At 49.9% G+C, this 69,624-nt stretch overlaps 4 protein-coding genes across 7 annotated transcripts in view; all 4 read right to left on the reverse strand.

Annotated features, from left to right (window-relative positions):
• KRT3 (keratin 3) overlaps positions 1-657 on the reverse strand; it is a 6,384-nt gene extending 5,727 nt beyond the window's left edge. The window contains exons 1-2 of one of the 3 annotated variants that reach the window (XM_050748820.1): positions 441-657; positions 49-386 (exon numbers count right to left, since the gene is read on the reverse strand). In XM_050748820.1, the coding sequence (XP_050604777.1) occupies positions 49-386; positions 441-657 (555 nt within the window). Of the gene's footprint in view, positions 1-48 lie in introns of all 3 variants that reach the window. The other 2 variants (XM_050748821.1, XM_050748819.1) reach the window with 2 other exon arrangements.
• Positions 658-11,537: 10,880 nt separating this feature from the next.
• On the reverse strand, positions 11,538-19,090 carry KRT4 (keratin 4). Its single transcript, XM_050748830.1, has 9 exons — positions 18,573-19,090; positions 16,727-16,941; positions 15,712-15,772; positions 14,353-14,448; positions 13,644-13,808; positions 13,281-13,406; positions 12,630-12,850; positions 12,349-12,383; positions 11,538-12,239 (listed from the first exon to the last, which is right to left on the reverse strand). Exons 1-9 carry the CDS (start codon positions 19,032-19,034, stop codon positions 12,058-12,060), a joined length of 1,563 nt encoding a protein of 520 aa, XP_050604787.1. The 5' UTR covers positions 19,035-19,090; the 3' UTR covers positions 11,538-12,057.
• Positions 19,091-26,097: 7,007 nt separating this feature from the next.
• On the reverse strand, positions 26,098-39,006 carry KRT79 (keratin 79). The gene is made up of 9 exons (XM_050748828.1): positions 38,479-39,006; positions 36,076-36,296; positions 34,912-34,972; positions 34,703-34,798; positions 28,834-28,998; positions 28,520-28,645; positions 27,648-27,868; positions 26,975-27,009; positions 26,098-26,705 (listed from the first exon to the last, which is right to left on the reverse strand). Exons 1-9 carry the CDS (start codon positions 38,953-38,955, stop codon positions 26,521-26,523), a joined length of 1,587 nt encoding a protein of 528 aa, XP_050604785.1. The 5' UTR covers positions 38,956-39,006; the 3' UTR covers positions 26,098-26,520.
• A 4,050-nt stretch (positions 39,007-43,056) lies between these two features.
• Positions 43,057-53,859, reverse strand: KRT78 (keratin 78). 2 transcript variants are annotated; one of them, XM_050748835.1, is made up of 9 exons: positions 53,430-53,859; positions 52,792-53,006; positions 51,629-51,689; positions 51,063-51,158; positions 49,372-49,536; positions 48,903-49,028; positions 45,011-45,231; positions 44,700-44,734; positions 43,057-44,619 (listed from the first exon to the last, which is right to left on the reverse strand). In XM_050748835.1, exons 1-9 carry the CDS (start codon positions 53,793-53,795, stop codon positions 44,360-44,362), a joined length of 1,545 nt encoding a protein of 514 aa, XP_050604792.1. In that variant the 5' UTR covers positions 53,796-53,859; the 3' UTR covers positions 43,057-44,359. The 2 variants fall into 2 exon arrangements, with proteins under 2 accessions (XP_050604792.1, XP_050604793.1); XM_050748836.1 differs by lacking the exon at positions 53,430-53,859 and adding an exon at positions 53,103-53,168.
• Between the last annotated feature and the right edge of the window lie 15,765 nt (positions 53,860-69,624).

The raw sequence follows: 69,624 nt of genomic DNA on the forward strand, positions 1-69,624 counted from the left end.
TTCAAAGTCTCCAGCCCAGGAAGGGATGGCCAGTCAGAGCTTCATCACCTTGTCAATGAAGGAGGCAAACTTGTTGTTGAGGGTCTTGATCTGCTCCCACTCCTGGGCCTTTACTTGTCCAATCTGGGGGTCGATCTCCACATTGAGGGGCTGCAGGAGACTCTGGTTGATAGTCACTTCCTGAATTCCCCCAGGAAAGCCCCCAGGGCCAAAGCCACCAGGACTGCCAAAGCCACCAGGACCACCAAAGCCACTAGCCCCTCCAAAGCCACCAGCCCCTCCAAAGCCACCAGCTCCACCAAAGCCACCTCCCATTCCTCTGACACCACCAAAGCCACCACCAAAGCCACCTCCATAGCCGCCCCCAAAGCCACCTCCATAGCCACCTGCAAAGCCACAGCTGCTACGGCCTCCCCCAAAGCCTCCAGCCCGGGGGCCACCAGCTGCCACGCTGATGGAGATGCTCTTGTTGCCACCCAGGTTGTAGAGGCTGCGACTGCCAAAGCCACCTGCTCCGCTCCGGAAGCCATAGGCTCCTCCACCAGCTACCCCAGAGCGGGTCACACAGCTCATCCTGCTGCTGCCGGAGACCACGGCAGAGCGGCCGGAGAAACCCTGGCTCCCGCCACCAGATGTCTTGCTGGCTTGTCTGCTCATGGTGAAGAGTTTGGTGAAGAGAAGAGTGTAAGTTAAGCAGGGAACACTGACAGTCAGAGGAAGAGGGACAGGAACTGAAGACCTGTGCAAAATAAATCCTTTTATATACATTTGAGGAGGTCGTTGGGCTCAAACGAAGGAGAGATAATTAATCCCAAATATTCATGGGTTGGGTTTGCCTCCAAGGCAATAAGTTTATTCCAGGCTACCAAACACACCTTGAAAATAATCTGAAATGGTAAAAGTGCTAAGGTGGCAGGCTTACCTGGCGAGGGGGTGGTGCCTGGCATTGCCCCATGTTTGGGCATGGCCTCCTCCTAGCTTTGTCTGACGGGAGCCAGGAGGCACACTCACCTGCATCAGGTGCTCAGCAGCCGTCCCTCTGCCTGTTAGCTGCCCCTGGGCCCCGCAGAGCTGTGCCCAGCTCTGGAAAGGATAGAGAGGAGACGTGAGGAGGTTCTGCTTCTCTGAGCAGAAGAGACAGTGGAGCCCACTCACAGCTCTGGGAAAGTGTCTTAATGGAAGGATTGATGCAGATCTCTCCACGATTATTGAGTGCACAGTATGTGCCCGGCTCTGTGCTGGGTTTTGGGATGAAGCGCTGACCTCTCCTCCTCCCTTCCTGGAAACAAAGCCCAGAACTATCACAAATATGCCTCCTGGGTTCTCCCTATACCCCAAGCTTTAGTCCAGGAGGTAGTGGTGTTTTGGTTTATGACTATCTTCAGAGAAAAAGTCAAGTTAACACCTGTCCATGTTGACCAGACACTGGCAAAATCCAACATGCCTAATATTTTTTTCTCTTTAAAACTTCCCAAAGAAATTGTACACTATTATACATCTCGGGGTTTCTCTATGGCTTCCTTTCTTGCTCCCCACATTTTGGCATTTCTCTGGTTTTAGCTTAAGGCCTAGGGAACGAGAAACTCAAACATCAAGTCAACAACAAATTCAGCAAATATTTACAGACTGCCAAATGTGTGCCAGGCCCTGTGCAAAACCCTAGAGACCCAGTCATGGACAAGACACACAGGGCCCCTGTGGGACCATTTTCTGGTTGAGAGATGTGCTCCTGAGAGTCGCCCACGCCCCTCTAAACCCCAGAAAGCCAGATCTGGCAGAGCTGGCAGCACTATGGAACATGTCTGACTCCAAAAGCCTGAAACTCTGCCTGTCTGGGATTGTCCAGAGGCTTATGACTGGGCTTAGTTTGTCCAAGAGAAAAGCCATCCTGCTCACTCTGGAGCTGGCCAAGTTAGCTGCTTATCTCTCCAGGACAGGCCTTTTTTTGTTCTGTCTGCTGCACATTGGGCCCTTCTAAGGGTGTGGTCTGTATGGCCCTGGCAGGAGCTTCCTTAGAATTGGGGAAAAGGACAGACTTCAACACCCACTGGTTAGGGCTGGGAGTGGCCCAAGTGCAAAGGAAATGAAATTTTCTTCAGTGGCCTGGTTCTTCCATTTTATCTGTATCTCTCCCATGTGTTACCTGCCAGGCTGTGCAACATCCTAGCTCCACCCCAGGATAAAACCATAAGCTCTCCAGGAGTTTCCAGTCTTGTTAATACACTGGGTCTCTTGGACCAAAGCACAGTGCTTTGCCAATAGTAAGTGCCATAAAGTTTGGTTTGTTGAAAAAATGAATGAGTCCATCAATTTATTATTAATGAATTAATGGTTAAGCCCTTTTACTGGATTACAACCAGGTAAAACTGGTTGAAAGCTAGTTCAACTCCCATTGCATGAGGTAGCACAAGCTAATTGAGATTATTTCAATGTGAGGAATCCAGACTTCTCAAATTTGGTGTTCAGATTTAGAAAAATGTACATGCAAAATGAATGTCACCTCCTCAGGGGGAAAAAAAGTAGAATCACAGAATCAAGAACCAATCAATCAAGAATCAACCAATTACAGAATCAAGTTGAAGTTGACTGGACGTTCCAGGTCACACAATCTGTCCCGTTCATTGTTGGGATCCCCTCTCCAGCACCTCTGACTTATATCCCTGATTTTCTGTAAGTTCTGCCCATGGACTGTGAAGTTAGCCCTGGCCCAGAGGGTGGCCACACAGGCTCCTCTCCTCTTTGCTCCCTCAGAGGCAATGAACCAATCCCAGGGCTAGACCAGATCCTCCCCATAAGTAAGTACGACCAAGGCTGTTTAAATTCTATGCATTTCAGCATCACTAACCATAAAAGATAATCAATCATCTCTGACCCTCTAGATCTCACAGGAACATAGCTAGATGCATGAAATATCTGCCAGTGTTTCAAGAAACATATCACGAGGCCAAGTGTGGTGGCTCACGCCTGTAACCCCAGCACTTGGCAAGGCTGAGGTGGGCAGATTGCTTGAGCCCGAGAGTTTCAGACCAGCCTTGGAAACATAGCAAAACACCATCTCTACAAAAAAATACAAAGATTAGCCGGGTGTGGTGTCATGTGCATGGAGACCCAGGTGCTCGAGAGGCTGAGGCTGGAGGATCACTTGAGCCTGGGAGGTCAAGGCTGCAGTGAGCTATGATTGCACCATGGCACTCCAGCCTGGACAACAGAACAAGACCATTCTCAACAAAAAAAAAAGAAAAGGAAACATATTACAAAAATTAGGCCATATTTTTTCTTATAATATCTAAGAGAACAGGATGGAGGACTTGCCTTTATGCCAGACAGAAATGAGGCTGCTGCTTGGTCAGGTGTGGGGCCTCGGTTCCAGGGCAATGAGTCTCTAGGCATTCTTAAACCCATAGTGATTCAGGGTACTTAGTGCCCCCAGTGAGGGAGACCTCAGCCATTGCCAGAGCCCACTGATTCTGAATCATGCTTGTCATTCCTTTAGAAGGAATTATCTTGGAGAAGAATCTTGGAGAATCACAATCACAATCACTGCTGTCATCAGCTAGTCCTGGGTCTGGGACCTCCCCAACAGATGGTGGAAGGAAAGGGAAGAAGGGCATAATCTATACTTACTCTTGGGGTCGTGATAGCAGAGAAGACATGGCTTGGCCTTTGAGAGGACAGGGAGCAAAACAAAGATTGGGGAGTACATTCCCAGGACTAGAATGTCAATTCTGATCAGAGTTGTAAGTGAAGGAAGTGGTGGAAGGGGAGGAGATAATCAGTGAGTTGAAATTCTTATTGGTTGGGCCCAGCCCTCTAAACTTGGAGGGCTTAATAAACACTTTGAGAAAATAGAGTTGGTTTACAGTCACCTCCAACACCTGAATTATCTGAAGTTTATTAACTAAGCTCCTTAAGTGCTTTCTCCCTGGAGAGAAGAGTGAGTCACTGGATTGCAATGTGTGAAATCAGAGACTCATAGGGTGCTATGGCCAGGAGACTCTCTAGTCCACTCCTCTACCTCGAGGCAGAATCCACCTGGCCACTCCTACTCTTCAAGATCCCCATGGAAGGCAATTCATCAGATCTCCTAACTTGCCCAGGCCAGCAAGACCCCACCCTGACCCAAGGAAGACCTTCATGGATCTAGCTTTCAGGCCTTCCACTCCATTCCATGGGAACCCAACTCCTCTTATAGGATCAGTGAAATTTTGGTCAGCGGGAGCCCCAGTCACCTGTCCGTCATGGCATGACACCCATACCTCTCTGGGTGTGAAGGCCCCTTTTAACACACACAAAATTACATTGACCTTCACACATGTCAGAACTCATACTTCCAGTATCCTTTAAGAACATACATTTTTTACTATGAATTTAGCAAACACTTTTAAATAAAATTGCAGTTCATAATCATATACATTTGAAAGTGGTAATACATATACATAAAAAGACACACTATTCACTCAATCAAGAGACACTTGCATCCATGTGCATTCTCAGAACCCTTGCAGTCCTGACACAACAGCAACCCTAACTGGGGCCTCTCAGCCTCAGGTCTCAAGCTCCTGCCCCCTGCACCGCTGGACACCTGCCCCCAGCTGAGATTCCCTGCTGAGCGCTGTTACCACCTGTCTTCCCTGCCTTTGTGTCCATCAGCCTGTGGCCTTTGCAGGCCTTCAGCAGATGGGAACTGAGTTCAGATGAATTTGCTCTTGCCTGGCCTTCCAGAGTAAAACACACAAACTCCCCTGGCTTCTGTATCACAACCCTTCCAATATTAGAAAATACTGTGGAGTTCACAGACACCAACCTCCCAGTTTGATAGACCCAGTTGTTTCTCCCAGTCCTCAGTACACATGGTTTCCAGGACTATTCTCTGCACCCACTTTAATATGTAATGGATCTCTTAAAACTACAGTGCTAAGATAGGGTACTCAAAGGTGGCTTCATGTGCACCAGAACTAATAGGAAGCCCCTTCCTGTCTGTGATGGGGGCACCGTGCTTCTTTCAATGCAAGCTAAGATTCTATTCCCTTCCTTAGCTCTTGACTTCCATCAGTCCTGCCTGAGGAGGAGAATGGTAAGGCATGGGTTTGTTGGTGGTGGTGCAGAGGGGGGTTGGTTTGCTTTTGTTTTTGTTTTTGTTTTGAGAGAGAGAGAGGGAGCGTCTCACTCTGTTGCCCAGGCTGGAGTGCGGTGGCGCAATCTCAGCTCGCTGCAACTTCAACCTCCCAGACTCAAGCCATCCTCCCACCGCAGCCTCCCAAGTAGCTGGGACACAGGCATGCACCACCATGCCCAGCTTTTTTTTTTTTTTTTTTTTTTTTTTGCAGAGACAGGGTCTCTCGATCTAACCCAGGTTGGTCTTGAACTCCTAGGCTCAAGCAATCCGCCCACTTCAGCCTCCCAAAGTGCTGGGATTATAGACATGGGCCACTATGCCGGCCAGCTTCCTAGTTTTAAATAACTCACTTCCTTGTCCTGCTGTAAGAATAAACTGAAGGGACAGCACTCACAAAGCACTTACAGAGAAAATAAACATAACAGTAAAAATGAAAAAAAAAAAAAAAAAAAAAAAAAAAAAAAAAAGGTTTGCCCTGAATAAGCCTCTATTTACATAAGATTCCTCTGCATGGATAAGAGCTGTCCATTTATATTTGTGCTGAATCATGTCTGGCTGGCGTGCCTGCTCAAACCAGATGCTTGTGCACGGCAGAAATCACAACCTTGTCCTCGCTGGAGAATTCCCAAGAGATCTTAGGAAGTTATTAAACAGTTGTCGTAAAACAAAAGATAGGCAGGGTGCAGTGGCTGAGGCCTGTAATCCCAGCACTTTGGGAGGTCAAGGGGGCGGATCACGAGGTCAGGAGATCGAGACCATTCTGGTTAACATGATGAAACCCCGTCTCTATTAAAAATACAAAAAATTAGCCAGTCGTGGTGGTGGGCGCCTGTAGTCCCAGCTACTCCAGAGGCTAAGGCAGGAGAATGACTGAACCAGGGAGGCAGAGATGGCAGTGAGCCAAGATCGCGCCACTACACTCCAGCATGGGCAACAGTGAGAGACTCCGTCTCAAAAAAAAAAAAAAAAGTTAAAAGAGGAGGTGAGGCCGGGCGCGGTGGCTCAAGCCTGTAATCCCAGCACTTTGGGAGGCCGAGATGGGCGGATCACGAGGTCAGGAGATCGAGACCATCCTGGCTAACACGGTGAAACCCCGTCTCTACTAAAAAAATACAAAAAACTAGCCAGGCGAGGTGGCGGGCGCCTGTGGTCCCAGCTGCTCGGGAGGCTGAGGCAGGAGAATGGTGTAAACCCAGGAGGCGGAGCTTGCAGTGAGCTGAGATCCGGCCACTGCACTCCAGCCTGGGCGACAGAGCGAGACTCCATCTCAAAAAAAAAAAAAAAAAAAAAGAGGAGGTGAAAACAACCATTAGGTGGTCATTTAACCTGGGAAAGAGGCATTTAAGAGGAAAAATACATTTATTTCTCAATGCAAAGATTTGAAAAGCATGGATCTCTCTCCACTGAGGAATTTGAGGGGATCCAGTTGGACATAAAGCAAAGGGTACAATCATAGTGGAAATAAGGGGACCAGGGGACACTGCAAGTAACACAAGGGGATTTTTAAAATAGCAATTTATAGCCCCTAGCATATGAAAAGTGCTCAATAAATATCAAAGGAATGGATGCCAGCATGCGGGGTGAGATACCATTCTGCCAAGAGACAAAGGAATGACAGCAAACGTCTTTGTTCCTGGAAACATACCCTCATAGGAAACAAGAGTGGGAAAGGAGGCAGAGCCATGGCAAGGCTTAGCTTTACAGCTGCATGGCAGGGGAGGGAGGGGCAGAGTGGTGGTTCCTAGACTGCAATTCAAAGCACATCATGGGCCTCCAGGCCACACCCTGAGAGCAGGTGGCCCAGAGCTACCTCCTCATCTGTTTCTGAGCTTAATCTCTCATACACGCCTTGTTCTGAGCTTGTCTAGTCTTGGAACATAAAGCCCAAACCCCAAACAAATTAGGCAATGGGCCAACCCATGTCCTCCACATCCTGGCCTCAATCTTTCTCTCTAGCGTCCTCTCCCACCACTCCCTGCCCTGCCTGGAGTGATGCTAAGCGGCTTTTGGTTTGGTACTGCACTGAGCCACACTTCCCTGTCTTTACTCTGAAATTCTTGCTGCCTAGAGCACCCTCCTCCCCTGCACCCCTCTCACAAGCTCCAGGTCCACACCCCTTTTACGTGGCTGGCTTCACAGGTGTTACCTCCTCCAGGGAGTCTTCCTTGAATCCCTGGCAAAAGCAAATGCTTCTCCCTTATGCTTCCAGAGCCTCAGTGTTTGCATACACCATTGCTTTCAACATTTTCCTGAAAGTGTGGAGAATGTGTATTTAATGTGTCTACACTCCCCACACTCATGCACCATTTTCACATTACACTATGCCATTCTCAAGGGTGAGGACCATACTGCAATAAGCTTTATATCCTCATGGCCCTACATAGAGTCTGACACAATGTAGGCGCTCAACAATGCTTGTCGAGCTGAAGCAACTGCCCCTGCCATGCTCTTGGGTGGTGGATTCACAAGAGAAGGGGCTCCCAGCCTGATGGGAGAAATGCTGCAGCTTCACAGGACGCTGCACAGAAAATGGAGTGTGACCAAAATCCAGTATGAGGAGGCCTAAGGGAGACAGAACAGCAGGATATTCCAAAGGGGTGGAGCCACTCCTAGAAGACTTCTAGAAGAAAGGACTGCTCTTAGGTATCAGAATCCTGCCCTCTGTAAGGAGAACACCTGCCCCCGTCTCTAGCATCTAGGACCAGCTTCTTCATCAAGACCCCACTTCAATACCGCCTCCTGCATGAAGCCTCCTGTGAGTGCCAACCCTTCGCTCTAGACTACAAGTAATTTTACTCTCCTCTGGACTGTCATGTCCTTCATTTGTAACTTCCAAAGTCATTTATCTGTCTATCCAGTTACCAAGTTCTTTATGTGCATGTTTTTATCTAGACATTATCATCTGTACTGAAAGCTCCTTGAAAAGAGAGTATAATTATTCTTTCCATAATGGGTCCCCATTGCCCTACACAAACTAGGCACTCAGTAAACATTATTCAATTGACATTTGTTAAACAGCTACTATATGGCAAGCACAGTGGCCCTGGAATGTCAAGATTAATAAAGTCATGGTTCCTGTCCATAAATAATTTATAGACTAGTGGTTTGTTGAGTAAATGAGTGAATGGGTGGGTGGATGGATGGATGGATGAATAGATGGATCATGGATGGATGGATGGATGGATGGATGGATGGATGGATGGATGGACGGATGGATGAGTAGATGGGTGAATGGGTGGATGGCAAATGACAATCAAAACACTTTCTCCAGAAAGTGTCTTCCCAGCTTATCTGGCTTCTCGTCCACTTTCTCGAATTTTTGAGGATCAAATCCACAACAATCAAGTAAAAAAAATGCAGATGCAGAACAGTCCTACCTTGACCCAAAGCCAAGCCAGAAAACCATGGGCAGCAATGAGCCTGAGTCTGGGGCTCCCACCGCCAAGACCGTTCGTGGCCACAACTCTACACTCCCGGCCTTCTCAGTGGAATAACGAGATGACTGTTCAGACTCTACCATCAACACGGAAAAAAAATGGAATGGTGCTAAAATGGCGTTTTTCTCTTCAGCCTGCTCCCTCCCTTTGTCCCTCGTTGGCCCACTATTACCGTGTCCTGAGGGCCCACAAAGGGGGCCCACCTCCCTCAATTATTTCCCCACATAGCTGTCTCACTAAACCCTGAACATCCACCCAAGACATGGGAGCAGTCATGCCTTATTCTGAGGTCCTCTGGTCTTAGAACCCAAAGCCTGGGCCCCATCAGTAAGTTAAACCAAAACCCCATGGTAGGACATTAAATAAGCCCCTCTTTGCTGTACCCTTCTGGTTTTACTAGCAACGAGGTAGGGAGACTTCAGAAGCATTAGTGAGAACTTTCTGGAACTGAGAGGGCTGAACCCAGAGCAGAGGGTCTTGGTGAGGTGGGAGGGATCTAGGCAAACATAACAGTTGCTTAGGAGCCGACAGGTGCCTGAGCCAAAGTGATGGTGGGACTGCAGTCAGGGCTGGGAGCCGAGAGCTTGGGGAATGGAGTCAGGGCAGATGAGCCAAATAAACCAAGTTAGAGATTTGCCAACCTGCAGTTGGGCCCTTCAGATGTGAAAAGTGATTTCTGTATACTTAGAGGTGAAGCATTTAAAAGAAAAGGGAGAGCATGGGGCCTCCAACAGGGCAGATAATGCAAACCATGTCTCCCTGTTTCCTGAGCACTAGGAGCTGGCCAGAATCCAATTCGAAAGATCAGAGAGAAGGGTGGTACCTATTATCTCAGCAGTATATTTACCCTAAATATCCCCTCTGACTAGCCAACCAGCTTCAAACATATGAATCAAGGCCAGGATGCACTCTCCTGGACTGTTCTAGAAACAGAGATCAATGTGAAGATTTTTCATCTTTTATGTAAAATAGAAGACTTTTTTTTGAGACAGAGTCTTGCTCTATCGCCAGGCAGGAGTGCAGTGGCGTGATCTCAGCTCACTGAAACCTCTGCCTCCTGAGTTCAAGCGATTCTCCTGCCTCAGCCTCCCTAGTAGCTGGGATTACAGGCTCCTGCCACCACGCCAGGCTAATTTTTGTATTTTTTGTAGAGACGGGGTTTCACCATGTTGGCCAGGATGGTCTCGATCTGTTGACCTTGTGATCCGCCCACCTTAGCCTCCCAAAGTGCTGGGATTACAGGTGTGAGCCACTGCACCCAACCTAAGAGACTTTTTATATAAATAAGAAACACTGACACGCTTACATAGCCATGTGCTTATGAATACAAACACGTTTATTCTAAGATGCACATACACACATATAATCTATGGCCTGACCTTGCAGTGTAAATCACTGAGTTCAACCAAAGAGACACTGAGAGGCACGGAGGGCCGCTCAGGCTGGCTGCTCCCACACTCAGGGGGCATGGGAAATGCTTTAACCTGCCCCTTGCCTCTCCGTGAGGCCCGTCACAACCTGCAGCCTCCTGGTGGGCGAACCTGAGAAGCTCCACCCCTACTTCCAACACTTAACTCCTCCTCCCCACTCCCAGAAACTAAAAAAAAAAAAAAAAAAAAAAAAAAAAAAAAAAAAAAAAAAGAGCCCATCAGCATTTTGCCAGGGGAGGAGTGCAGCCCTTAGAAGAAGTCAAAGCCGCCAAATGCGGCTGGCTGTAGAGACTTCCTGGTCTGACACATGGGGCTCAATGAGCCCTAAGACAATGGGGACTTTAGGGCCAGGCTGGTGAAGGACAGAGCCCAGGTTCCTCCTGGCAAAGTCCCCTGCCCAGAGAGCACAAGCCCCTGAGATTAATGCTTTGCTGCTCTGTCCCCGCTTTCCCAAAGGCAGAACAACCCTGAGCCTACCTTGGATCTGCATGAGGGTCCCATGGGCAGGGACTGGTCTTGGGAAAACCATGTGCCTTTCTGCCTGCACACCATGAGGCCCCATGGACACAGGGCTGGAGGAACTGGAGCCTGAATGAACTCTGTGGCAGTCAAGGGTGGGAGGTGCAGTTGGGTGGCCAAGGCAGAGAGTGCATTCTGCATCTGCGGCAAACTGATTCGGGTCAGACTGCAGAGCAGGAGCTGGGAAATCTTTGGAAAAGGGGAGACTTTGCTTTTTTTCTACACTCAGACCAATTCCAAGTACCTTGGACCAATTCCAGTATAGAAAAAGGGTGTCCTCAAAGGCTCTACCCAGACCCCCACCTCTGACTATCCTCTCCTCACTTCTGTAATTAGACAGCTCCCTCCACTGCTGCTCCAGAAGCCCTGCTCCACCTCCAACATTCTTTGCCACTCAGGGAGAGCACCACAGACATAACCCCAGGCACCCCTGAGGAGCTGGGGAAGTGAGCAGCTCATGAAAACTCTAGGAGAATGACGCACATGCATGCCTCCTTCCAACAACCGTGACCTTGTTGATTCTTGGAACAGGTTCCTGAAAGCCTTGTTGGGCCAGTGAGATTTAGCCCCATGCATGGAATTTCATGAAAATCTTGCTAGACACAGAGTATAAGCACTCTCATAAGCTCCATAACTTCTTGCTCTATATTCAACAGAGACCCCTGGCCTGCTTCTCTCACACCTGTCAAATGCCCCCCACCTGCAGACTTAAACCCCTTCCCTCCAGGTTTATTCCAGGATCAGCATTGAAACAGTGCTGCCCCAGGTTGCCCTACAATAGCTAATGTTTGTGTAATTGTCGGCCGCCCCTTGTATCTGTACAACTGCCCTGTAGGCAGCCTTCGGCCTCTATACACTGTACTTCTACCCCAATAATTCGAGCAACCTAGAAGTAGAGACCTGAGAAATTATTCGATGACCCAGATCTGTATAGAAGAATCCTTCAGACCCTCAGGAATCCACCTTCACCAAAATTGTCTAGTTATACAGGATTTTAGAGACCCCTCCCCAGGGAAAAACGACCATTGCTCAAAATGAATGACAATAGCATTTTATTGAAGATTCACCTGCAGATGGATAAGAGGGAATGACAGGAGTAGAATGGGACACTAAGTAGTTCTTGTCCTAAGCTTGCAGGGCCAGGTGCTACCAGGTGATGGAAAAGTAGTTTGGTCCTGACGTAGATGGATAATACAGGATCTGGTGGGAGATGGCATTGGGCTGGGAAGGGACATATGTGACCCCAATAATTCTGGAGATGACACTCTTGGTCATTTTCGTCTCTGTCCATAGGAGGTGAGTTGTCAGCTGACATCCCTCCCACTCCAGGTGGGTCACCAGGCTCAAATCGAGAAGAAGCTACCAAACTCCAAGAGGCAGAGTCCCTGTCCCAGCCCAGGAAATCATCCTGGGGCAGAGAGACCCCATGGGATAGTGGAGGGGACACTAGTAAGACAAGCCCCAGAGAGGGAGGATGGAGGTAAAGTGAAGGAAGCACAGAGACACCAGTGCTGGGCCCAGCCGGACACAGTGAGCTGCAGGGACCTCATTTCCTCTATCGTCTCTTGTTCAGGGTGGTGGTAGAGATGATCTTGCTACTGGAACTGCCAGAGACACTGCCACCAAACCCAAAGCCACTTCCAGAACCGGAGCCAAAGCCACTACTCAGGCCAAACCCAGAGCCACTTCCTAATCCTCCACTGATGCCTCCAGTGCTGGTGCTACCTCCAACCACAGCTGCAGAAAAGACACAAAGGACATAGTTATTCCAATGGTGCCAGCACCCAGGGGTCTCAGCCAAGACCTGGGTGAATGAACAACTACAGCAGGAGCAGAAGGTACTTACAGATGCTCACGGCACTCTGGCATTCTCCAGACATTCTGTGGGGGAAAGAAAAGGCAGTGAACCTCAGGGAGCACAGAATTTCATTCAATAAGCCCACCTCACTCACCTCTCTTACCCTTGAGCAGCCTCTGAGTTTGAGGACCCAGTGTGAACCTGTTATCTAAGCTGTCCTGGTTCGTAATGCACTGGCACAGCACTGACGCTTGCAGCCCGGCAGAGGTACAAGCTCATGGCCCTGGACCTCTCCGGCCCTCATGTTCACACCCTGCCTAACCCCTCACCTGCACTCCTCGCCCTCCAGGAGTTTGCGGTAGGTGGCGATCTCGATGTCCAGGGCCAGCTTCACACTCATGAGCTCCTGGTACTCACGCAGCATTCGTGCCAGCTCCTCCTTGGCCTGCTGCAGGGCAGTCTCCAGCTCTATGCGCTTGCTGTGGGCGTCTTTAAGGGCATTCTCACCACGCTGCTCTGCATCAGCCACGGATGCCTGAAGAGTCTGGCACTGTTGACAAAGGCATTAGATAGGTGGTCAGCAGTGCCCTGCCTTCAAGGCCTCTACACCTGTCCCCTCCCCTGGTCCAGCTTTCCTTGGGTCAGGATGTCAAGATTCTATCTGTACTGCCCACTTTCCCTGACACTTACACATCTCATTCACTCCAGCCATAGCCCCCCAATGCCTCCACCTGACTGATTAAATAAAGATGAGCAAAAACCCATGAAGAAGAGCCAAGAAACCTATGCACCAGGAGCGTCATGTTGTGCCAACTGGGTTATTGCTGAAAAAATCTGGGTATGGCTTGCACAAAGAACTGTGAATTCCCAGCAACAAGCTCAGGGTCTTCTGGCCCGATGCTTTATCTGCCTGTCCACTCTGGAGATGTCTGCCTGAGGCCCCTGGCCTTGTGCTTCATCTGGAAGGGAGAGACACCCACCTGCTTCTTGATGTTCTCGATCTCTGCCCGCAGCCTCTGGATCATCCTGTTGAGCTCTGCGATTTCACTCTTGGTGTTCTTCAGGTTGTCACCATGTTGGTCAACTGAGATCTGGAGCTGCTGGACCTAATACTCAAGAAAACACAGAGAACCAGGGGTCAGGGGCATCTGGGTAGGGTCCATTCTCAAGTGAACTCAGTGAGAATTGCCACAGGTGGCAATTCAGACCAGGACCAACGATGCCTGGAAATGTCTGTTCGTATCTGACTTCTGTTGGTCTTGAGCTAGTGATCCCCTGTTCACAGATGTAAAAAGCAGAGCCCCAGAGCCAGCCCCATCTCCTGAGAGATCCACACCACCCACCTTGGTCTGGTACAGGGCCTCGGCCTCAGCCTTGCTCCTCTGGGCAATCTCCTCGTACTGGGCACGGACCTCAGCAATAATGCTGTCCAGGTCCAGGTTGCGGTTGTTGTCCATGGAGAGGACCACGGACATGTCGCTGACGTGGGTCTGCATCTGGGACAGCTCCTGCAAGGCAAATGTCTCACATCAAATAGGCTTTTCCTAGCCCCTCTAGGAAAGCCTTCACTGACCTGATACAGGCTCAGATAGGAGCAGAGCTGGCATTCACAATGTGTAGGAAGAGGAGAGATAGGTAAAGTTCTAAGCAGAAATCAAGTGGTTGTGACAGCTCAGAATGGAAGAGCAATGCTTCTAGTCTTTACTGGTCCCCAGGAACCATAAGCCACTCTGTCTAATGCAGTGAGTGTCGGTGTGTTGGATGGAAGGGAATGGAACAGATCCATTTCACCAGAAAAAATGCTAGACAGCAATGAATTCTATTCCAAGCACTCTTTAGATCTAATCACCCCTTCTAAGACCAAGACTACATCTGGTTCTAAGAATCTCCCGATTGAATTTCCCACTTCAAACCTTTCTATGCATGACCTTGATGAGAACCCACTGCCCTAAAATAAGGGAGCTGGAGTCCTTTCAAAGAACTGTGAACCCCAGCCAGCAGCATCGCAGACAGGGGATTCCCTTTCCCTGAATGGAAGGGAGGATCCCTCACCGCATCATAGAGGACCTTCAGGAAGTTGATCTCATCATTAAGACTGTCCACCTTGGCCTCCAGCTCCACCTTGTTCATATAGGCAGCATCCACGTCCTGCAGAGGAGGAAGGAGGATAAGAGATGAGGAACAGGAATGCCAGTGGGGGGGGCGGGGTACTAAGTGACACCTACAGATGTTCTCAGCAGCATTTAGGAAAGTCTACTCTTAGGAAAGACTACTCAGCAGCAGGTGAGCTGGTGGGGGACCAATTTTATATATTCTTCCCTTAGAGCCACCTGAAGACATGGAAGTTGATTATCCAAATAGGCTTTTCTAATAGTATGGAGATCTCTCAAAGAACTAAAAATAGAATTACCATTGGATTCAGCAATCCCACTGCTGGAATTCCACTCAAAGGAAAAGAAATCATTGTAACAAAAAGATAACCTGCACTCATGTTTATCACAGCACAATTCACAATAGCAAAGATATGGAATCAACATAAGTGTCCATCAACAGATGATTGGATAAAGAAAATGTGGCACATATACACCATAGAATACTACTCAGCCATAAAAACAGAATGAAATTATGTCTTTTTGCAGCAATGTGGATGGAACTGGAGTTCATTATCTTAAGTTAAATAACTCAGGCACAGAAAGGCAAGTACCACATGGACATAGAGCGCGGAATGATAGACAATGGAGACTTGAAAGAGGGAGGGGTGGGAGGGAGGTGGACAATGAGAAATTACTTATTGGATACAATGTATGTTATCCCAGCAATGGATACACTGAAAGCCCTGACTTCACCACAACACAAACTATCCATGTAACAAAATTACACTTGTACCTCATGAATTTATAAAAATAAAAATTGGCAAGGTGCGGTGGCTCACACCTGTAATCCCAGGACTTTGGGAGGCTGAAGCAGGCAGATCACCTGAGGTCAGGAGTTCGAGACCAGCCTGACCAACATGGAGAAACCCTGTCTCTACTAAAAATAAAAAATTAACCAGACGTGGTGGCACATGCCTGTAATCCCAGCTACTTGGGAGGCTGAGGCATGAGAATCACTTGGACCCAGGAGATGGAGCTTGCGGCAAGCCAAGATTGCACTCCAGCTTGGGCAACAAGAGTGAAACTCCATCTCAAAAAAAAAAAAAAAAAAAAAAAAAAATGCAAATAGGCTTTCCTCCCTACCTTAATTCCTTAGAACCTGGTTTGGTTACCCACTTTCTTTGACTGTATAGATCTAGGTAGTTCCAAGTAAGTGGAGATGAGGCAGAGAAGGACCAAACCCATGACTTCAACCAAAGACCACTCCCCAAGGGAAGGAGCACCCTGAAGGCACTCCCTACCATCCTTCGTCTCTTACCTTCTTGAGGACCACAAAGTCATTCTCAGCTGCTGTGCGTTTGTTGATCTCCTCTTCATATCTGGGGGTGGGCACAGGGAGAAAAAGACAAAAGCCCACAGTGAGCTGGTGTTTCTCAGATCTCTGCTGCTTGTTTTCAAGCATTTCCAAACAAATTTGGAGATATCCAGGTAATCAGTTACATTTCCCATGTTTATACAGATATTCATTTAACCTACATTCACTGCATTCATTGAATATAGGAAGTACCAGTTTAGGCCAAGGTTTATTCAGAGACATGAAAACCAAACTTTAAAGAGGCTGTTTTCGAGAGAAAACCCAGCAATGGTGTAGTTGATTTAATATCCATGGAAGGGCTGTACTTTTGGCCATTTTGGCAGATTAAATTCTCAGCAATGTCATCAGAACACTCCATTTTCCTTTGTTTGGTGGGTGAATGAATTGAGAGAGAGGGTTGGTATTTACTTTGTCAGTCCTATCCCATAGTGAGTTTAATGAGAGGTGCTGTGTATTCAGTGTTCACTCTGTGTACTGAAATATGCCACATGCTTTCTCTATTTCATGTTATTTCATTTAATTCTCACAATCCATAAAGTAGGAATATTATTCCCATTTGAAGATGAATAAAACTGAAGCTCAGAGAGGTTCAGCAGCTCACCCAAGGTCACATAGATAGTAAGTGAGGACTCAGTATGCAAACCAGCTCCATCTGTCTCTACAGCCTGTATTCTTCTGACCATATTATACTGCTTTTCATCTATTTGGGTTCTGATCTTGTTTGTATATGGCAGACCCAAATCCCTGAATCTATCATTGAATTTCCATTTGGAACAACTTGTGGTTACTAGACCTCACCCTGTGAAAACGTGACTATGTCGATGTAGGAAAACAGACTAGAGGGCCTTCCTAGCCACCTTCAGAGCCTGAGATTCTAAGCCACTGGAGAGAGGCCCGGGAGCCTGGGTGTGGCTGGGCACATGTGTCAGATGGCGTCCCTTCCTTCCTCCCCACTTACTTGGTCTTGAAGTCCTCCACGCTGTCCTGCATGGTCTTCAGCTCAGACTGCAGGCGCCCTTTGTCATTGACCAAGGTATCTAGTTGCTTCCTCAGGACACTGAGGTAGGTCTCAAAGAGGGGCTCAAGGTTTTTGCTGGAGGTGCTGGTCGTCTGCTGCTGGAGCAGCTTCCATTTGGTCTCCAGGACCTTATTCTGTTGCTCTAAGAACCGCACCTGTGTTGATAAAGGCACCAGCCAACTGATAAGGGCCTGAAGTGTGGCAGGAGGGCCAGCCAAGGCCAACACCAACCCAGTCAATCCCAGGGAACCACATGGCCCAAGAACCACCCAAGTAGGGCCACTATGTTGCATCTCCAGGGCACCACTCACTCAGGTCAACATGATGGCCCCATTCTCGAGCCCATAGCACCAAGGGGGTCACATATGTTGTGGAGAACAGAGTACAGCCAGAGCAGCAGGGCCTGACAGTGCAGCAAGAACAACTTCCTAACCACAGGCACCCAAAGCCCCAAAGAAGAACATTAAACTTCTGTGAAATAACAAAATGAAATTAGGAGACATCACAGTCTGGAGGCTGTTGCATTCAAAGTGATCCTGACCCAAAGCAAACAAAAGATAAAGTCACTACAGACTTTTTTAATAAGCTTACTTATCAATGGACCTGGTGTGTCCCTGTGAACCTGTGAACAACTGAGTATAGATATTTAAAACCAGGGCCCTATACACATTATGAGTCTCACCTAAACTCCATTCTGCAAAGGACTTCCCTGAACTTTCCCTCCCTCTATGAAAAAATCTATCCAGATGAACCAAGACAGCAGCTTAGCATGACATTTCCACTTTATGAGCCTCAGAACCGAAAGGAAAGCAGGTAAGGGAGACTGATCACATTTTGAACTCGAAAGGTAAAATGAGATGAGATGAGACAAGGATGCATCAAAGAGCCCTGAGTTTTTGCTGTCATATCTGCATGTCCTACAGTCACAGTAAAACCTCTTTAAGCTACTGTGGGTTTATTCAAACTAGCAAGAAGAGCAAATATGCACCTTATTCTACTCCAAGAGTGTTCATTCTTGCCCCATATGTCGAAGCTGCCTAAGACTTTGATGCCTGGTAAACCAGGGCAATCTGGACAAAAGGGCGGCACTCATCCACCCAGTCATCAATCTTTGGATGACTCGGCTCTCTGGGGCTGCGCTGCTCACTATCATCCATCATGCATGACTGTAACTGAGCTTAAAGAACTTGAACTTCTAGACATTGCATGAAAAAGGAAGTTGGGCTACAAAAAGAAAAGACCTGTCTCCTCCTTTCTTCAAACAGACCCAGACATGAGCAGTATTGTTTAATCAAAGGAATGAAAAAGGTAAATTTCCAAGGCCCTGGTGAGACCTAGAATCTGCCACTGGAGCCAGTCCCTTTTTCACTTGCACAATCAGCTTAGTTTTCTTCTGTTGTAAGAGCAGAAGTGGCCATTGTTAAGTGATTAGTGGAGTTAACTGCATTATATTCAAAACCAAAATCTGAGAAGAAGCAGAGAAATAATGAACCCACTTTATAGCTGGGATGACTAGAGCCACAAAAGTCAAATGATTTGTCCAATATCCCACAGCATGTCTAGGGAAATCCAAACATTTAACTGCCTTGAGCCTCGCACCTTCCCACCAGCCATGGGACAAAAAAAGGAAGGCCAAAAGTCACGATGCCCCTTCAACAGCTGGAGAATTGGGGCCCGGGGAAGTTCAGCGGTCTTCCCAGCACCTGTGGTAGGCTCAGGTCTGAGACCCCACGACTCAGGACCCTTCTCTTCTAACTGCCCCTCTCCGGCCGGGGACATAGCTCACCTTGTCGATGAAGGAGGCAAACTTGTTGTTGAGGAGCTTGATCTGTTCTCGCTCCTCTGTCCGGACTTTCTGGATCTCAGGGTCAATCTCCACGTGGAGGGGGGTCAGCAAGCTCTGGTTGATAGTGACCTCCTGAATTCCCCCAGCAGGGCAGACAGGGAAGCCAGGGCCACCCTTACCGCTGAAGGAGCCCCCAAATCCACCGCCAAAGCCACCAGTGCCGAAGCCTCCAGCACCTCCAAAGCAGGCGCCTTGTCGTGACCCAGCCACACTCATGGAGATGCTCTTGTTCCCCCCGAGGTTGTAGAGGCTCCTGCTGCCAAAGCCCCCAGAAGAGCATCGGCCAGCACCTCCGGACACGGAGACTGAGCTGAAGGCACCTCTCTTGCCACTGCCTACGATGGCTGAGCCACAGCTGAAGCCCCGAGGCCCGCCTCGGACACACTGCTGTCTGGCAATCATGGCTGCAGAGAGTAAGCTGGGAGCTATCAGAGAAGCAAGAGGGCCCAGGCCAGTGAATGCTGGAGTCCTCAACCTGGGTCTCTTATATGTGCTGGAGCAGCAGGGCTTGGTTGCAGGGGCATAAAGAGAAAAATCTGAAACATCTCTGGGCTTGGCCCTTGGCACAAACCCATCCTTCCCGCACCTGTTGAGCATGTCACTAAACACACCTACAGAAGTCATCTGGAGGGCACAGGTTACTGGATCCCATCACACTCCTCTCTGGGAGAACCTGAACCGGTGCCCCAGGGCTTCCTAATCAGAAGCCCCTGCCTGGGCCCAGCCCTCCAGGTCCCCACCCACTGTACCTCCATCTCTCCAGCCTCACAGTACCTCCCTCCTCCAGAAAAGACATCCCATCACCCATCCTCTCACCCTACAGAATGTGGAGTTAGAGGGCCTGAGTTTGAGTGCACAGTTTGCCACTTCCCAGCTCTGCAAATCGGAACAAATTGTCCTCTGAAGCCCAGTTGCTTTCCCTATAAATTGGAAGTAATACAAATATTTGCCTTACCACTTCTCAGGATAGAGTGAGCTAGTGATTAACGGAGTGCTCTGTAAACTGTCAAAAGCCACATGTATATTTGTTATTCTTAGCATTCTTATTCCTCCACATGTACTTGGCTCCACGTACCCATAAAAAGGGGAATATTCTGTATGCCAGCCTTAGCCTTCTAAACCTAGATCCAGATTCACTTCAACTTGGCCAACAGCTACTGAGAAACTGCCAGGCATGGAGCTAGGTACTAAGGAGATGGGGGAAGACAAAACATCTTCCCTAAGAAAACCCTGACTGTCTTTCTCAGCCCTGGGTACCCATGCTGCCTTGCAGGCCTCCCTTCAGTCTGTGCTCGCACAGTTCTAGACGGGCGTTCTCCAGCAGGGTCTGGTGTTGTGCACTCTGCGACTCCATTTGCTGCCCAGTTGTTTGCTAGGCGCGTTCTGATTTTCTATAATGGTGCAGAATTCGGGGCAAGAGTTCATCACTTTTTTGCTGCTGGGGATCCCTTTGGTTGAATGATGAAACCTGTGGATCCCTTCTCAGATCAATGTTTTTAAACGCAAAATCCTAGTTTTAAGCCATAACTTAAATTTTTCCCAGCTGAGTGTAACAGATCTGTGTTCAAATCCCTCCTGTTGCCACTAACTAGCTGTGTAACCTTGGGCGGGCCATCTAACCACTCTGAACCCATCCAATATGGTTTGGCTCTGTGTCCCCACCCAAATCTCATCTTAAATTGTACTCCCATAATTCCCACATGTTGTGGGAGGGACTCGGTGGGAGATGATTGTATCATGGGGCAGTTTCCCCCATACTGTTCTTGTAGTTGTGAATAAGTCTCACGAGATCTGGTGGTTTAATAAGGGGAAATCCATTTCACTTGGCTCTCATTCTTTCTCTGGCCACCACCATGTAACAAGTGCCTTTTGCTTTCTGCCACGATTTTGAGGCCTCCCCAGCCACGTGGAACTGTAAGTCCAATAAATCTCTTTCTTTTGTAAATTTTCCAGACTCAATTTGTCTTTATGAGCAGCGTGATAATGGACCATCCAATCCATCTTCTCATCTACCAAATGGGACATGTGCCTCACAGGGAATGAGACAATGTCCCCATGGTGCCTGGCATATAGGAGGTCAGCAGGCATTCATTCTCTTCCTGCCCAAGCTTTGCCATTGTCATTTACAAGGAGATATCTGTTGTCTTTGTTCTCCCTCCTTTTCTCAATTCCTCATGGATGAAATGACCCCAGGTCTGAGGAAGAGTGGTCACCGGCACCTGATTAATCCCACAGACCCAAGCTGCCCCTAGCTGAATGAAAGCTGGCCAGGGAGAGAGTGAACGGCTGCCTCCATGCACAGACAGAAGGCAGGGGCCAGTGCTGAGGACAGAGTGGTCAGCAGATCCCACCCCAGATGCAGGGATGCAGGGAAGGCCAGGCTGGCTGAGAGCTCAGCCAGCTCCTTCTCCAGCCACTTCCTCCCTTATCCCCATTCCCCCAACCCCTCCTACCCCTACCTGTGGTCTGTCTCTGCCAAGATGGCCTCTAAGTAAGTGGAGAGGGGTGGAGGGACTGTGGTCGTAAGGACTGGAGTCCTCAGACCACATCACGGGAGAATGCCTGGGTCATGGGTCAGTCCACCTGCAATAGGTGAGCATTCTAGAGCCAGAACCATCTCCTAGAAGGAAGGGGTTGGACTTTCACTGATCCTTTCTGCCCAGATTCACCAAACGCCCACTTTGTGCCAAGTCCTGTGCTGGATGCCTTACCTACACTTGATCAACTAGTCTACTTAGAGGCTCTATGCGGTTAGCACCATTAACCTTCCTTTCAGAAGCTCAGAGAAGTAAAGTAGCTCCCAGAGTCACACAGCAGCACGTGATGGAGGCAGGATTTAAACTCACATTAGTCTGGTCCCAAAGGCTCCATATTCTATGGCCTCTCACTCACATATGGCCTCTCACTCACACTGTTCTGCCTGGTATAAAGTCACTCTGTTTAAATTGTGTCATAACCAATGCAGAATGGGCACCCGAATAAACCTGATGGAACTGGCTGTTTGGGTCAAATGGGCTCTGGGAGCACTAGCATCCCAGGGTCTATCAATTTCCACTCTTGCTCCTAAGGTGGGCATGGTTTGGAAGGAGGGTGGGAACTACTGCAGGTCTTTGGGGGCTGCAGCTGCAGGAGCAGAGGAAACATGTGAGCATCCCCCTTGGGAAGCTGAGGTCCAATTGCCTGGTTTCCTGCCCCAGAGGACATGGTAGGACCACTGGGATCTCACCCTGAGTGAGGGCCAGAGCTCAGTGCCCCCGGCTGCCTCACCTCAGCCTCTGCACCTGCCATTCACTGCTTTCTTCTCTGGTAGCCCCTGGGGTTTGATGGGGACTATCACAGGCCAGGGTAGAGGCTTTGCCTGAGCACATGGCTTGTAGTGTGCTTATTGGGTCTTTTACTCTATGGCTGTAACACTCCAACACTAGGAGAAAATGGTGTGGGTTCACTGCCCCTAAAGTTGTGTCTACTGCTTAGAACAAAAAGCAAGCCAGAAGCTAAGGGGATTTTCAGGGAAACAATATAGAATATGCAATCAGTCTTATTTTATGCCTGTCGGGCACCCAAACCAAGGAGCTGCAACTGAAGTACTTCTCATGAAGGTGACTTGAGATGTTCTATCCCTGATACAAGAAGGAAGACAAAGGAAAGGCAGCGGTGCCTCTTGGGTGGAAGGGATTCTCTTTTGGAACTACCATTATATGCTGAACACTAGATGCTTCTTCTAACAACCCGGCCAAAGAAGTGTTTTCCTATGTCCAGTTTGGAGCTGCAGACATTGAGGCTCAGAGGGGTATGTAACTTGCCTGAGATCACACAGCCAGGAAGTGGTAGAGATGGGAAGTCAGTCCTATCTGTCTGACTTCAAAGCTTGTGACCTTACAATGTATAAAACGGTAGATACAATGTTTTATATGAGTGACTGGCCCGCACAGAATCTTCAGGGGAAAAACGTACACAGCAACTTATACAGCCCAGTAGCTCATGGTCCACCAGGACGGCCATGGTGTCTGGCCAGCAGACTGCAAGCTCCGCAGATGCGGCTCAGCTCCTTTCTGTCCTTACCCTCGGCACATGGTCAGTTGCTTGGTTGATGTGGCCCTGTTCTTACAAGTACCCAATAAGATATGACACTGTCCTGAGGGGCCAGTTTTGTATCCTCCAGTTAACTAAATCCAAATTAATTTCATGACAAACCCTACAATAAACCCAATCCAAACAGGAAGAAATTTCTAGTCTAGAGCCACATTCTGTGTCCTTATTATTAAATCAGAATTGCAAGAAGCTCACAAAATCTTCAAACTGAGCCTGAGAAACTGAAGGTAGACATAAGGAAGAACTTCCTATGCAAAAGCGCCTTTACACCCTAGAGTGAGAGAGAAAGAGAGATGAGTTTCTTTCCCTGAAAATGGGACAGACATCTCCTTCGTATCTGGGCCAGAGGCAGGCGGCTGAACAAGGTACCTCTACCCATCAGCCACAGCTAAAAGCTGGTCCCCTGCCCTTCCCCAGACCCCCACACGCAGATTCTGCTACTGCCCTCCGTGACCCTTCCTTGTTTGGCAGCTGTTCCCAGTCTTTTCACAGAGGGATGAGCAGCTGACAGGGGTGTGGAGCCGGGCGGAGGGAGTGTTTGCTCAGGGCTTTCTGGGTGAGGGAGGCAAGCCCTTCACACATTCAGCCCTGGGATTAAGGGATCCTGAGGGCTTCTGTCACTCTCAGCTCCAAATCCGCTGTGTGGTGTGGGAAAGTGCTCCTGCCCTCCCTGGCCAGGCAGGCACCCTCACCCCATTCGGTCAACCAACTTCAACTGCCCCACCGGGCCTGAGTCATTCTTGAGGAGCCAGAGCCAATATGGGGATCGGAGATTCTGCAGAAAAGGGCCATCAGCGTTTTAAGGAGAGGCCAGTGAGGGCAATGAGAGGATGGGCACTCCCGAGAGCCAGGCGTGGGGGCCTGTACCCAGGGGCTCCTCTTTCCCCAGGCCAGAGAGCTGCCCCTGCTGGCCTCCTACCCCGGGCATATACAGGCAGGGGCTTCCCGCATGTTCTGGCAGCAAAAGCACCCTCACAAACAAAATCACGCGCACAGCCTCATGAGTAAAACAGATAAGGGGAGATAATCCAGTTGGTGCAGAGGAGGGGACCATGATACTTCTCACCTACTGACCTCCCCCTGCAGCCCTGAAAGCAGCCCTTAGGGTCCTCAGTTTGGAAACCCCTGGGTCTGGGCCATTCCCATCCTTCAACAAGTATGTCTAAGCAGCACATTACTGTTGGTGGGCCCTCCTGGGCTGCAATATAATCTCTGAGGTTTTTTTCCATGACAATTAAAAGTTTCTATTGTTCAGTTTTTGAGCCCTAAATAGAATTTTTTTGAGACAGGGTCTCCCTCTGTCACCCAGGCTGCAGTGCAATGGTGCAATCACAGCTTACTGCGGCCTCAACAGCCTCAAGTGATCCTCCCACCTCAGCCTCCCAAGTAGCTGGGACGACAGGTATGCATTATCAAACCCAGCTAATTTTTGTATTTTTTTGTAGAGACGGAGTCTCACCATGTTGCCCAGGCTGGTCTTGAACTCCTGGGTTCAAGCGATCCACCTGCCTCAGCCTCCGCCTCCCGAAGAGCTGAAATTACAGGCATGAGCCACCACACCTGGCCTATGATCTCAGTAAAACTGATTTTTGTTAACACTGCCATTAAGTTACCATGGCTTTGGATAAATTCTTCCCCTTCCTCAACCTGTTTTCTTATCTATGAAATAAAAAGTTTGGAGTCGATTGCATCCAATGCCCCTTCTAGCTCCAGCACCCCCTCCTCTCTATTCCTTTTTCTATATAAGCAAAATAACCTGGTGGTTAAGAGCTTGGGTTATGGAACCAGATTACTTGGATTCCACACCTAGCTCTGCTACTTACTAGCTGTGTGACCTTAGGCAAGTTACTTAACCACTCTGCCTTATTTTCCTTCTAGGCAAAATTAGGATGATAATAGTATTTGTATTACAGGCTGCTGTGAAGATAATCAGTTAAAGGCTTCACAGCAGTGCTGGCACACAGTTGGCACTCAATGAGCATTAGCAAGTATTCCTCAAAGTGTTGTACATGGGGTGGGCTATACTCCATCTGTCTGAGAAGGGAAGCTAGAGACCACCCAGGCTGGTGAGGCAGAGCTGACCCTAAACCGCTAGGCCTTTGTGTTCCTAAGCTGGAGGTTAGGGTTTGGCTGAAAATCCCTCTGCTGGCCTTCCACAGCCCTGGAGGAAGCTTTATCAGAACTCTTCGGGGCTCCTCTGAGGAGGACGGGGTGATCAGGCCTGAAGAGTGAGGGTTGCATCCCAGCAACGGCCAGGAGCCCTAAGGGGTTGGCAGCACTAACATTGCCAAGGAAGGGAGCAGTGTGGTGACAGCCTCGGGTCGGGCCGACTGGTTTGGTAGCAGGGTGGGGAGGGCCTGAGAGTTGCAGGGCTGAGAGGCCAGCCAATTGGGGAATCACTTGGGTACAGCTTGAAGAATGGGGTCCAGGCTCAGAGTAGAGAACTGTGGAGATGAAGAGGAAAGGAGGTGATATCAGGAGACACACGGAGGAAGGAGCAGTAAAATTTAGCAAGTGATGGAGGCAGGAGTAGGACAGAGGTAGCTTCCAGGGTCACGGGACAGAGGGCTTGAAATTGCAGCCCTGGACACTACTGACCCGCCTCTAACCAGCAGGATGACTACAGCATGAGAGTTCACTTCTGTGAGCGTGAATCGCCTAACCTGTAAACTGGAACACCACGTGCCCACTGCTGAACCCAGGGCTGTGGTGATGGTCACAGGCAAAGTAATGTATTTGTAAACCACAAAATCCAATTAAATGTGGATTTTTCTTGCTGACTGGATGTGGGGGCTGAGAGAGACACCACTGAGGCCAAGAGGATGAGCTGGGAATCCAGAAGTCAGGGAGTGGGGAAGCAAAGAAACCCAATTCCCGTAAGGGCCTCCATCAGCCAGATGCTTTACACATGTTCTTATCACAACCTACTTTTACAAAGAGGGAAACTAAAGCTCAGAGAGGTTAGGTAACTTGACCAAGGTCACACAGCTAGTAAGTGGCAGAACTTGGATTTAAACCCAAGTTGCCTAGTTCTAAAGCCTAAGATCTCTCCACTGAACAAAGCATGCCATCTGCCCCTACAGAGTTAGTGGGAGGCTGAATGGGCACCAGGGGGTGGCTGGGTAATAGGCAGCCACTCAGCCAGGTCTGGCCTTGAGCTGCGTACATGTTCCCTCTGAGCTTCAGTCTCCTCTTGTGAGCCATGTACAGCCTTGGAGTGGCGATGGTATCAAACTAATGTACCTAAGTAAGCATGGCGATTGGGACGTAGTGAGTGTGTGATTGTTGCTGTGTCAGGCATCAGGACATTAATCAATGGACACAATTTCAGTTCCCCAGGCAGAACAGACTGCAGCCACAGACAGCTAGCTGTAGTTGTACCATTTATTGAGACACAGACAGGGAAGGGGGGTGTGGGTAGATTCAGGGAGAGGGTGGGTCTGGTGGGGGACTGGGGAGGTTGAAGGGTCTTTGGGGACCACTCTCAACTTCTCTCTCTCCAAATGGCTTGGGAAATTCAGCCTCCTCTCAGTGGTCAAAAGATCACCCCCAAGTCACCCAAGCACATCACTCAAGCTGGCAACTTTAACCTCCCCTCCCACCCTATTGCAGGACCAAGAAAAAAACCTGAGTAGATTTGAGTGCTTTCCAAGATGCAAATAGTCTGGTATGAAAACACCCTGGGTCTGAGGTCCCCTGGCTGTTCCTGCTCCTGAGAAAGTGACTGGAAAGGGCGGCAGAGGTGGGGTGAGGAGGGCAGGGAGAGGATTGCAGGGGCCCTTGCAGGGCTCAGCAGCTAATACCTCCGGCTGGACGTCTTGACCGTGGTGGTCTTCCGCAGGATGGAGGTTCCCCCAGAGACTGGCCCTCCCTTGACGGTGCTGTAGCCCACATTTGTGCTGAATCCACCCTTGGTGGCCCCCCCATTCCCACCCAGGGCGATGCCACCTCCGCACACAGTAGTGGAGTTGCCAGTCACAGCTGCAAAGCAAAGGGTCTGGATTAATCAGGGTGGCTGTGCCAGGAGAGGGCTGGGGGACACCCAGAAATCAGTGGAGAATCAGAACAAAATCAGGCAGCAGAGCTATGGGAAATGGATAGAGAAGCCCAGTACTAGGACCCTCTGAACCTGTCTCCAGGGGCTCGAATGGAGGAGAGCAATGCTTTAGGACAAGGACAGGTTGCATAAACTGAGCAGAGTTCTGGGGCCTGGCCAGGGGTGGAGCAGGAAGCGGGGAGTAAATACTCACAAATGCTGACTGCACTGGGACATTCTCCAGACATCCTAGGGGACACGGAAAGGCCGGGAGAGCAGTCAGTGGTCCCTGGTGCCCACATGAAAACCCTCTCCTTCCCTCTGCCTTTACATTGGATCGACTCAGTGGATCCTGATGACAAGACCAGGAAACGTGAGAAGTATGTGCATAGGGCTGTGCCCAGGTCCAAAACCCGGTGCTGCAGAGAAGGCCGAGTCGCCAGTAGGCTGTGCCAACTCCCATCCTCCCCTTTTCTTTCCTCTCTCCCCATGTGGGCTACGGACTGCATCCCTGCCCCAATGGCAACAAGCCCACAACCAGACAGAGCTGCCTAGTTTCTGCCCACTTTCTCTCTATTTCATGCCTTTCCTAAGGACAAAAATGGTGGACTTTTTTTCCAAAGCTTCCACTGCTGGTGGAATCTGGTGATAGAAGAGGAAGTTCCATTCCTACCGGGCTGTCAGCCGCAATAAGGATTAACAAGAGTTGTGCCAGCCAAGGAGAGGAGTGACGGAGGCAGTGGGCACAAACAGATGTTCCCCCGGCGTGAGTCAGGATCTTGCTCCCTGGTTCCTCCCTCTCCCTCTTGACCCCAGAGCAGACTCCTCGGGCTCTCCCCCAGGGCAGGCCTGAGCAGCTCTCTGGGTCGGGCAGGAGGGGCCACCACCTGCTCTCCTCGCTCTCCAGCAGCTTGCGGTAGGTGGCAATCTCCACGTCCAGGGCCAGCTTGACATTCATCAGCTCCTGGTAGTCACGCAGCAGCCGCGCCAGCTCCTCCTTGGCCTGGTGCAGGGCCACATCCAGATCCCCAAGCTTCTTCTGAGCATCCTTGAGCGCCAGCTCCCCACGATGCTCCGCGTCCTCAATGGCCGTCTGCAGCTGCTGACACTGCCCAGCGGGGAGAGGTGTTGGAAGCACCCTCCGGGGTCATCCCATTCATCTCTCTGCCCTCAAGCCATGAAGGCATCATGATTCCCACATCCCTGCCCCCAACCAACTGGGAAAGAAAGAAGAGAGAAGTATTTATCTGAAGAGATGCTATTACACAAGCAGGATCAAGTAAGGCCACTGGGAAAGTCCTCACTGAAGTCTAACGTCAACCCCTCCTACTGCAGATCAGCCCAATGCCTCAGAAGAGATGAAATAAATAACAGAGCCTGATTAGTAACCAAGTGCTTCATTCTAATCTGTGGAAGAACCCAGACTTTTCAGCTGTCCTCAAGATGGAGTCGGCATCAGCATCTGTGACCTGGCCCCTTGAACCCTCTACCTCCTGTTCTGACCTCCTGGAGATGGGATGGAGCAGTCTTCTTGGAGAAGGTTGTGCCACCTGCTCTACCACTCATATATCGTGTGACATTGGACAAGCCCCTTCCCTCTCTGGGCCTCAGTTTCCCCCCTGTAAAAGGAGCCTGTGATCAATGGCCTAGCATTCTATTGTGTCCATCAAGAGAAGAGCAGGCCTAGCCCCTCGGGATGACAATGAGAAGGCCCTGCCAACACCAGGCCAGACCCCCCAGCCCCCAGGTAGAGTCCCACCTGCTTCTTGGCTGCATCTACCTCCCCCTGCAGCCTCTGGATAGTGCGGGTGAGCTCAGCAATCTCGTTCTTGGTGTCCCGCAGGTTGTCCCCATGCTTCCCAGCCGTCACCTGCAGCTCCTCATACTGGGGACCAAAGAAGTGGCAGTGAGCTTTCAAATGGCCCCAGCCCACTCTCACAGCTGGAGGCCCCATGCAAGTTGAGTATATCTGGCCCCCCGGACTCCAAGAGTCCCAGAGGCCCAAGCCTCTTACGATGGGAGAAGATCTGATCAGACCCCAGGCCTCACACCTGAGCCAGCTATGCCTCTCACCTTGGTCTGGTACCAGGCCTCGGCCTCAGCCCGGCTCCTCTGGGCAATCAGCTCATACTGGGCCTTGACCTCGGCGATGATGCTGTCTAGGTCCAGGTTGCGGTTGTTGTCCATGGACAGCACCACATTGGTGTCAGACACGTGGGTCTGCACTTGGCTCAGCTCCTGAAGAAACAGAGACAGTTGCCACCAGCATCCGTGCTCCAGGCCCCAGGAAGCATCAGGGGGTGAAAGACAGGTAGCATCAGGAGGCCTGTGCTCTTGTCCAGGCTCCAGCCTAGAGCAAAGTCACAACTGGAAAGACCTCAGTCTCCCCAGCTATAAAATGAAGCTCCCATTTTTACAGACTTCATTTATTTTTGTGGGTTTGCAGGCTTCCAAAAGATTAGAGAGGGAAAAGAGAATGTGTACTCCCTGCACTACCACTGATGCCCGGCACTGTGCTAGCACATTCACTAACCCCTCTAGGCCTCAGAACACCCTGTGCGGCAGGCGGGCCCATGGCAGGTTCACAGGGTGCCCATGGCAGGCTCACAGGCAGGCTCACAGAGTGCCTTTGTGCAAATTGGGGAAAGACAGCCCTTCAGGTGGAAGCAGCACGTCCAGCACCAGCCAAATCACCAGCTGCACCACCATCCACAGTGGCCCTGACCGTGGACATGTGATGAAAGAGGTTTGGAGAGAAGTGATGCATCCAAGACCACCAGGTCCAGGGTGGGACCCAGCCTCCGACCAGTCAATTACACCACAAAGCCCAAGTGGTTTCCTCTAGAGCACACAGAAAGGTATAGACTGTCATGATGTTCTTGGGCCCTCCTGTTTCTAGAAGTATCGTCTTTCACACATAAGTAGGCTTCAGGATTCTGTGAATGGCAGGTTAGGTGATGGGGAGTCAAGGGTCTCTGTTCTGGTCTTGGGACCAGCTGGATCACTGGTCGCACGTGGGGCTCTGCATCCATCTCTCCCATGGTCCTTCCTGCTCTGGGCTGCCCATAGAATGCCCTAAACAAATCACTCATTCACTCAGTACTCCTTAGAGGCTCCCTGATGGGTGAAGAACCTTAACCCTAAAACCCAACACCTCCCATATTCTGGTCTTGTGTCCATCCTTTCTCAAACACTGGCCCTTTGTGGCAGCCCAGGGAATTATAATAGAATAATAATAACAACCCTCGGACGCTGAGCATCACTGTGGTTCAGGCTCTGCATTAGGCATGTGGCAGGTACTAACTCATTACGTGCCCTTTTCCAGTAGCACAAAGAGATTAAGTAACTTGCCCCAGATCACAAGCCAGTAAGTGAGGAGCTCAGTTTCAAACCCCAGGAGTCTGACTTCAGAAACTGAGAGGACATAGACTAAAATAGAGCTAGGCAGGAACAAAGAGAGACAAGGGGTAAAGAGAAATACCAAAGGCAAAACCAATATCCATACTGATGTCGATGCAGATTGTTAAATCAGATTGTATTTCAAAAAGTGGGATGAGGAGGTTAGAGACACAATCAATCCAGTCACTACAAAAACTTGTGGTTTTTGGAAAGATATGAGTTTTGGAGATAGACAAGCCTGAGATCAAGACCCCGGCCTGACGTGCACTGGCTCTGTAGCTGATGTAGCAGCTAAGACTTGCGATGCCTCAGTTCCTTCTTCTGTACCACGGCCTGATCATACTTTCTTCCTGCGGTGGTTGTGGGGCTTAAGATCCATGTATGACCCATGGCATGTGCTGATTTAAGTGCATTCTTACCTGCCCAGACTTCTCTGAAGGCCACTGGAGGTGCCCATAAGGCCTATTTGTCACAGATAAGATTGTGTTGTCACAGCTGCCTTGACTCCTTCCCCACCAAGATGAACTGTCAGCATCATCTTGAAGCATCCTGCCCCTGCCCTCCCCAACTCAGGGTCTCTCTCCAGACCCATGTCAGAGCATAGTCCCGAGGAAAATCAACCCGAAACTTCTAAGACAAGGAGGCAAAAACTCTCCACTGAACAGCATCAAGAGTGGATGAGGTGATGCAATGGTCTTGCTAGACCAAGGGGATAGAAAGGTCAGGCTTGGCCAGGTGCAGTGGCTCACACCTGTAATCCCAGCATTTTGGGAGGCCAAGGTGGGCCGATCACTTGAGCTCAGGAGTTCGAGACTAGCCTGGGAAAAATGGCGAACCCTGTTGCTACAAAAAATACAAAAATTAGCTAGGCATGGTGACGTGTGCTTGTAATCCCAGCTACTTGGGAGGCTGAGGTGGGAGGATCGCTTGAGCCCAGAAAGTCGAGACTGTAGTGAGCCGTGATTGCGCCACTGCCCTCCAGCTAGAGTGACAGAATGAGACCCTGCCTCAAAAAGAAAAGAAAAGAAAAGAAAAAGTCAGGCTTTCCAATGAAAGGGAGCTCATGAAATCAGAGCAGAAAGAGCTCTGTGAATCGCTAAGGTGTGTGTCTCCTTAGACACCAGGGACTCTAAGGGGGAAAGATAGTGGAGACGTCTAGGTAAGGGTAAAGGGAGCCAGCAGGCAGAAGTGGCATAACTGGAAGAGGGACTGGGTTCCGCAGACACCCCAGGCCAGAGAGAGGCCACCATGGAGGCTGCCTTCCTGCCCCGTGAGACACCCAGTGATAGGTGGTTCACCGCCCAGATGGCTGTGGGATCTGGCTTGGCCAAAATCAGACCATGGCATTATTGAGAGCCATGCTGGTTCCGTGACTGATTGAGCCCATGAGACAACAAGGGAACAACTGTATTGGCCTTTGTTCTCACCCCACTGAGGCACTGCTAGGCCGTGAGGACCTCTGACAGGAAAGGGCCCAGGCTTGGTCTCTACTTCTCCTTCCCTTGCCTCCTCCTCACCTAACTGTGCCCACACACTCGATGTGGGCACTCACCACCCACTGGTACCCAAGCACCATGCTCCTTCACGCCTCTGTGACACTGCACAGGCTGGGCCCCAGGCTGCAAAGTCCTTCCTGTTCCTTCTCTAGAAGTCTAGCCCCTCCATCAAGATCCAACTCAGATGTCATCTCCCTCGAAGGCTTCTGCAGCCCTTCTAGGAAGTGTCAGCCTCGGCGTCCCCATGTGCCTTTGCACCTGTGCCTGTCCCCTACAGCTCTCATCACCTGATAACCTGTCCCCACAAGAGCTGAGACTTTGTCTTTGTTGCTATGTGGAAGGTGTTCAGTAAATGTTTGTTAAATAAACAAGGCATAGCAAAGGAAAGGAATGCTGAGTGTGCCAGCTATGTGCCTTAGACCAGAGAAAAGCCAAGTCCTAAACAATCAGAGAAGAAGAGGAGAGAGAATGGAACCTAAGGGACCACAAGGAGGCCCCAGACCATGAATGACCATCAGTGACCCTGGCAAAGTAGAAACTGGGGAAGCACCTAAAAACTCAGCATGGCGGCCCAGAACACTTCCCAGCAAGTTCCATCCAGACAGGCTGTGCAGAGATGCTGGAAGGCAAGCAGTCCAGCCAAGGATAAGCCTGGGAAACAGCAAAGTCAGAGGTCAGATGCTGTTAGATGAACTCTAGGCAGGAATAACACGGAGGTCCCTTTGGGCTGATCCCTACAAAAGATCCAGGAAAGGCCAATCGCTCAGCTAGCTGCTTTGTCATTTGCCACTTTTCCATCAAGAACAAACCGGTCATCAAAGTGGAAAGCACAAGAAAAATACTTGAGAGGAAATGGGGACCCAAGACAGGGAAGGTGAGAGGCCTTGGCCTTGTTGGAGATCACAGGGATCCAGGCCGGAAGAGCATACACTCAGAGGCTCCAGGGACTGCCAAGGGGAGGAATGCCTGGTCATCCTTGAGAGATATGGAGAGGAGGAGACCCCAAAACCCCACAGTAACTGGCCTGATTTTCAAACAGGAGAGATTTGGAATTCTTCAAATAAGGCTGACATCAACCTCCTCCAGACCCATAGAATGAATTCCTAAATGTGTGTGGGAGGCATGAAGCCATCATGGGTTCCCTAAGGAAAAGTGGAACCAAGTGGATTTAATTTTCCTTCGTGATTATAATATTAAACTGCTAAAGGTCTGCCATGGACAATGTTTGACCAAGCCTTTCATAGCATTCTTGAAAGAAGACAGAAAAATGTGGTCCAGGTAAGAGTACTGTTAAGGGGATTTTAAAGTAGCTGAGGCTATTTAACCACAAATTATTGATTAACAGACATGGAACAGTCTGTTAACAATCCCATGGAAAATCACCACTGAAGACCCACAGGACTTTGTTTTGGGCCCTGATTGCCTTAACATGTGTATCAATGATTTACACGAGATGCTATCAAATACCTACACTGAAAGTTTATCCCATCTGCAGATAACACAAAGCTATGCATCACTAATACATTGGATAAAAGAATCAAGTTACTCAGAGCCCACAGAGCTCAAAATGTTGGGATGACACCACAATGGCATTTCATAGGAAAGAAAGGGAATGGTTAACTATGCCACTCAGTTTCAAAATTCAGCTACCCAAATACAGGAAGTTGGAGGAGAGTAGATGTGTGTCTCATTTGAAAGGATTTATGTGAAAAAGTCCAGGAGGGGTTCTAAGAAGCCAACATTGTGAAATGACTTCTAAAACAACACATAAACTAGTGCACTATTAGGCTGCATCAATAGAAGTTTGTATCTGGAATCTCCCTCCCCATCCCTCTATCTTGAATACTTTACTCACATGCCACAGATTTTTATCCTGTCATCATCGTGACTTCTAAAGGGCTGTCATGTGAAAGGCATAAGTCACATGGAAGACAACTGGATATGTGTAGCCCAGAGAGCAAAGTCAAGGGCAGAAGTCATGAGAAGGAGATCTAAGTCCGTGCTCTAATAAAGTTGTTCAACAATGGCAATGCCTGCCCTAAAAAGTAGTGAGCTCCCTACCACAGCAAGTGCTTGAGTAGAGGTTACATATGATAGGGATATGTCAGGGATATCATAGAAAGTGTTCTTGCACTGGATGAAAGTTTGGTCTTGAGGTCCTGCGGACCCTAAGAGTCTATGATTCTGTGGTCAATTCATGTTAAGTTCCACCCTCTCACTCCAGTCTCCAAAGCCCCCTTGTCTCCTGGAACCCCTCCTGGATTCTTTAATCTACCCACTACTCACCTTCTACTCCAATCTGGAATCCCAGTCCCTCCTGTCTGCCCATTCCTGCTCCCTCATCCCTTGCTCCATTACAAACTGGGCAGGAGGGGGCAATATAACAGTGACAAGAGTCAGACTTTGGAGTTCAAGAGCCAGATTCAAATTCTAGAATGCTTCTTCCTAGCTATGTGACCACAAGCAAGTAATTGTGAGCCCCAGGGTCCTTGACTATAAAATGGAGACAATAATAGTACCTGCATTATGGGGTTATTGAGAAGATTATGTTAAAAGCTTGCCCCAGTGCCTGGCCCATCAAAAGCACTTAATACGTGGAAGCTAATATTAATTAAAGTGTCAAGGTTTTAGGCTGTGTGCGGTGGCTCACGCCTGTAATCCCAGCACTTTGGGAGGCCGAGGCGGGTGGATCACTTGAGGTCAGGAGTTCAAGACCAGCCTGGCCAACATGGCGAAACTCCATCTCTACTAAAAATACAAAAATTAGCCAGGCGTGGTGGCAGGCACCTGTAGTCCCAGCTACTCCAGAGGCTGAAGCAGGAGAATCGCTTGAACCTGGGGGCAGAGGTTGCAATGAGCCAATACTGTGCCACTACACTTCAGCTTGGGCAATAGAGCGAAACTCCATCTCCAAAAAAAAAAAAAGTGTCAAGGTTTCATCTTCCACCAATGAGGCTGCACTGGTGAATTCAGGTCAGACCTCCATTGAAAACCCCCAGTGCTGTTTATAACGTATGCAAACTCTCCCTGCCCGTTGGCCACCTCACCATTTCATAGAGTTGCTGCAGGAAGTCAATCTCCTGGGTCAAGGTGCCTACTTTGCCATGCAAATCCATCCGGCCCATGTACGCTGCATCCACATCCTGGGGATGAGAGAGCAAGACACAGCCTCAGCCCCCAGGGATGTCACCTCCTCCCGAATCAGCCCAGTACCCTGGCAGCCGAAGGACCACCTCCCCCACCCCACTCGGCTCACCTTCTTGAGCACCACAAACTCGTTCTCCACAGCAGTGCGCTTGTTGATTTCATCCTCGTACCTGTTACACATGGGAGACTCAGGCCAGGCTCAGCCTGGCTCTGCCTTTCAGGCATGGGACCCACTCAGCTTTACGGAAGCCCTGATGGGTCACTCACTGGTCAAGAACACCTCTGAGGAGCGGTTCTTTAATGTAGCCAACCAGTGAAGAAATGTGGGGTCTGCCTTGATTCAAACATTCCCTCTCCCCACCCCATTTTAGGGAAAGAGGCACAGAACTTGTGCAATAGTATGGCAATCAAGAGCTGCCATCTCTTTGGATCCAATCCCTTAGGAGGCTTTAGAGGGACAAGTGAAGATGTGTCAACAGTGGCTGACCTTTACTGTCACTTTCAACAACACGGTGTCATTCAAACCAGCTAACTCCTCCCCAACCACTTTCGATGAGATTTTAAGGCTTAGAAATTGCCATGGTCGATTTATGCGAAAAGTCATTTTTAAATGTGCCTTAAAGTTATAAATATACATATCAACCAATTGTAATATATAAACCTTATTTGGAGCTTGAGTCAAGCCGTATTTTTTAAAGTTACGACATGTATGGGACCACTGGAAATTCAAAACTGGCTGGATATTTAATTATATTGAGGAATTATTGTTTTAAAATGTATTAGATGTGATTATGGCACTGTATGTTTTATTGAGTCATGTAGAAGAACTACATTCATATATGCAGATATATGAATATAACTTGTAAAATATTAATGAATGAAATGACAAGATGTCTGGGATTTGCTTCAAGACTACAAGGGAGTCAGAACATGTAGAAAAATGCAAAGTTAAAAAACAAAAAAGACTACACAGGAAGAAGGGAAGTGGGGAGGTGTAAAAAATTGGCTATGAGCCAATAATGATTAAAGCTGGGTGACAGGAACATGGGGTTCACTATACTATTCTCCCTACTTTAAAGACTTTTTAAAATTACAAACAAACCTGCCAATTCTCCAGATGGCAGCAGGTGCTGGACCTGAGTACCTGAGGGATCCAGCTCTGTCTGTGTCCCCCAGGTGAGCCTGGGACCCTGGGAATGGGGTGGCCCTCTCAGCAAGTTTCCCACTGCCCCTCCTCATTCCCACATGGCCCCTCCTGGCCTGCCCTCCTCACTTGTTCTTGAAGTCCTCCACAAGGTCCTGCACATTCCTGAGCTCTGAGTCCAGCCTCCCCCGCTCGCTCTGAAGTCTGTCCAGCGTGCTCCGCATGCTGCCCAGGTAGGCCTCAAAGAGGGGCTCCAGGTTGTTTCTGGTGACACCCAAGTTCTGGCCCTGCTCCTGCAGCAGTGCCCACTTGGTCTCCAGCACCTTATTCTGCTGCTCCAGGAACCGCACCTGAGCCAGAGCAGAAAGGGTGGGCTGACGTCATCCTCCGGTCACCAGAGGGGCCAAGGATGGGGTCCATTGCCACCTCCCCTCCTAGGCCAGGGCATCATAGGGACACTGCAGCCGCACCTACACCTGGCTGTGGGGAAGGGTCCTTAGGGGAACAGACTGCTGGAAATGACCGTCCCATCTGATGGAAAGAACTCTAACAAGTTAATAAGCACAAAAGCCCAGCTCAATAGCAGTACCAATTTACTAGTTGGTAACCTTGGTCAAATCATTTCTCTCTGAGTCTCCCTCTCTCACTTGTCCTGCGTAAACTGGACTAGATCTATGTTTCTGACCCCTAATTCTGCATTAAAATCAACTGTTTAAAATGTAAATCAACTGTTTAAAATCACACACTTTGGGAGCCTGAAGCTGGAGGAGTGCTTGAGTTCAGGAGTTCAAGACCTGCCTGGGCGACATAGCAAGACTGTCTCTACTAAAAATCAAATCTACTAAAAATCTCTACTAAAAATTAGCCAGGTGTAGTGGCATGCGCCAGTAGTCCCAGCTATTCAGGAGGCAGAGGTGGGAGGATCACTTGAACCCAAGAGATGGAGGTTGCAGTGAGCTTTGATTATACCACTGCACTCCAGTCTGGGAAACAGAGCAAGACCCTGTCTCAAAAAAAAAAAAAAAAAAATTAAGAAAATTGGTGAACTGGGTGGAAGAGTATATAGGAGTACGTTGTACTATTCTTGCAAATTTTCTGTAAATTCCACATTTTTTCCCAAAAAATAAACTTTTTTAAAAAATACCGATGTATGGGCCCTTCCTCTATAGACTCAGAAGGAAGCTTATAGTGTGGGTTTAACAGGACCCCCAGGAGTTTTTGACCCAGCTGGGGTTCCAAGACAATCTCTCAGACCTCCAGCTCCCAGGCTGTGATTCTGCAAGCCTGGGAAAGGTTTTGGCTTATTTGGCCTCTGGGACAGTCCCACAGGAAAACCAAAAGTCACTAGGGGAGAGGGTGAGGAGGCAGGCAAGACGGCTTGCTTCACATTCTGTCATCCAGTCTCTCCAGGTCCTACCTCCACAGCACCTGGGCCTCAGTCACATGGCCCGGGAGCACCATGCAGCAGGTGTGCCTATCGTGAGCAGTAACACCTCTTAGTGCCAAGAACCACGGAGTCCAGGGGCCTGGTTTCCAGTCCTGCCTCTACCTCCAACTCCTTGTATCATCGTGGGCAAATCAGTTGAGCTCTCTAGACCTCAATTTTCTCATCTCAAAAATGGGCACAATATCACCATTTCTGACTCTTCATAGAAGCACTGTAGGTACCACAGGAGAAAAGAGATGTGCATGTTCTTTGGAAAAACACAAATCACTGAACCAAGGGACATTTGTCTGCCAGACCTTCCCCATCATGACCCACGTCCTTGGCTCAGGATCGAGGAGGACAATGCCAGCAAAACAGACCAGGAAATCCCAGCACAAGTGCTGCCCCCATCCATGTGGAGCAAGGGCAGGGTTCAGGACACGCCTACGGGCAACAGGTCAAACTCCACACCCCCAGAGCGTGGTGACCTGACGACCACCCTCCTCATTGTCCACCCCAACCTGAGCCTCTTCGCTCAAACAGAGAGGAAAAAAAGGAGAAGCAAAGGGGAGCCTTCCTCTATTACCCCACCCACACACAACTGTGTTCTGATCACATCTTGCCCTTAAGCCTCCTCCAAGCCTGAAAGAATGAAACAAACAGGGCTCCATGCCCTTAGCCTTGAACAACTCTTTCAACTCCTGAGCCATTGTTTCCCCAGCTGTAAAATGACAAAAGGCAATGCGGACCACCCTGCTAAGAGGAGCAATGAGGACCATCCATTTTTTGATGATGAGGTAAGGCTACTGTGTAATCAATCGTATTAATCATGGTGGTAGAATAGGCTTCAACACAGGCAAGGTGGGCTTGGCAAACAGGACTCATGAGTAGACTGGAGACTCCCCCGCACAGGCACAGCAAAGACCTGAAGGTTGCCTCCAGCCACCCACGTCTCAGCATCCCAGGCTCAGACGGGGAGAGCTGCAGAGCTCTGTCAACAACCACCCTAGTACAAGGGGGCTATAGCAGTCCTAGCCCAGCCCACCCTCTCTTAGAGGTCCCGCTTCTTCCCCAAGAGCTCCCTTCCTCCTTCCTGCTTGGCTCACCTTGTCGATGAAGGAGGCGAACTTGTTGTTGAGGGTCTTGATCTGCTCCCGCTCCTGAGTGCGCACTCGCTGGATCTCGGGGTCTATCTCCACATGGAGGGGAGTCAGCAGGCTCTGGTTGACGGTGACCTCCTGGATCCCCCCAGGAGGACAAGCGGGCCCGAACGTCTGCCTGCCAGCCCCCTGTCCTGTAAATGCCCTGCTGCCAAAGCCAAAGCCCCCCAGAGCCCACCCCGAGGAGGCCCCTCCGGCCACACTGACAGAGATACTCTTGTGGCCCCCCAAGTTATAGAGGCTTCGGCTGCCAAAGCCACCTGTGCTGGGGCCACAGCGGGCCCCGCCACCACTGCCACTGTTCCGGGACACCGTCATTGAGCTGAAGCTGGTGCGGGCCTGGGACCCACCCCCTCCACTGGCAGAGTTGGAGCTGAAGCCCCCTTTGGTGTAGTATGTTTGCCGAGAGACAGAGGACCTCATAGCTGCAGAGAGGCCAGAGGGCAGGACGAGAGGGCAGGAAGGGAGTGCCGTGAGCTGCTGGGCCACCGTGGGCTTTTTATCTTTTCCCAGCTGGGCCGGCTCCCCAGCTCCACAGACACTCCTGCCCCATCGCCCCAGGGGGAGAGGGAGGGGTCTCCCCCAGCAGGAGGGAGGGGCCCCCCTGGTTATCACCTGTGCTCCAGAGCTGGGGCTGAGCTGAGACTGTCTGGGGCAGGATGCCACCTTCTCCCCCTGCCCCCAGGCTCTCCTTGGTTGGCACAGGATGATATGGGCTCCCACGGCCACCCCCACCACCCAGTGGCTGCCTTGCTGTCCTCCTACCCAGCCCCAGTGGCCGCTGTCAATGGAAGCTCTGTTCTATGGGGTTTGTCCCAGGCCCCTGTTGTAAGCCAAGGCTGCAGGGCCTGGGGCTGTGCAGGTGGTAGGAGAAGGAGCATTGAGCAATGGGCTGCCAGAGAGAGCATCCAGGCCTGCTCCCTTCCCACCCCCAGCCCATGGCCCACCGTTCCTCACAGGTCCAGGGTGGGTGACACAGGTGACAGGGTGAGAGTGGGGATAGCCTGTGCCTCTGCCATAGAGCGACAGAGCCTTCTGGGAAGTGAGCCTGTGCAGGCAAAGTGAATTCAAAGACAGAAAGAGGGTCCCTGGCCAACCATGGGGGCAAGGCACTTGATCAGGAGGTAGAAAAGGCCTGGGGTCCTCAGGCAGGGCCCAGAAGCCTGGGAGCAAAGGACCCTCTTATGGAGGCTGAAGAGACAGCAGGGGATTTAACCAATACCTGAGATCCCTGACCCTCTGCACCACAGCAGAGTCCCCACAGAAAGGTTCGGCCACTTTGGAGGGAGCTGGAGGTGGGCTGAGGACACAGACCACCCTGGGTGGAAACAGGCACAGCTCCAAAAGGCAGGTGTTCCGAAAAAGCCCCAGGAGGCCCATGCAGAAACCCTGTCACTCCCATCTTCCCCTTATGCAGGAGCCCATGTGTCTGATTCAGAGGGGCCAGTGGAGCTCCTTAAATCACCTCATATGGTCGCCCCCAACTCCCTATTCACCTCAGTCTGCTGGGACCAAACAAAGCCCTAAGCAAAGACAGAGACGTCAACTGTCAGGGGCAAGGGGTGATTGAGGAGGTGACTTTAGACACTGGCCCTCCTCACCCCCTTCATCTCTCAGCAAGAAGATGGGCTCAAAGTGAACCGAGACTTGCCTGAAAAAAAAGAGCGAGGACAGCATCGTTGTGCTCCCCACCCCCACAAGATGAGCAGAACGACCAACCAGCCTGTGTCCCCAGGATCCCAAAAGAGAGGACATGGGACTGCCATGGAGAAGGCTTGGCCTCCCTCAGCCTAGGGAGGGCAAGTGAAGAGACTGCCTGCTCCAGGACCAGAGGGAGCTGTGGGATCTTCTCCTAGGGCCCCTGGGAGGCTGTAAGTGGCTCCCAGTTGCTTGAAGAAGTTGAACCCCGCTCCCACGAGGAATGAGAGTGACAGCACTTGCAAAACTAGTCCCTTAATAGCCAAGAGGAGATTTTGGAGTTAGGACACTGGGCATTTGAGGAGCCAAGCCGAGCCATCTCCCACACTGAGCTGCGTGTCCTGGGGCAACTCGCAACTTCTCTGAGCCCCATTTCCTCCTCTGCCTATAAGCAGGGCCCTCCATGGAAGCCCTTTCGAAAAGCGATCCCTGGATGAAGCCACCACTTCCCACCGACCTTCGTTTCCTTTACCCAGGCTGAGATCACTTTCTCAGCCTCCCTTATCTCTCCCTGGGCCGTGTGGGAGGAGGAAACAGTCATGAGTGGGCCCTAGCCTCCAGGATGTGGCTGTGGGCCCCCTCTGAGTCACAGGACAGCCAGGCTGGTGGGAGTGAGAGGCAGTCAGTAAACACAAGTCTCACCTCACCCCAGACACTGACACTCACGCCATCCCTCGCACACATTTACCAAGCTTGCTCTCTGGGCCAGGCTTTGTGCTGGGAGCTGGGGATAGGTGCACAGGGCCCAGGGCACACTCTCATGGAGCTCCCGGCTTGCTGCTTGAAGACAGCCTCCCTCCCACCCAGGCTCACAGTCCAGGCCCAGACAGAAGCCTGGGAGGCCACTTTGCCTCCACCAGCCCTCACAACTCTACCTTCAGACAAGACATGCAAGCTAAGACCTTCTTTCTGCAACCCAGGGAGGAGCGGTTTCCTCCCCTCCTGCCCTCCACAGAGAGGAAGAGCTGCTGCACACTGCTATACTCATTACTGAGGGGCTCCATCTCTGGAGACTGTCACCTGCCCAGAGTCCCTCCCTGATGGCAGGACACAAAAGCAGAGGGGAAAGAAGGTTGCTGCCGCCAAAGGGAGGGGGCAAGACAGTGGATACTGCCAACCTAGCACCTACCGTGGGCCAGGCTGGGTGCTGAACAATAAGAAAGTTACAGGAACAAAGGAGCCTCCAAAGGGTAGGGCTTTCTGAGCTAATTATCATCATTTTTACAGTCAGCATTTACTCAGCACATACTATGAGGCAGACAGTGGCCTGGGCACCATCCCTGCAATGGTATGTTGAGTCTCCACGATGGTGATGCTCCATCTGCCTCCCTCACGCTCCATTCTCCACCCTCCTCTGACCCTTGTGGGCTGCTCCCTGGCACTCTGGCTTCCCGTTGGGTTGACCAAAGGGAGACACCAGCAGGAGATCAGAGGGAGGAGAGAGGTCAGGTGCTTCTTCCCAGCTCCCTCCCTACTTCCAACCCCTTCAGACCACTGTCTGGGGTCATGGCTGCGTCTCCCCAAGATTACAGCTTCTGCCGCCTCACTGCTTCTCTTGACCTTCAGCTCTACATAAGGCGACCAGCCCATCCTGATTTTCTCAGGACTGCCCAGCTTTAGCTCTGCAAGTCCTCTCAGTCTTGGACACACTGAGAGGGTGGACCTCGCTCTAGGGGTGGTAACAGCTTCCCCCCATTGCTAGTCCCTAGCCTCTCCATCCCTGTTCCCTCAGCCCTACCTACACCACTGTAAGTAATCCTTTCATTAAAGTCAGTTTAGCCCTCTCAGGCCCTCACTTCCAAGATGACAAAGAAAAGAAGGAACAACAATTACGCCCACGGCCACGTGCAGCCTATTCACTGCACAAACTCTACCTGACATGTGCCCGAGGGCAAGGCCATTAAGAAAGTCTTCATCTGAAAATGTGGTAGAGGCCACCACCGTCAGGGACATTTCCAAAGGGAGTGTCTTGGATGTCTGGGTGCTTCCCAGGCTGAATGTGAAACTGCATTACCATGTGAGGGGAGCCGCTCACAGCAGGCCAGGCAGGAAGCAGCCTTGTGAAGCCCAGAAGGACCCAACACCCATATCTCGATTCAGAATGGCAGGTGCTGCCCGAAACCTCTGCCAAAGCCCACGTAAGGGGCTGAATCCCTCAGCACTAAAGAAAGACTATCGCCGGGGGCGGTGGCTCAAGCCTGTAATCCCAGCACTTTGGGAGGCCGAGGCGGGCGGATCACAAGGTCAGCAGATCGAGACCACAGTGAAACCCCGTCTCTACTAAAAATACAAAAAATTAGCCGGGCGCAGTGGCGGGCGCCTGTAGTCCTAGCTACTCAGGAGGCTGAGGCAGGAGAATGGCGTGAACCCAGGAGGCGGAGCTTGCAGTGAGCCGAGATCGCGCCACTGCACTCCAGCCTGGGCAACAGCGTGAGACTCCGTCTCAAAAAAAAAAAAAAAAAAAAAAAAAAGAAAGACTATCCTCTGGGAGGTGGGAGAAACGGAAATTATACTTTTTTTTTTTTTTTTTTTTTTGAGATGGAGTCTCCCTCTGTTGCCCAGGCTGGAGTGCAGCAGCCAGATCTCAGCTCACTGCAAGCTCCACCTCCCGGGTTCACGCCATTCTCCTGCCTCAGCCTCCCGAGTAGCTGGGACTACAGGCGCCCGCCACCTCGCCCAGCTAGTTTTTTGTATTTTTTAGTAGAGACGGGGTTTCACCGTGTTAGCCAGGATGGTCTCGATCTCCTGACCTCGTGATCCGCCTGTCTCGGCCTCCCAAAGTGCTGGGATTACAGACTTGAGCCACCGCGCCCGGCCTACTTTTTTAAAAAGTCGATTTAATTGAACTACCTTGGATGAATTTCGTTTCCTTCTGGGATCCTAGTGGCACAGTCGCCACACAGCCCTGTGAGGTACATATTATTATTATTCTCTTTTTACAGATGAGGTAACTGAAGAGGTCAAGCCGCTTGATCAAGGTCACACCACTAGGAAACGGCAGAGCTGGGATTCAAGCCTAGGAGTTCTAGCCACATCCTCACCGGTTCCTGTCTCCTTCACACAAAGCTGAAAAGCCTTCTTGCATAATTTGGATGGAGAGATTCATGGATCTGAGGAAAGGCCTGCCCTCCCTCTAAAGCAAGGACAGGTGTAATGTGAACTCCTGCAGCCCAGACAGTGGAGTGTGAGGTTGAGCAAGGTCCCCCACCTGGGTCTGGAAAGCAAGAATGGGGAAAGAGCAACTGCAGGCACCCGTGAGGCTGCTGGGGGTGGGTAGAAAAGGTGATCCTTACAGCCCCTCCTGGCACCTCACCCGACTCCCACACTCCTGGCTTCCTGCAGAGTTTCCTGAAGGAGAGGAAGGAGGAGAAGTTTCCAGCCTCATGTTCAGACTTGCCCAAAGATAAGATGAGAGCCAACAGATAAGGGGGTAGGGGCAGAGTTTGAGCCCCAAGTCTCCATCAGAGCCCCCAGGCACAAGCTGAGCACATCCTCATCCTGGGTGCAGGAGTGCAGGCTAATTGAGAAGCTGAGTCCCTGACCTGAACCAGACAGACACAGAGCCCGGGACAGCAACAGGTGCAGCCAGACTGCCAGGGACAGGAAGGGCCCAGCAGGTTAAACATGAGAATTAGAGAATCTTCCTAGGAGGAGAAAAATTTGGTGCACAGTCAGGAATAAGGAAGGGGGCTGCCCGCAGTAAGAACTAGAACCTCTTAACACAGGCGATTGACGAGGAAGCGAGCTACAAGCACAGCTAAAACATCAGTGGAAGTATGAGAGATGGAGCACACCCCGAGGAACACACTGGGGGGCTTGAAGGATCCCTTGATAGAGTGGCTGGGATGTGGAGTGAGATGCCAATAGGACCCGTTTGGACACACATATGCCACAGATTGCCTTCCAAGGAGAGGAGGCTGGGGAGCCACACAGCTTTTGTTTTGCTGGGTGAGGTGCGCAAGCACTTAGAGCATTCAGAACGGCAGGAGGGGAGACTTTATTGATTTTTGCAGCATCCGCTGTGGGCTGGCTTGGGCTGTGGGCAGTGGACACAGAGTTGGCCGTGCAGAGCCGGCTGATGGGGGGAGCAGGCCAAATGTGTTCAGGAAGGAGGTGGCTGCTGGCTCACTCAGTAGGTGATGGATGTCTTCAGACTCGACTCAACTGTCTTCTTCAGGATGGTGTGGCAGCTGGAGCCAGAGCTGGAGCCAGACACAGAGCAGGAACCCAAAACAGGGTCCTTCCCAGAGCCCAGGATAATGTTGGAGCCTCCAGTCACGATGCTGGTGCAGCAGGACCCAGAGCTGCTTTTCCCGCCACTAAGTCCACAAATGCTCCCCAAGTCTCCACCAACTCCTCCAGACACGACAGTGCTGCCTCCCACCGAGGCTGCCAAGAAATGCACCGGGTCAGAGCAGGGTCCTCGGCTCCCCATGGGGATCCCATCCCCAAAGTCCCCTGATACTCACAGATAGTGATCTGGCTGGGGCACTCCCCAGACATCCTAGGGGAAAAAGGACAAGAGAGGGATGCGCTAAGAAATACTGCAAAGAATGCATCCCTACGAGCTTTTAAGCCCCTCAGAGCAGGCCACCCACCCTCTCAGCAGATAAAATCCACAGTCCCCAACTTAAAATATCTCTCTGCAGCGTCAGTTGCCCTTAGCGACTCGCAATGTCAGGAAATCTCTCGGAATCCTCTTTAGCAAGCAGCTCACTGTGTTGGCATCCCATCCTCCTCCCCCACCTCATATTCCCAGGTCCCTCCAAGCCTCTCTCACCTGCACTCCTCGCCCTCCAGCAGCCTGCGGTAGGTGGCAATCTCCACATCCAGGGAAAGCTTCGTGCTCATCAGCTCCTGGTACTTGCACAGCAGCTGGGCCAGGTTCTGCTTGGCCGTCCTCAGAGCAGCCTCCAGCTCGTGCACCTTGGCCTGAGCGTCCTTGAGGGCCAGCTCCCCACGCTGCTCAGCGTCAGCGATGACGGCCTGCAGGCTGGCGTTCTGGAAGCGGGGTAGAAATGAGCGAGAAAGTGGTTGTAAGTCCAACATAGCCTCTCAAAGCACCCCCTGTGGATATCACTTGAGGGCTGGGGTGGATCATAATCTCATGAGCTCAAAATTATACATGGCCGTCTGTACCAACACCACCCCTGCAACAGGCTCCTCTCATTCTAAGGGAAGGTATTGCTTCCCTCACTTCCTTACCTCCTGCAGTAGGTTGAAGAGAATCCCCCAAAACTTTCATGTCCACCCAGGACCCCAGAATGTGATCTTATTGGAAGTATGGTCTTTACAGATGTAATTAATTAAGGATCTCATAATCATATCATACCATATTTAGGGTGAGCCCTAAATCCAATGACTGGTGTCCTTATGAATAGAAGAGAGAACACAGAGACAGACACAGAGAGAAGAACTCATCAGAAGAGAGAGGCAGGGCTGGGTGTGGTGGCTCACATCTGTAATCCCAGCACTTTAGGAGGCCAAGGCAGGCAGATTACAGGAGTTCGAGACCATCCTGGCTAACACAGTGAAACCCTGTCTCTACTAAAAATTTTTTTAAAAATATATAGCTGACCGTGGTGGCACGCACCTGTAGTCCCAGCTACTGGGGAGGCTGAGGTAGAAGAATTGCTTGAACCCAGGAGGTGAAGGTTGCAGTGAGCCAAGATCGTGCCACTGCACTCCAGCCTGGCAACAGAGCAAGACTCTGTCTCAAAAAAAAAGAAAAAAAGAAAGAAAGAGGCAGAGATGGGAATGATGCAGCAATAAGGCGAAAAATGCCAAGGAGCTCCTGGAGACTGCAGAAGCTAGCAAGACCCAGGGAGGACTCCCACTGCACCTTCAGAGGAAGCACAGCCCTGCCAACACCTTGATTTCAGACTTCAAGGCTCCAGGACAGGGAGAGATTACATTTCTGTTGTTTTTAGCCACCCAATTTGTGAAGATTTGTCACGGCAGCCCTAGGACACTAGTACAACTCCTGTGCCACCTCCCCAAGTGCTCTTTCCCTATTTCTTCCCACCCCCAGCCCTCGGCACCTCTCCCAGGGTGCTTAGTGCTCTTCCTGTACCGTGGATCACCACCTACAAGGCTCCCCCTGAGGGCCACCAACGTTCTTTTTTTTTTTTCAGACAGTCCCATTTCAAATACTTTGTCCTGTTGTCAGAGTATATCAAACCGTGTGCCTCAATTTTGGGTTTGAAAAACATAATCTCAGCCTGGTATAGTGGCTCACACCTGTAATCCCAGCACTTTGAGAGGCTGAGGTGGGCAGATCACTAGGTCAGGAGATCAAGACCATTCTGGCTAACACAGTGAAACCCTGTCTCTACTAAAAATACAAAAAAAAAAAAAAATTAGCCGGACATGGTGGCACACGCCTGTAGTCCCAGCTACTCAGGAGGCTGAGACAGGAGAATCTCTTAAACCTGGGAGGTGGAGGTTGCAGTGAGCCAAGATCGCGCCACTGCACTCCAGCCTGGGTGACAGAGTGAGACTCCTTCTCAAAAAAAAAGAAGGAAAATATAATCCCTTTACTGACAATAGAAAGCTAGGGGAAGGATGAGATCCCTGTCTTTATCAGCCTTACAGTTGATTTGCCCTCACATCTGACTCAGGAAAGAAGGAATTATCTAAAGTCTGTCATTATTAGATCCCCACTCTGTGGATAGAAACATAATCTCTACTCTACAGATGAAGAAACTGAGGCTCAGAAAGATGGGTGGCAGAACTGGGATCCTAACCCACTTGGGCCTGCACAGGGGAGCCCAGTTAATCATGTTTGTGCAGGAAAAGCAGCAGGGGACAGTGCTATATCCCCAGGAGGGATTCTCCCAGGAAAGGCACATTGCTGTGTGAGGAGCTGTGATTCCCAGGCCCAGGTACCCAGTACACACTCCTGCATGCTGCCACTAGACTCCGAAGACCACATGCTTCAGAACCAGCAACCTCATTTAAAAAGCAGGTTTCTGGGCCCCATCCTTAGAGATTCTGACTCCTCAACTCTGCCAGGAGGCCAGGAATCTGGATCTTAACAGCCTCCCCAGAGGATTCCAAAGCAAGGGGTTCAAATTGGTTGGTGAAACATAGTGGCAGCAAATTGAGTAACAGGACTCATCACATTCCTCTCAGGCCCTGCCTCTCATTGCAAACAAGAGCCAGAAAGATGGTTTGGGATGAAGTGTGGGTTCTGGATACTCCAAGAACCCTCCCCAGAGGGCCTTGCTTGGGAGTCAAGGGACAGCATGTGACTTTCGAACCAAGCTATAGTGCTTGAGGAAATGGCTTGACTCTGTGGTCTCTGCTCTCCATCCTCCATTGATCCCCGAATTGATCTTTTGGGTTTAGGAAATATGAGTGCAAGAATACTTCACAGTTTGAGAATTCATAACACTTCACACCTAGAAGTGAGGTCTCCTCACTGCAGGAGGAGCAGGAAATGGCTTCCTTCCCCTTGCCAATCCCTTCCTCTACTTCTGACCATTGTAATGCATCTACCTAAGGAGAAGTTAGCCCCATCCTGCCACCCACCTCACTTACTCTCTGAGGCCCTGGCTCCCAACTTCCCCCATAGGGCCCCAGGACCTTCAGTGTTTGACCTTGAAGTCCCTGCTGGGCTTGAGAAGTAAGAGTCAAAAGAAGAGATAAGAAAAGAGATGTGGGCTGGGCACAGTGGCTCGCACCTGTAATCCCAGCACTTTGGGAGGCTGAGTCCAGTGGATCACCTGATGTCAGGAGTTTGAGACCAGCCTGGTCAACATGGTGAAACCCTGTCTCTACTAAAAATACAAAAATTAACCGGGCATGGTGGTGGGCACCTGTAATCTCAGCTACTTGGGAGGCTGAGGCAGGAGAATTACTGGAACCCGGGAGGCAGAGGTTGCAGTGAGCTGAGATCATGCCATTGCATTCCAGCCCAGGCCAACAAGAGTGAAACTCCATTTCAAAAAAAAACAGAAAAGAAAGAAAAAGAAAAGAGATGAGGCTGGGTGCAGTGGCTCATGCCTGTAATCCCACCACTTTGAGAGGCCGAGGTGGGCATATCACTTGAGGTCAAGAGTTTGAGACCAGCCTGGCCAACATGGTGAAACGCCGTCTCTACTAAAAATACAAAAATTAGCCAAGCATGGTGGCACGTGCCTGTAATTCAAGCTACTCAGGAGGATGAGGCAGGAGAATCCCTTGAACCCGGAGGCAGAGGTTGCAGTGAGCCAAGATCACGCCACTGCACTCCAGCCTGGGCAACGGAGTAAGACTCTGTAGGAAAGAAGGAAAGAAAGAAACAAGAAAGAAAGAAAAGAAAAGAAAGAGGTAAGAAAAGAGAAAAGAGATGAATTAACCATCTCCCCAAAAGGTTGAAAGCAAGACGTACACCTGGACATAGGCTCCAATGCTGTCAGCCCCTCCCCAACGCCAGGGGAGTGCAATGCAGTGGCACTATCCCACAGAAGCCAACATGCGGCTAGAAGTCACAACAGGAAGGCTGAATTCACCCTAAATGGGGCTTGAAGTTATCTTCTCCCCAAATTATCCAAAGCTCCAGCCAGTTATCAATGTCCTCGACACAAACCCACTGGCAACCCCAATGGAGAGACAGAAACTAGGAACTGGGGAGTGAGTTGAAGACACAAAGGCAATGAGACGATGTTTGGAGGGCTCTGGGAATCTACCTGCTTCTTGAGGTTCTCAATCTGACTCTGCAGCCTCTGAATCTCTTGGTGCAGCCGAGAGATCTGGACTTTCGTTTCCTGCATCCTGTCCCCATGAAGCTGGGCAGACACCTGAAGCTCCTGGTACTGAGAGGGGAACAGAGGGGACACCATTAGTTGAGAGGACCGCCACCTTTGACCATCTCCCTATGTTTGGAATGCCACCTCTCACTTCATTATTTGGAGTGTTTGTTAAACGCCTGTAGCCAGGACACAGTGGGATGTACTTCCAGAAGTCCAAGCTTATCTCCCACAGTTCCTCTGCATCACCTCCCTCCTGGAGGGGAAATAGCCCTGCCCACCCAGCCCCAGACCTTCAGGGAGGTAACTGGAACTGCCCCAATGGAATCTAGGTGGATGACCACCCTAGACTGTGGGCATGGAGACCTAGCCATTTCCAGCATGGTGCTGCCCTCCCGGGTCCCACCACCTTGGTCTGGTACAGGGCCTCAGCCTCAGCCTTGCTGGTCCGGGTGATCTCCTCATACCGGGCGCGGACCTCAGTGATGATGCTGCTGAAGTCCAGGTAGCGGTTGTTGTCCATGGACAGTACCACAGACGTGTCGCTGACCTGGGTCTGGAGCTGGCCCAGCTCCTGAAGGGAAGACAGGTTCAGTGTCCACCCACCCCCAGCTCCCTCTCCCCTTGAAGCCTAGGATGATTGAGCAAGATGGCAAATTTCTGCTTACATGCCATGACCCCCATTCATCCCAGGTGGCATTGAGTATGCCCTGCTCACCATGGGACTTGATCTCCTCATTCAAAAATAAGGGCCATAGGAGGTGGTCTCTGAGGTCTCTTGCAGCTTGGACATTAATGGAAAATGACCTGCAAGGCCCGAAATCACCCAGCCCCCATCACTCCTCAGGCTTCATTTTTTTTTTCTTCTTCTTCTTTTTTCTTTCTTTCTTCTTCTTCTTTTTTTTTTTTTTTTTTTTTTTTTTTTTTTTTTTTTTGAGATGGAGTCTTACTCTGTTGCCCAGGCTGAAGTGCAGTGGCATGATCTCAGTTCACTGTAACCTCCGCCTTCCAGGTTCAAGCCATTCTTCTGCCTCAGCCTCCCTAGCAGCTGAGATTACAAGCACTTGCCACAAAGTCTGGCTAATTTTTGTGTTTTTTGTAGAGACAGCATTTCGCCAGGCTAGTCTCAAACTCCTGACCTCAGGTGATCCACCTGCCTCAGCCTCCCAAAGTGCTGGGATTGTAGGCACGAGCCACTGTGCCCAGCCATCTTCAGACCTCTTATCACATTCCTCTCTCTCTTGCTCCTACAACTCTGGCCACACTGGCCTTCCTGCATTTCCTCAGACAGCACACTCCCACTGTGGGCTGCAGCCACTGCCTGGAATCCCGGAAACCCCCCTGCGTGGTAACCTTTCTCACCTCCTCCAAATCTTTGCTCAGATTTTATCTCCTAAATAAGGCCTACCCTGGCCACATGATTTGAAATTGGCACCTGCTCCATGTTCCCAATCCTCCTTTCCCTGTGCTCATTTTCCTTTTTTCCATTGTGTTTATAACCTCCTAGCATACTGTATAATTTCCTTATTTACTAAGTCTGTTGCTTATTGTCTGTCTCCCAATAGAAAGCAAACTTAGCAGGGTGCGGTGGCTCATGCCTGTAATCCCAGCACTTTGGGAGGCCAAGGCGGGTGGATCACGAGGTCAGGAGTTCAAGACCAGCCTAGCTAAGATGGTGAAACCCCATCTCTACTAAAAATACAAAAATTAGCCGGCTGTGGTGGCAGGCGCCTGTAACCCCACCTACTCGGGAGACTGAGGCAGACAATTGCTTGAACCCGGGAGGCAGAGGTTGCAGTGAGCTGAGATCATACCACAACACTCCAGCCTGGGTGACTGAGCAAGACTCCATCTCAAAAAAAAAAAAAAAAGCAATCTTTTTGCCTGTAGTGATTTTTGCCTGGTTATTCATTGATGTATCCCCAGGACCTAGCGATTCACATAGTAAGTTTTTAGTAATTGGTTGTCAAGTGACTGAATGACCCAGAATCTAAGCCATCCTAACAGACTTCCCCTCTGGCCACTCTCCCCATGGCCACAGGGAGCCTGCCCACCCTGTCCCCTCTCTTGGCTCCCGCCTGCCCTTTGGTTGAGCCTCACTTCTTCATTCAGATGCTTCAAGAAGCAGATGTATTCTCTCAGAGTCTCCAGCTTGCCCTCCAACTCCATCTTGCTCAGGAAAACCCCATCCGCATCCTAGACACAGCGGGAGAGAAACCTTGCAACCCCCTCTTCTCTTTTGGGGATCCTACTCTGGCTCAGGAATACTGTTCATGCACTGCTCGACACCCATCCACCATGCCTCCCAAGTCCCCCTCCTTCCTCCTCCAGCCCCACCCTGTCCTGCTCTCTCCTTTGCCCAACATTGACCCAACATCGCCTTCAGGAAGTCTTCCCTGATTAATCACAACCAGTTCTGCTTCTTCCTCTCCCTCCCCACCCTCTCCTGCTGTGACATCAGAGCTCGTCAAGCAGTCCTTCAGTCAGATCTTGTCTTGGGGTCCCTGTGTCTAGGCAGATGTCCCATTTCCCCAGGGGACCCCTGCAGGCAGAGCGATAGCCTGTCCTAAATCAGGACCTCTCACCCTTTCCCTCCCAGCCTAGGACTAGGCTCCGTGTACAGTGGGTGCTCAGGACGTAAGTGGAGCACTGGCCCCCACCCTCACCTTCTTGAGGACCACAAAGTCATTCTCAAGTGTGGCGCGCCTGTGGGCCTCCTCCTCATACCTGCCAAATAAGTAGAGAAGGACGCAGTTCGAGGCTCCACGGTCAGAGCTCATGCCCCCACTTCCAAGCATGACTTCCCTGAAAAGGACTCCTTGCCTGAGAATGCCCCCAAACAGGACAACAAGCAGCCCTTCTCTCCTTTCCCGCCACGTCCTGGCTATGTACCTGTGCCACTCTTTCAGCCCATGTCCTTTTGATGACGACAGTCACATTGTTTCAGTTTATAAGGCATATTAGAATACCTTTTCCCACTTGCTACTCACACCCATCACTGGGGCAGACAGTTTGGGTTTTATCAGAGAGATTAGACTATTTGACCAAGACCCCACAGATGACTAGGTAGACAAAACAGAGCCAACCCAGGTCTCCTGACCCCAATCCTGGGCTCCTTCCAGAACCTGCCCTCCTCCGCCTCATATTCCATCATCCCAACAGGCCTGGGAGGCCGGAAGGGCAGGTGACATTTCCCAAGTTTACAGAAGGGAAACCAAGTCTGGGAGAGATGAGATGCCTTGCCCAGGCCGCACAGCTACCCCTCACTCACAGTCGCCCCCACCCAAGCCCCCTATTAGTCCAGGGCTCTCTCCACTCCACCAGGTGACCTAGGCGTGCAGCCCAGAACCACAACCCATCTGTGAATTGTGTCACGGGCCTGGCGACGGCCCCACTAAATTGATTCCCTCCCCTCCTTGGGAGGAATCAATTTCAGTCAATTCAGAGAACATCTGAATCACTTTAGCCCACAGCCTGCTGAACAGGAATTTCTCAAAAAAAAAAAAAAAGCCACTGGGGCATTGTTTAAATAAGCCCTTCCCAGCCTTGACCGGAAACACGGGCCCTTGTAGCTGGGGCATGTAGGACACTGGTCTCCTCGCCTTTCCTCCGAGGTTCTCCAGACCTGGGTGGGGGCTGCGGGACACCTCCTTTACCTGTAGCAGGTGGGCACCTGAGAGCCTGGGGAATGGGGATGCGGACGGGTAGAGGGGAGGCCAGTCATGTGCCTCTGGGTGCTCAGTATGTGGGACACCTCCTGACTGTCAGACCCAATCTGAGTCCTCCCAGACCCCGCCCACATAGCATGGGGAAATTTCAGTGTGCCTACTTGAACTTATACTCCTCCTCCTGGTCCCGGCAGGCCTTCAACTCAGCATCCAGAGCCCCTCGTTCTCCCTGGAGCTGCTGCAGCTGCTTCCTGAGCTGATCCAGGCAGGCCTCAAAGACAGGCTCCAGGCCCTGCTGGCTGCCACTCAACCCCTGTTGCTGCAGCAGGTGCCACTTGGTCTCCAGGACCTTGTTCTGCTGCTCCAGGAACCGCACCTGCAGCAGAAGCAGAGGATCCCTGAGGCTCCCGTGGGACTCCCTGTGCACAGCCTCTGGAAAGTAAAGCCTGTGGGACCCTCCCATCAGCCCCACCTTTCTGCTGTCTCCCTGCCCAACCTGGCCAGGGGGAGCCTCATGACCTTCCATGACACTCTGAACACACCAAAAGACTGGACAGACTAATGGGACAAGGTCTTCCCCCCTGCTGGTTGGCCGTTCTCTGTCCCTGAGCCCCAGTCATAGAACAACAGGGCCTCCGCATAGCCAGAGAGTCCAGTTAGTCCACAGGAGGGACTTCCTTGCTGCAGAAGTTATTAGAAAAGTGGTAAAAGGAGGACAAACTTCCCATTCCCAAGTCCATCAAGAGCAGCTCCTCTAAGGGAAGCACAGAGACAGGGGCTTGGCTGAGCTGACCCTCACCTTGTCAATGAAGGAAGCAAACTGGTTGTTGAGGGTCCTGATCTCCTGGGTCTCCTGCGTCCGCACCACCTGGAACTGGGGGTCGATCTCAATCTTCAGTGGGGTCAGCAGATTCTGGTTAATGGTCACTTCTTGGATGCCCCCCGGAGGGCACAGGGAGAGCCCAGGCCCAGCACTCCACTCCCCAAACTGCACCCCCAGCCTTCCCCCTGACCCCCAGGTACTCCCACGAGAGCCTCCCAGGCACCCCCCAAAGGAATTAAGGCTCCTGCTGCTGAAGCCTCCCCTGCTGCAGCCCCTTGAGCGAGCAGAACAGGCTGAGCGAGAGCTGAAGCCCCTCTGGGCCCGGCATGGGGAGAGAGACATGGCAGAGACAGACAGTCACGCAGCTGCAGACGGACAGACAGATTGTCAAGGTGTGTGAGTTTCTGCCCTGGGGCCCCAGCACGAGACTTTTATCCACTCCCGTACCTGGGCTGGGCCTTGGAGAGCAAGATGCTCTTGATCTGACTGTGTCTGTCACTTGGCTCCAGCTGACTTATTCTGACGTGCCTGGAGAATAAGTGTCCAGCACGTGCAGAGCCAAGGGAGAAGGAAACCCAGACCCTGCCCTCAGAGCTCCCAGGTTGTTGGAGAAAGAGGCATGCCCAAAGGTGAGGAAGCAGGCAGGAGACCAGGATGTCAGTACTGAGGGACAGGGAGGGATGGCCAGAGCAAAGTCACTGAGGCCACTCAGGGAAGGCTTCCTGGAGCAGATAGGGAAGCAGCGGGGAGGTTGAAGAGGAAAGAAAGCTAGAAGGGGTTCAGAGGAAGCATCAGAGTGCCCTGGATTCTCAAGGGAGAATCTACCTCAAGGAGTTGGAGAAGGAACGCACTTGCAGCGCCACAAAGTGAGGAGGTGTTATTGCCATCGTTGGCTAAAAGACACTCCAAGATTTGGAAATGAAACAGAAAAACAGGGTTTCCAAGTCCTTCCTCTTGCCCAACCCAGCAATCATCCATGAGGCACCACCCACTGAAACCAGGCATCTCCATCCAGGATCTCATGGACAGTTCGTTTCTGACCCAGCCTATGGCTCTGCTCCTTCCACAAGCACTCAGGGCCAGGCCCATCCACCTGCCATCAGGCTCTGCTTCCTCAGGTTACAAATCAGAGCCACCCAGCCTCCAAAATGAAATGTGCATTTAGGGCCAGGCACAGTGGCTCATGCCTGTCATCCCAACACTTTGGAAGGCTGAGGTGGGTGGATCACTGGAGGTCAGGAGTTTGAGACCAGCCTGTCCAACATGGCGAAATCCCATCTCTACTAAAAATACAAAAATTGGCCAGGTGTGGTGGTACACACCTGTAATCCCAGCTACATAGGAAGCTGAGGCAGGAGAATTGCTTGAACCCAGGAGGCAGAGGTTGAGCAGTGAGTCAAGATTGCGCCACTGCACTCCAGCCTGGGCAACAGAGTGAGACTCCATCTCAAAAAGAAAAAGCAATGTGCATTTAGAAAAATACTCCAGATGGACTGGGAGCGGAAACAGGACATTTGGGGTTCCCCAGAGGACAGTCTCTGCCTCTGGCCTGAAAGTCTGGTGGTTGGAGGAAAACCCTAGGGTTCATCTGATACTTCAGTACAAACTCTCCTGAGTGGCAGGACTCCTGGAAGGAAGGCATCCAGTAGACTCCACTTAAGCTTCTCCACCACTGGCCGGCAGAGTTGGACCACTCTGATTTGGGCAAGTATCCAAAATTTCTTATTTACATGGCAAGGGGGCTATTTCTCCCGGTCCCCCTCCCCTTTCCTAGAGCCTGGCACATTCATAAGCAAGGACACCGGGGCCTTTGACAATGCAACTCAAGGCAAGGACAAACGAGGGCTCAGAATACTGAACACTCAAGAGACGTGCTATGAGGAAGTCAGTCTTAGCAATTTGAACAATCCCACAGATACTCCACCCCAAGGCCAGATAACAGTGAGTACGCCTCACCTCCCTCCAGAGGATTAAAAGCCCCTTCCTCCTTCCCCTGGCCCCAACCAGCAGCACGCCTTAATGAAACTGAATGGCAGGTGACCTCAAGAGGAAGAAGAGGCAGGGCCTTCAGTGGGGAGAACAAAGGAGTTCAAGGAGGAAGGGACCAGGTAAGGAAGAGAAGAGGAGAGAAAAGACCCAGGAGGAGAATTAGGTGCACCAAGGAGAGAGGAGGCAATGCAGAGCAGCCCCAGAGTCCAGAAGAGGGCTGGGAAATGCATTGAATTCTGCTCATTCCTCAGGGGACTCAAGCCCTACTCCCTGGGGACCACTGTGCAGGGGTGAGGTTCTGGGCCTGCCTTCCAGACCCCACAAATGTGCTTGAGAAAGATTTCTGTGAACTGAACTCTACCATCCCTCCCTGTCAGGATTCAGGGTGGAGGACAGAGGCCACATTTGGGATGGGGCCAAATCCACCTCCATGGAACTTCCCCATATTTGTAATTTTGTAGATAACAGAGCCAGAAGGGCACTTCAAGGTCATCTGAGCCAATGCCTTTGTTTTACACTCGAGGACCCTGAGGCCCCATAGGTGTGGGGCAGGGCATAGAGACTGCACACTCTAGGGCAACATAAGAGGTTGCCAGGTGACCTCTAAGTCTGCTCTGGCCCATCCCTCTGTGATCTTAGGGACTTGCTCAAGGCAGCCCACAGAGCTCCTCAGGCTGGAGGTACCACCTGTACCCAGCTCAGACCACTGCCCCATGGAGCAGCCCACAATGAACCTCCTCCCTGTTCCACATGCCCGCCCGCCCTTCAAACTTTCTAAGACAACACCACTAAACACTGAATCACAGCTCCATGATGTATGTCCTGTCCACCCCTCTATCCAGCTCAGCATCTGGCATACACTAGGCATCAATCACTATTTGTTTAAACAGATGAATTTTTATCCACGACCATTATACCCAGGGACCTTGCAGAATCCCCAGATTTGCAATTGCTGCTGTAACAGATGCTGCCCCTACTTAGAAATAATTCCCCTACTTAGAAAGATGGTCATGTAGTGATGGGGAGAATGACAACAGTCTGGAGATTGAACCAGGCCCCTCAGCAGCCGAGTGACTTGGTTTTGCACACAAAGGTGCACAGAGATCCCAATTCATGCAGCAGCAAAAGTATAATTGGCTCCCATCATGGACTTAATACTAAATCCTGCAGTGCCAAGGCTCTAATGGGTTATATCTTTCCTCAGTTTCCCCTGCTCCAGGTTAACCCTTCTCAACCACACCTCATGCTCTACAGCCTGTCCCTGCCTTGGCCCTTATCAATGGGAAAGGCCCTGCCAGCACAGCTTTTTTTTTTTTTTTTTTTTTTTTTTTTTTTTGAGACAGGGTCCAGCTCTGCAGCCCAGGCTACAGTGCAGTGGTGCAATCTCCGCTCACTGCAGCCTCAACTTCCCAGGCTCAAGCTATCTTCCCACCTCAGCCTTCTGAATAGCTGGGACTACAGCCACACACCACTGCACCTGGTTAATTTTTGCATTTTTAGTAGAAATGGGGTTTCATCATGTTGCCATGTTGCCTATGTTGAACTCCTGGGTTCAAGCGAACCACCCACCTCAGCCTCCCAAAGTGCTGAGTTTACAGGCGTGAGCCACTGCACCCGGCATCTCAGCACAGCTTCTTATGGCTTTCCTGTGGCCTCTTCTCTCACCGTACCACCCTAAGTTCACTGTTGGCCACAGCTACAAGTCTCCAACCTTTCTCTCTAATTGCTCTCAAGCCAGTTCTTGCTTGTGCAGTCGATCTTTTCACCCAAAAGTCATTTATTCACATTTATTCATTTATTCACAAACAACATATGGTTGAGCACCTACCATATTTCAGGCCCTGTGCTGAGAGTTAGAAATTTACCTGAGAACCTGACTGGGCACGGAGGCTCACGTCTGTAATCACAGCACTTTGGGAGACTGAGGTGGGCAGATCACCTGAGGTCAGGAGTTCAAGGCTATCCTGGCCAACATGGTGAAACACTGTCTCTACTAAAAATACAAAAATTAGCTGGGTGTGATGGCAGTCTCTTGTAGTCCCAGCTACTCAGGAGGCTGAGGCAGGAGAATTGCTTGAACCCAGGAGGCAGCAGTTGCAGCGAGCCGAGATCACGCCACTGCACTCCAGCCTGGGCAACACAGGGAAACTTTGTCTCAAAAAAAAAAAAAAAAAACAGAAATTTACCTGAGATCAAGCCCCAGCCACTGAACTAAGAGACCTTAGAGTCTATTGGGGAAACAGATATTAAACAAGTCTTTAATTGTAATTACGATTGGGAGAGAAAAGTATAAGACACAAAAGAAGGCTAACCTAGTTTATCCCCTAATTTATTCTCTAACACTCCAGAACACTCCAGCCTCAGGGCTTTGGCACTCGCTGTGTCCTCTTCCTGGCATGCTCCTCCCCAGATACCCTCCTAGCTTGCTCCCCATCTTCTTCTGGCCTTCCTCCACCTTCTCTGGCTGCGCCAAACCAAAACTGCAACCCCGAGACCAACCCTCCTTTGCCACTCTTCTCCCCTTCCCTGCTTTCTTTCTACTTGGCATCTATCGCTTCCTCATACACCGTGTATTCTACTCACTCATTCTGTTTGCCAGCTTTCCTGCACTAGAATGTGAGATCCAAGAGGGCAGAGATTTTGTCTGTTTTGCTCACCTCTGTATTCTCTGCACTTCAGAACAGTGCCTGGCAGCCAGTAGGTGCTCAGTACATACTAGTTGAATGAATGAATCCGCATTCAGTTTCATCTTGGTGATTTCCTGCCAATCTCTGGAGATCCTTCTGATTCTCAATTCTCTTCTTTGAAACAATAGTCCTCCCCTGCAACCTGCCCACCCATTCATTTGGGAAATGTGGTTTCATTACTCTATGTGCACATGAGTATGTGTTATTGAGCATCTACTATTGGCTGAACAATCAGCTAAGTGATACAGGAGATACACAATGCATAAGCCGCCTCCCCAACCTGAAGGAGTGTCCAGTCTCATGGAAGATACACACATGAGCACAGAAACCAAGAGGAGGAAGGAGCTGAGAGGTTCTGTTCTGGTTGCAAGTTGGCATGTTGGTGTGGTGGGGGGAGTTCCTATTGCTCCAGTGGCCTGGTCTTGAAGAAAAGCAAGGACAAGGCCCCGTGGCGTGCTCTTCTTAGAAACCCTCCCTCTGTTTGGGAATCTACCCAGCTGTACTTTTCTCCAGATCCCACTTTTGCCATCTTGCCTTCAAGAACATCAGAAAATTTGTCAAATGTCTCATTGAATCCCAGAGAGCCTCTGTCGGACCTACAATAACTATGAAGATCACATTGTCACCAGGTGTTGTGGCTCACACCTGTAATCCCAGCACTTTGGGAGGCCAAGGCGGGTGGATCGCTTGAGCTCAGGAGTTCAAGACCAGCCTGGGCAACATGGCAAAACCCCATCTCTACAAAACATACAAAAATCAGCCAGGCATGGTGGTGCACACCTGTGGTTCCAGCTACTAAGGAGATAGAGGTGGAAGGATGTCTTAGCCCAGGAGGCGACGGTTGCAGTGAGCCAAGATCATGACACTCCACTCCAGTCTGGGCCACAGAGCTAGACCCTGTCAAAAAAAAACAAAGATAACAATACTGAATGGGCAAAAACTGGAAGCATTCCCTTTGAAAACCAGCACAAGACAAGGATGCCCTCTCTCACCACTCCTATTCAACATAGTATTGGAAGTTCTGGCCAGGGCAATCAGGCAAGAGAAAGAAATAAAGGGTATTCAATTAGGAAAAGAGGAAGTCAAATTGTCTCTGTTTGCAGATGACATGATCGTATATTTAGAAAACCCCATCATCTCAACCCAAAATCTCCTTAAACTGATAAGCACCTTCAGCAAAGTCTCAGGATACAAAATCAATGTGCAAAAATCACAAGCATTCCTATACACCAAGAACAGATAAACAGCCAAATCATGAGTAAATTCTCATTCACAATTGCTACGAAGAGAATAAAATACCTAGGAATCCAGCTTACAAGGGATGTGAAGGACCTCTTCAAGGAGAACTACAAATCACACCGCTCAAGGAAATAAGAGAGGACACAAACAAATGGAAAAACATTCCATGCTCATGGATAGGAAGAATCAATATCATGAAAATGGCCACACTGCCCAAGGTAATTTATAGATTCAATGCTATCCCCATCAAGCTACCACTGACTTTCTTCACAGAATTGGGGAAAAAAAACTACTTTAAATTTCAGATGAAACCAAAAAAGAGCCTGCATAGCCAAGACAATCCTAAGCAAAAAGAACAAAGCTGGACGCATCATGCTACCTGACTTCAACCTATACTACAAGGGTACAGTAACCAAAACAGCATGGTACTGGTACCAAAACAGATACATAGACCAATGGAACAGAACAGAGGTCTCAGAAATAACACCATACATCTAAAACCATCTGATTTTTGACAAACCTGACAAAAACAAGCAATGCGAAAAGGATTCCCTATTTAATAAATGGTGCTGGGAAAACTGGCTAGCCATATATAGAAAGCTGAAACTGGATCCCTTCCTTACGCCTTACACAAAAATTAACTCACGATGGATTAGAGACTTAAATGTAAGACCTAAAACCATAAAAACCCTAGAAGAAAACCTAGGCAATACCATTCAGGACATAGGCATGGGCAAAGACTTCATGCCTGAAACACCAAAAGCAATGGCAAAGAAAGCCAAAATAGATAAATGGGATCTAATTAAATTAAAGAGCTTCTGCACAGCAAAAAAAACTATCATCAGTGTGAACAGGCTCAGTGTGAACTGAACCTACAGATTGGGAGAAAATTTTTGCAATGTATCCATCTGACAAAGGGCTAATATCCAGAACCTGCAAAGAACTTAAACAAATTTACAGGAAAAAAGCAAACAACCCCATCAAACAGTGGGCAAAGGATATGAACAGACACTTCTCAAAAGAAGACATTTATGCAGCCAACAGACTTATGAAAAAATGCTCATCATCACTGGTCATCAGAGAAATGCAAATCAAAACCACGATGAGATACCATCTCATGCCAGCTAGAATGGTAATCATTAAAAAGTCAGGAAACAACAGATGCTGGAGAGGATGTGGAGAAATGGGAATACTTTTACACTGTTGGTGGGAATGTAAATTAGTTCAACCATGTGGAAGACAGTGTGGCGATTCCTCAAGGATCTAGAACTAGAAATACCACTTGACCCAGCCATCCCGTTCCTGGGTATATGCCCAAAGGGCAACAAATCATGCTACTATAAAGACACATGCACACGTATGTTTATTGTGGCACTATTCACAATAGCAAAGACTTGGAACCAACCCAAAAGTCCATCAATAATAGACTGGATAAAGAAAATGTGGCACATATACACCATGGAATACTGTGCAGCCATTGTAAAAGGATGAGTTCATATCCTTTTGCAGGGACATGGATGAAGCTGGAAACCATCATTCTCAGCAAAATATCACAAGGACAGAAAACCAAACACCACATGTTCTCACTCATAAGTGGGAGTTGAACAATAAGAACACATGGACACAGGGAGAGGAACATCACACACTGGGGCCTGCTGGGGGCTGGGGGGGTAGGGGAGGGATAGCGTTAGGAGAAATACCTGATGTAAATGATGAGGTGATGATGCGTCAAACCATCATGGCACATGTATACCTATGTAACATACCTGCACATTGTGCACTTGTACCCTAAAACTTAAAGTATAATAATAATAATAAATTTTAAAGTTAACATTGTCAGTGAGCTGTTTTATCCAAAGATCAAACAATAAATGGGGACTTTATGACAGGCCCGGTTCTCAGAACTTACATATAATAAGCATTTAGTGTTTACATTTACACTCCAACTTTAAAACATTTAATGCTAACAACCCTATGAAGTAGGTACTTTACATCACCATCTTACAGAAGGGGAAACTTACAGAAAGGGACATGAAGAGAACAATAATGGTAAATGGCAGAGCCAGGATTTGGACACATGCTGCAGGCTTCAGAGTCTTTGCACTTTACCACCACACTGTGTTCCTCTCAGAGACCCAGGAATGCCACTGTTAAAGGCTACCTTAGCCAACTGAAGCCCAGAGAAGTGGAGCAATATACCTAAGGTCACACAGCAGATCCCAAACTGAAACTCATCCCTCAACAATCATTCATGCAGCATTTAGTAAGCATCACCAGGTGCCAGGCACCATGGGAGCCCAGGTTCAATGAAGATTAATCAAAGTCTCTGCATTGGAGGAACTTGCAGTCTGGTGAGGGAGAGGAAGGGTTGGGAAACTGGGGAACCTACGTGAAAACCAGTAAGGGCAATAGAGTATTGGAGGCACCATTTCAGAGACTGTGGAAGGCTGCGTTTTTTCTTGAAGCAGAAGCAGCAGGCATTCTTATTCTTGGCATGCTCCAAGAAAAAACAAAAGTCATCTCCTGGGGTCTAGAGCCTCCAGGCACAAAGGGAGCAGAGTGTAGGCTGGGAGGTGAGGATGGAGCTCCGCCTGGGCGAAGGGGAGGCTGGCCCACCCACACGCGTTCAGGTCCCCTGGCTTTCACAGGCCAAGGAAAGGCTTGGCTACTGTCGTGTTGTTTGAGAGGGACTGCACAGAAAAGGCTGCTGTGTCCTGCCCCTGCCTTTGGTCAGCCTCCGCTCCCTCACCATGGACACCCCAGTGACCTCCCTGATCCAGGCACCATGGAAGCTTCTCTCCGTTTTTGGCTTTTGCAGCTGAGAAGTGCATGCCGAATTCTAAGCCAGGATATCCTGATTATCCTGAACATCGGTCATTGGCATTCAACCTTTACCATCAAGCTGCATTGACCAAATTCCATAGGTATTATGGCATACTTAAGAGTTTTCTTTAGGCCGGGCGTGGTGGTTCATGCCTGTAATCTCAGCACTTTGGGAGGCCAAGGCAGGTAGATCACAAGGTCAGGGAGACCATCCTGCCTAACACAGTGAAAACCCATCTCTACTAAAAACACAAAAATTAGCCAGGCGTGGTGGCAGGCGCCTGTAGTCCCAGGTACTTGGGAGGCTGAGGCAGGAGAATGGCATGAACCTGGAAGGCAGAGTGCAGTGAGCCGAGACCACACCACTGCACTCCAGCCTGGGCAACAGAGCAAGACTCCGTCTCAAAAAAAAAAAAAAAAAAAAAAAAAAAAGTTTTCTTTAAATCAAATCTAAATCAGTTCACTTTTTTCTTATCCTGACCCTAAACAATAACAGCCTTGAAATCTTGACTTCTGTGTGCTAATTCTTAATGCTCTAATTCATATTCAAATAAAACATAACTATTAAAATGTATGACATTTGGCTGGGCGCAGTGGCTCACACCTGTAATCCCAACACTTTGGGAGGCCGAGGCGGGTGGATCACCTGAGGTCGGGAGTTCAAGACCAGTCTGACCAACATGGTGAAACTCCACCTCTACTAAAAATACAAAACTAGCCAGGCATGGTGGCGCATGCTTGTAATCCCATCTCCTCGGGAGGCTGAGGCAGGAGAATTGCTTGAACCTGGAGATGGAGGTTGCGGTGATCAGAAATCACGCCATTGCAATCCAGCCTGGGCGACAGAGCGAAACTCCATCTCAAAAAAAAAAAAAAAAAAAAGTAAGACATTTGTCTTTGCGCCACCTGAGTCCATCTTGTGTTTCTTCAGTGGCTTACACAGTACCCTTGAGGAAGGGCTCTAAGTTCCTCCAAAGCCAGGAAGGGCAAAGATGAATGTGGCTATTCTCTGACTTCTAGCACCAATCTTGGCCTGTCGGGCAAGAGAGAAAGAAGGGAGAAGATTACAGAGTGCACCCCTTCTCTACCCCATACCCAGGCAGAGCACACTCTGGCATTCTCTGCCCCTGGTACCCTCCTGCCTGGGAGGTAGCTACCCAGGCTACCCACGTAGCCCTGCTCCTGTCACTGAACTGGAAGTGAAGGAAAGTGGCACCCACCCAGGCAATGGGTTCACTGCAACAGGGAAAGGGTACCCCACAGGTAAGCCAAGCTGCTACCTCTGCAGCCTCTCCATGCCCAGGTAGAGAGGCCCTGAAACCCACAAGAAGGGCATTCCTAAGGCAGAGACCTTGGAGAGAAAAGATTAGCAAAACATTGCCTGGGAGTCCAGAACTGAAGTATATGTCTCCAAGTTGAGGGTGGGAGTGAGGGATGATGCCAAACTTTGGAATAATAATGGCCCTTTTACCCATAGTGGCTAATATGATCATGTTCTACAACACACTTTTAAAAATACTATTGGGGGTTGGGCACAGTGGTTCACGCCTGTAATCCCAGCACTTTGGGAGGTCAAAGAGGGCAGATCACTTGAGACCAGGAATTCAAGATCAGCATGGCCAACATGGTGAAACCCCATCTCTACTAAAAACACAAAATTAGCTGGGTGTGGTGGCACATGCCTGTAATCCCAGCTATTCAGGAGGCTAAGGCAGGAGAATCACTCGAACCCCAGAGGTGGAGGTTGCAGTGAGCAGAGATCACACCACTGCACTCCAGCCTGGGCAACAGAGTGAGATTCCCTCTTAAAAAAATAAATAAATAAAAATACTATTGGGAACTCTCTGAGTGCCAATCACTGGGCTGGACCTGTGCAGATCCTTCATCTTCTTTTATCTTCACCACAATCTGAGATGTGGGTATTATTCTTGCTCGCTCTACAGACGCAGAAACAAAACAATTGTCCAAGATCTCAAAGATGGAAAGAGGCCAAGTTAGAATAAAAACCCAGATCTTCTAAACATACACTGCCCCAGTAGTCTTCCCAGGAACACTGTACAGCCTTCATGTAGTACATATGTGTACATGTTTCCTATATAACAAAGAAACCAGAAGTTTCCCTGGTGCTGGGGCTACGGGGAGAGCACAAGGGAGAAGACACCAACTCCCACTCTGCTGCAACACATAGCACTCTTCTCAGGGATGGGGCAGTGGTGTGTTATTGTTACACAAGGGGCTCTCTGTCGGGGAGGGAAGATAAGTCTCTTCTGTAGTGTTTGCCATTTTCCATGGTGCAAATATTCCATGGCTGATTTCAAGCTACCACCATGATGTCACTGAATGCAGAGCTGGGAAGAGACGCACACAACCAGGTCTCCTGAGTTTGCTCAAGCAGGCCCAGCACACCATGGGCCAGGATGAGGAAAGGGAGACTGTCCCAGGCTGGGAGTCAGGAATACACATCCAGGAACAAACTGCTGGTGCCTGAGACAGGAAGGGGATTGGACAGAGCTTCCGACTCTGGGGGCCCCTGAGAGGAGAAGAGGGAAGTGTTCAGACAAGAACTTGAGTTGAGAATCCAGACATGCCCATCCAGGGCTTAGTACCCAGCCATTACCACCCTGACCCAATCAGGTTCAACCAGTTGGGTGCCCTGCCGCTAGCAACAGCTCCTGATTTGGAAAATATTATGAGACCTGTTACTAAGGACAGCCTCCTAACACCCCAGAGGGTGAAGGGCAACTTCCAGGGGAAAGTTATCAAGATTCCTACACCCTGGGGATGTTCAGTGAAAGCTGCAGCAGGAACTCCCGGACCAGGAGACAGAGTAGGGGGTTACATGGACCAGCTCCCTCCCCGTCAACCGTCTCACCAGCCTCTCTCCCGTGGCCATCTGAGTGCTGTGCCCTGGGTGTTGGAAGTGAGGTTCTGCCCGTCTTCAAGGAACTTCCATCTGAGAGGAAATCCGTATTTTCAAAACTGCAAGCTACAACCCACTAGTGGATTGTGAAATCAATTGCATGAGTCTTTACCAGCACATGAGTGTGCATCACAGGTAGTTAGGGTAATATTGCACCATGAAATTTTGTTCTGTGTGTGTGTGTGCGCATGCAGAACTGTAATATAAAATGAATTTATTATTAGAGATCATTGTTCAAAAACAATTTCAGAAATTCCCTGACAAAGGAAGTCGTCCCCACACCCAAACACACACAAACCCAAGAAAATAAGACCGGGGTGGGGGAGGGGGGAGGGATTGCATTGGGAGTTATACCTGATGTAAATGACGAGTTGATGGGTGCTGACGAGTTGATGGTTGCAGCACACCAACATGGCACAAGTATACATATGTAACAAACCTGCACGTTATGCACATGTACCCTAGAACTCAAAGTATAATAATAAAAAAAAAAAAAAGAAAATAAGACCAGAAACAGGAGCAGCGTTAGGTGTCACGACTTGGGAATAGAACATAGAGGGGGAGTCTGGGAAACTTTTCCAAAGGAGAGAAGTAATGAAAAGCAGAGTTGGAAAGGGGAAACTAAGAAACTGACGAATCTCTCCCAATCTATCCTGGAAGGGAGAGGAAATTCTCTTAATATCTAATCCCTAAACCCACTGATGTGCTCTTCTCTGCAGCCCACCCACTCCTCAAAAGGAAAACCCACAGCTCCCTCCTCCAGGTAACCACCTTTCCTGGGTCACGACAGTGACACAGCTGGTCGGGGCTAGGGAGGGTGGAGTGAGCTGGGCTCAGGGGCACAGATGGCAGCATGCTGGGCACAGCCAGGCAGGAGGGCCCAGCGCTGCGGGTGCTGGGGCAACACAGAACCATATCAGATTCATGCCTGCCCTTGGGAAACGTAGACTCTAGTTAAGAAGACCAAAGTAGGCCGGGCGCAGTAGCTCACGCCTGTAATACCAGCACTTTGGGAGGCCAAGGTGAATGGATCACAAGGTTAGGAGTTCGAGACCAGCCTCGAGAGCATGGCGAAAGCCCGTGTCCACTAAAAATACAAAAATTAGCCAGGTGTGGTGGCACGTGCCTGTATTCCCAGCTACTTGGGAGGCTGAGGCAGGAGAATCTCTTGAACTTGGGAGGCGGAGGTTGCAGTGAGCCAAGATCGCACCATTGCACTCCAGCCTGGGTGACAGAGCAAGACTCTGTCTAAAAAAAAAAAAAAAAAAAAAAAAAAAAGACCAAAGTAACACACACCTAGAGCAACCCAACAGCAGAAACATCCCACAGGGGCGTAACACTTGCCAGTGCAGAATGGCAGGGCAGTGAGATCTTGCAGATCATCTCGTCCAACATGCTGTTTCACTGCAGAAGAAACAAGCCCAGAGAGGAAGAGCAACAGGCCAAGGACACATAAGAAGGATGGGACTAGAGTCCACTAGGCCAGGACTCATTTCATCTTGCAATATGGACAGCATGGAACAAACCCTGAGAGTAGGATGGAGACACAGGAAGGGGGACCTCAACATCCCACTTCAGACAAGCTCATTCATACTATTATCCACCCATCAACATTGACTGGGCACTTCTCAGTGCCAAGCACTGTGCTGGGTGCTTCAGATGCAACGAATAATCCCATCTAAGGGAGAGTGGAGTGCACCTGCTGCCCTCCAGGAAAGAACACGGGCTCTGTGACCTCGCTGACTGGCTGCAGCCTCCTTTATCATCAGGAAGCTCTCAGGTCTAACCTCACTCCTTCCTGCTGCAACATCAGCCCAGTTCCCCTTGGCCCCAGAGGCACTGCTTGCTGGCCTGACCTGGCAGGTGGGGAGGGTGCTTGTATGGCCCAGGGCCCTCTCCCAGCTCCTGAGTCAGCCTGATCCATTGTTCCAACGACTCTGCCTGCTAAGGTGGCTTGAAAGCCCAGCGAGCCCTGCCAGCTGAAGCTTGTGGGTGAAGAAGGGGCAGAAAGAGGGAGAACTGAGGAAGGCTGATGTTGGGTGGGGAAGCAGAGCGGGTAGAACAGGCAGGTCTCACCCACTGCCTGGCTTCTTAAAGTCAAAGTTTATAGGATTTTTTTGTTGTTGTTTGTTTGGTTTTTTATTGTTTTGTTTTGTTTTGTTGTTTTTCTGTTGTTGTTTGTTTTGAGATGGAGTTTCGCTCTTGTTGCCCAGGCTAGAAAGCAATGACATGATCTTGGCTCACTGCAACCTCTGCCTCCCGGATCCAAGCCATTCTCCTGCCTCAGCCTCTGGAGTAGCTGGGATTACAGGCATGCGCCACCATGCCTGGCTAATTTTGTATTTTTATTAGAGATGGGGTTTCTCCATGTTGGTCAGGCTGGTCTTGAACTCCAAACCACAGGTGATCCGCCCACCTCAGTCTCCCAAAGTGCTGGGATTACAGGCATGAGCCACCACTCCCGGAAGAAAGTTTGTAGTTTTAAAGATGTAGGGGGGGCTTGGCACAGCGGTTCACACCTGTAATCCCAGCACTTTGGGAGGCTGAGGTGGGTGGATCACCTGAGGTCAGGAGTTCAAGACCAGCCTAACCAATATGGTGAAACCCCGTCTCTACTAAAAATACAAAAAAAATTAGCCAGGCATGGTGGTGCACGCCCTTAGTCCCAGCTACTCAGGAGGCTGAGGCAGGAGAATCGCCTGAACCCAGGAGGCAGTTTGCAGTGAGCCAAAATCGTACCATGGCACTCCAGCCTGGACAACAGAGTGAGACTCCATCTAAAAAAAAAAAAAAAAAAAAAGATGTAGAGGGAGAGGGAGAAGATCCTAAGCCTTGTGGTGCTTCCTTCTCTTTTTTTTTTTTTTTTTTTTTTTTTTTTTTTTTTGAGACGGAGTCTGGCTCTGTTGCCCAGGCTGGAGTGCAGTGGCCGGATCTCAGCTCACTGCAAGCCCCGCCTCCCGGGTTCACGCCATTCTCCTGCCTCAGCCTCCCGAGTAGCTGGGAGTACAGGCGCCCGCCACCTCGCCCGGCTAATTTTTTTTTGTATTTTAGTAGAGACGGGGTTTCACCGTGTTAGCCAGGATGGTCTCGATCTCCTGAACTCGTGATTCGCCCGTCTCGGCCTCCCAAAGTGCTGGGATTACAGGCTTGAGCCACCGCGCCCGGCCTCCTTCTCTTTATATAAATAATACTAACTCAGAATTGAAAATGTTAAATCGACAGACAATAAAATAAAATCAGAAAAAAATAAAACTCTTCTAAAATACTGTCACCTAGAAGTAGCCACTATTAACATTTTAGTGTTTAACCTTCCAGGTGTTTCTATATATAAATATCTTTCAATTTATTCAGTCAACACATATTTATTGGACACTTACTATGTGCCAGGCACTATTCTAACAATGGGGATATAGCAGTAAGCAAAACAGATCATTGCTGAGTGCAGTGGCTTATGCCTGTAATCCCAGCACTTTGGGAGGGCAAGACAGGAGGATGGCTTGAGTCCAAGAGTTTGAGGCCAGCCTAAGCAACATAGTGAGACTCTGTCTCTACAAAAAATCAAAAATTAGCTGAGCATGGTGGCACACACCTGTAGTCCCAGTTACTTGGAAGACTGACGTGGGAGTATCGTTTGAGCCTGGGAAGTCAAGGCTGTATTGAGCTATGATTGTACCACTGCACTCCAACCTGGACAGCAGAATAAGACCCTGCCTCTAAAAAAAAACATAAATAAGTAGAAGGGCCAGGAGTGGTGGCACACGCCTGTAATCCCAGCACTTTGGGAGGCCGAGGCAGGCGGATCACGAGGTCAGGAGATTGAGACCATCCTGGCTAACACAGTGAAACCCCATCTCTACTAAAAATGCAAAAAATTAGCAGGCTATGGTGGCACATGCCTGTAGTCCCAGCTATTTGGGAGGCTGAGGCAAGAGAATCGGTTGAACCCGGGAGGCAGAGGTTGCAATGAGCTGAGATCATGCCATTGCACTCCAGCCTGGGTAACAGAGCAAGACTCCATCTAAAAAAAAAAAAAAAAGGTAGAAGGAATACATTCTAAAATAATGATAAAATAATGATAAAAAGTAGAGTAAATATACAAGCCAGTAACATAGTCCTTTACGATCATGATCAAGTATTATGTACTGTATGTAATTTCATGTGCTATAGATTGATACAATTGGCAGCACAGTAGGTTTTTTACACCAGCATCTTCACAAACACATGAGTAATGCCATTTGATACATTATGATGACTACGATGTCAATAGGCAAGAGGACTTTTTCTGTTCCATTATAATGTATGGAACCATTGTCATATATGCACCATATTTACAACAGAGACCTCGTTATGCAATGTGTGACCATACTCATGTGTCTGGTATAGCAGTATATTCTACTGCAATAGATGCATCATCCATTTATATTAATATGTATTTCCAGGCCGGGTGTGGTGGCTCACTCCTGTAATCCCAGCACTTTGGGAGGCCGTGGCAGGTGTTTAACTTGAGGTCAGG

This window comes from Macaca thibetana, chromosome 11 (genome assembly GCF_024542745.1).
Source record: "Macaca thibetana thibetana isolate TM-01 chromosome 11, ASM2454274v1, whole genome shotgun sequence".
In the NCBI taxonomy this organism is placed as follows: Eukaryota; Metazoa; Chordata; class Mammalia; order Primates; family Cercopithecidae; genus Macaca; species Macaca thibetana.

Bases quoted from the DNA above. Each gene is read 5' to 3' on its own strand.
- KRT4 (XM_050748830.1), bottom strand. From the start codon at position 19,034: ATGATTGCCAGACAGCAGTGTGTCCGAGGCGGGCCTCGGGGCTTCAGC. The intron at 14,449-15,711 runs GTAAGAGACGAA...CCTCCTCTGCAG, and splicing joins ACTTTGTGGTCCTCAAGAAG to GACGTGGATGCTGCCTATAT. The intron at 13,407-13,643 runs GTGGGTGGTGTG...CTTGAGTATTAG, and splicing joins AGGCCCTGTACCAGACCAAG to GTCCAGCAGCTCCAGATCTC.
- KRT79 (XM_050748828.1), bottom strand. From the start codon at position 38,955: ATGAGGTCCTCTGTCTCTCGGCAAACATACTACACCAAAGGGGGCTTC. The intron at 34,799-34,911 runs GTGAGCCGAGTG...TCTCATCCCCAG, and splicing joins AGTTTGTGGTGCTCAAGAAG to GATGTGGATGCAGCGTACAT. The intron at 28,999-34,702 runs GTGAGGTGGCCA...CTGTTTCTTCAG, and splicing joins TGCAGCAACTCTATGAAATG to GAGCTGAGCCAAGTGCAGAC.
- KRT78 (XM_050748835.1), bottom strand. From the start codon at position 53,795: ATGTCTCTCTCCCCATGCCGGGCCCAGAGGGGCTTCAGCTCTCGCTCA. The intron at 51,690-52,791 runs GTAGGCACACTG...CTTATTTGGCAG, and splicing joins GAGGAGGAGTATAAGTTCAA to GTATGAGGAGGAGGCCCACA. The intron at 51,159-51,628 runs GTGAGGGTGGGG...CGCTGTGTCTAG, and splicing joins ACTTTGTGGTCCTCAAGAAG to GATGCGGATGGGGTTTTCCT.